This window comes from Alnus glutinosa, chromosome 10 (assembly GCF_958979055.1).
Source record: "Alnus glutinosa chromosome 10, dhAlnGlut1.1, whole genome shotgun sequence".
NCBI classification, from domain to species: domain Eukaryota; kingdom Viridiplantae; phylum Streptophyta; class Magnoliopsida; order Fagales; family Betulaceae; genus Alnus; species Alnus glutinosa.
Window position 1 is genome coordinate 16402899 of NC_084895.1, and position 71885 is coordinate 16474783.

The 71885-nt window shown below is 36.4% G+C and overlaps 6 protein-coding genes across 7 annotated transcripts in view; 2 read left to right on the top strand and 4 right to left on the bottom strand.

The window, feature by feature from the left end:
- Nucleotides 1-242, bottom strand: part of LOC133880531 (14 kDa proline-rich protein DC2.15-like) — a 734-nt gene extending 492 nt beyond the window's left edge. Inside the window, exon 1 of the mRNA XM_062319482.1 lies at nt 1-242. This exon is cut by the window's left edge and continues 492 nt beyond it. Within this exon, the coding sequence (XP_062175466.1) occupies nt 1-153 (153 nt within the window). The 5' untranslated portion in view covers nt 154-242.
- A 4865-nt stretch (nt 243-5107) lies between these two features.
- LOC133879106 (protein FAR1-RELATED SEQUENCE 5-like) lies at nt 5108-8539 on the bottom strand. The gene is made up of 3 exons (XM_062317650.1): nt 7164-8539; nt 6769-6943; nt 5108-5497 (listed from the first exon to the last, which is right to left on the bottom strand). The coding sequence occupies exons 1-3, from the start codon at nt 8537-8539 to the stop codon at nt 5108-5110; spliced, it is 1941 nt and encodes a 646-aa protein (XP_062173634.1).
- A 23060-nt stretch (nt 8540-31599) lies between these two features.
- Nucleotides 31600-32406, bottom strand: LOC133879840 (pEARLI1-like lipid transfer protein 3). Its single transcript, XM_062318609.1, has one exon. The coding sequence runs from the start codon at nt 32319-32321 to the stop codon at nt 31827-31829; it is 495 nt and encodes a 164-aa protein (XP_062174593.1). The 5' UTR covers nt 32322-32406; the 3' UTR covers nt 31600-31826.
- A 4115-nt stretch (nt 32407-36521) lies between these two features.
- Nucleotides 36522-41519, bottom strand: LOC133880372 (spindle and kinetochore-associated protein 1 homolog). The gene is made up of 9 exons (XM_062319326.1): nt 41302-41519; nt 41073-41197; nt 40225-40337; nt 40037-40115; nt 38676-38743; nt 37970-38075; nt 37854-37883; nt 37270-37383; nt 36522-36706 (listed from the first exon to the last, which is right to left on the bottom strand). Exons 1-9 carry the CDS (start codon nt 41396-41398, stop codon nt 36629-36631), a joined length of 810 nt encoding a protein of 269 aa, XP_062175310.1. The 5' UTR covers nt 41399-41519; the 3' UTR covers nt 36522-36628.
- A 1191-nt stretch (nt 41520-42710) lies between these two features.
- Nucleotides 42711-50327, top strand: LOC133879107 (pentatricopeptide repeat-containing protein At1g59720, chloroplastic/mitochondrial-like). Its single transcript, XM_062317651.1, has 3 exons — nt 42711-42855; nt 49112-49677; nt 50259-50327. The coding sequence occupies exons 1-3, from the start codon at nt 42711-42713 to the stop codon at nt 50325-50327; spliced, it is 780 nt and encodes a 259-aa protein (XP_062173635.1).
- A 12995-nt stretch (nt 50328-63322) lies between these two features.
- Nucleotides 63323-69069, top strand: LOC133880046 (uncharacterized). 2 transcript variants are annotated; one of them, XM_062318913.1, is made up of 3 exons: nt 63323-63542; nt 64243-64318; nt 68347-69069. In XM_062318913.1, exon 3 carries the CDS (start codon nt 68357-68359, stop codon nt 68678-68680), a length of 324 nt encoding a protein of 107 aa, XP_062174897.1. In that variant the 5' UTR covers nt 63323-63542; nt 64243-64318; nt 68347-68356; the 3' UTR covers nt 68681-69069. The 2 variants fall into 2 exon arrangements, with proteins under 2 accessions (XP_062174897.1, XP_062174896.1); XM_062318912.1 differs by having other exon boundaries at nt 63324-63542; nt 68339-69069.
- Nucleotides 69070-71885: the final 2816 nt, after the last annotated feature.

The window sequence follows — 71885 nt, forward strand, 5'->3', positions numbered from 1 at the left end:
TGCCGCTGGGGTCGGATGTGGCTTTACCGGAGGGTGTTTTGGAGTCTTTGGTGGTGGTGGTGGGCAAGGGACATAGGTTGAAGTGACCATAGTGAAGAAGAGAAGGTTGAGAGAGACTAGAAAAGCTATGGTTGCAATAGCCTTAGAACCCATTTTCAGACAAACTTGCAGCCTTGATAAGGGTATAAGATTGATCTGTCTTGTATAGGGATGTCTTAGGGGTGGTGTAGGATGTTGAAATGGGTTATGATTTATATAGATGGAGATTGTTGTTTAGGGAATAAAATAACATGAAGAATTGGACAGACTTGTGACTTGTGAGCAAATTGGATTGGATCAAAGGCCTTCCAGTACTAGCTGGCGGTGCAACTTGGAAAATAGGCCATGTTTCTGAGTTTGGAGGATTCTGCATAGATCTACTGATTGATTAGTTTGCATGAATTCAATCTTGCACAAAAAACAAAAATAAACAACCTAGATCTTTTTGATTTCAATACTTTTTACATTTTCTCATAGCACTTCAAGATTAATATATTTTTATATAAGTAATGTTATACACCACACTTTTATTACATTTTGCTGATGTTGCACTGTCAATTAGCTATTGAATCTTTTTTTTTTTTTTTTTTTTGCTTTTTTAAAAAAATTGTTTGATTTTTCAAGAGCTGATTAACCGTGCATAAGCAAAGTGAGATAAAAGTGAGCTACATGACATTTAATAATCATACAAAATATTATACTAGTATTCTACTATGATGACGTGACAGTATTAATCTACCTTGATTTTTTTTTATTCAATGATTAATCTACAAATTGACCAACATATTGCCATATCAATATAGTAAAATCTAACCTATATAGCAAAATTTTGTAAAGCATTCCCATAAGATTCGATATTCTCTCTTCCATTCGGTTAAGAGTGGGAAAGACCTTCCTGTAACCTATTTCCCACGTTCAATTAAAAAACAAAAAAAAAACAAAAAAAAAAAAAAGGGGAGAGAAAAAAAAAGGAAGTTTTGTGCTTGAAGTTAAAATGTTTGTGAGAGTCAATTTCGTCGGTCTCTTGTTCCATCAACTTTACTAGAATTTGTCATTGGGAATAAAGTTAAAATAAATAAACCAAATTACTATGATATCATAAAATGGTCAAAGATGTTTGTGCATGCTTTCACACAAGCACATATATTAAATCTTTTTTATTTTTTGTCATTTTGGGATAAGTAATAGATAAGATTAATTCTAGAAATAAAATTAAAAGTAAATACATGATCCTCCAAAATGAAGCAAAGTGGCTTTAATTTATTATTCATCACTAGGTGAGTATTCTAAATGGCTAGCTATCTCTAATAGTTATTTCCATATTTTTTTTTTTATGAAAAGGAAATACTTCAATGACTCGATCTAATAATGCAAATGCTACAACGGAAGTACATAAAAACAATATAATATATTTGCAAAATTAGCTTTAACTAAGTGCTGCATCATGTTTGGATTGAGTCCTACCCTGTCCTATCTGTATTGCGTCAACTATACTAGCCGAATAAGAGCCCATAATTTTCTATACAAAAATATGAGTTTCCCTTCAAAAAAAGAAAAAAATAATAATAATTATAATACCTCAAGGGCGGAGCAAAGCCTATGAGGCCCATTGTAGCTTATTTTAATTTTGTTACATACGCTCGGTCGAATAATATGTTGGGAATTGTACCCCCGCGGTATAGCAAGGGTATATTAAAAATTTCAATACATTGGGTTAGCTAGAGTTTAATTGGTATCATTGTATATATGATATGACTCTATTGTTTTTGAGTCTTGCATGTGGATATAGATATACTGTCGAACCATGTCAATTTTTTATATAATATTTTCTCTTCCTTTTATCTTTACTTTTCACTAAATTGCGTAGTATCAACCATCCCGGACATAACCATGTATATTAAAACAATCTGATCGTCTATAGATTTGTTTTGAATATTTGTCAGTATTTAGACAAATTATAAAGTAGAAGGAAAGATGTGGGAGTCCATCTTTCAAGTAACTAATTATAAAGTAGAAGGAAATTAAAGATTTTTCAGTATTTCAATTAACTAATTAGAAGAAGTTTTGAAATTAATTTCACGATATCTTAATTTTGATCCTAATTATCCATCAAATGGGGATTTTAGCCTTAGTACAAAAAGTAAGATACAAATGGAGTCATCCTAATTCCCTGAGTAATCAAAAATACCTAAAAAGTCTTGACCTAATTAGCCCCTATGTCCTAAATGACACTAGGTCGAACTTGGTGTGAATTATTCTTCCTTTTCTTTTATTATTTTTTTCTTCAAAATTCCTATGGTACTAATTGAGTAGCACAATTGCTCATGATCCAGGCTGTGTTTCCGTGTCCCAATTGATAAACTAGTATTTTCTTTTCTTTTATTTTTTTGTCCATTTCTTGTGTCGTTGTGGTTTATATAGATGGAGATTGTTGTTTAGGGAATAAAATAACATGAAGAATTGGACAGCCTTGTGACTTATGAGCAAATTGGATTGGATCAAAGGCCTTCCAGTACTAGCTGGCGGTGCAACTTGGAGAATAGGCCAGCCATGTTTCCGAGTTTGGAGGATTCTGCATAGATCTACTGATTGATTAGTTTGCATGAATTCAATCAATCACCAAAAACAAAAATAAACAACCTAGATCTTTTTAATTTCAATAGTACTTTTTACATTTTCTAAGAGTACTTCATGATTAGTATATTTTTATATAAGTAATGCTATACATACACCATAACACACTTTTATTTCATTTTATTGATGTTGCACTGTCAATTAGACCTTAAATCTTTTTTTGCTTCTTTTTTTCTTCTTTTTTTTTTCTTTTTTTTTTTTTAAAAAAAAAGGGTTTGATATTTCAAGAGTTGATTATATATATATATATATATATATATATATATATATATATATTAACAATGACTGTGATTCAAGGGCTACTAGACCTTGTCATGTTAGCTTTGTAGGATATTTATGGAATATATGTTTGTGTGGTATGCAGCATTAATACTCATCTCAAAGTTCTTCATTATTATATTTTTATACAAGTAATGCTATATATACACCATACTTTAATTTATCTTACTTTGTTGATGTTGCATTCTCAATTAGTCTTTAGATTTTTTTCTTTTCTTTTCTTAAAGAAAAAATGACGTTTTGTAATGCCACGTACATTATCAAAGTGAGATAAAATTATGATATTTATCATTAAGTAATGATATATACCACACCAATATTCCACAAGTACTATGCTACGTGAGTCTGTGACAATGTCAATCCACTCTTGATTTTTTCTTTTCTTTTCTTTTCTTTTCTTTTCAACAACGGCTGCTTTAAAGGTGTATTAACACTACCACATCAGCATAGTAAAATAATGATAGAATATTAATGCAATATATAGCGTTTCTCTATTTATATCCTTAAGAGACTCAATTTCGTTGGTCGATCTGTAGCTTCTTCCATCAACTTTACTTGAATTTGTCATTTGGCTTGAAGTCAAACAAGCCCAATTATATCATAAAATGGTCGTGCTTTCACACACACATCTCTAATCGTCCAAAAAGAAGTAAAGTGGCTTTAATTTATTATTCATTACTAGGTGATCAGTATTCTAAATGGCCAGCTAACTCTAATAGTTATTTCCATTTTTATTTTATGGAAAGGAAACACCCAATGACTCGTATCAAAAAAAAACACCGAATGACTAATAATGCAAAAACTTCAATGGAAGTACATAAAAGCAAATTAATAATCTATAAGAGATTGTTGCTCATATTCTGAATGAGTTAGTAATACTGACCTTTAGTACAAAGATCAACCCCAAGGGCGGAGTAGAGCCTACATGGAGCCCGCTGCAACTTATTTTTCATTTTGTTATGCCGCGTGGAACAATAGGTTAGGAACCACCCCCGCAGTATGGCAAGGGTATGTTGGGAAATTAATATACCGGGTTAGGGTATAACTGGTATTAGTATACATATGATGTAACTCTATTGTTTTTGACATAATTAAAAGTTAATTGGTTGGTCTTGTGAACGTAGAGACATTGCCAAACAACATAGGTTTTCTATGCATGTACTATTTTTTCTTCATTTATATCTTTATTTTTTCCTAAATTGCATAGTCTCAACATGATCCGACACGGAAAGCGTGGATAAAAAGAAGAGAATAACTAGGTCTTCAAGTCTATAAAAGTAACAAGCTACGCATGGCTTAGAAAATAAAAGTATGGACACAAGTAGAACATAAGGTGACATGTATCATTACTCTTTCTCAAACCTTCATTATCAAAGTTGTAAAGTTTTTTTCATCATAAGCTTTGTTTAAATAGAAAATACAAAGCTCCAGAAGAGAAAATCTAAATAAAGATAATTCTGCAACTACTACTAATAATAATATTCTAACAGTGGATACTAAAACCTAATAAAGAAAAAATTTACTTCCCACTACTGATCTTTTATCACTTTTACAATCATACCCTCAAGTGTTAATTTAGTGTATCCATCTTTATTATATTTATTTTTTTCTATTTCGACCCTCCAGTCCACGGTAAATCAAACGATTGACTAGTTAAATGTCCCTTATACTCCTAAGATGTTTATAAAATTACAAAAATACATTGGTTTAATAATTAAAAACTAAATTATCTTAAAAAAAATCAAGTCTGGGGATCACAAACCGGATCACATTTTTTCAACTTTTTTTTTTTTTTTTTTTTAAAAAAAAGGAAGGGTATTTTGAAAATTTCACTATATCCGTTAAGATTTAACGTTGAATTTGGACGGGAGGGTTGAAATTGAAAAAAAAAAAATGAAAGATAGATATACTAAATTCACACTTTTTAAAGTTTAAGAGTATGATTGCAAAAGTGATAAAAGATTAAGGGTGATAAGTGAAGTTTTTCTAACCGGATCCGGATACTATGTGGTACTTAAAAGTACCGCATATTTGCGGTACTTTTAAGTACCGACTACGATTCATTCTTCATATTTGTTTTCTTTTAACTCTGTGTCGATGTGTCCTCCGTTACTTTTGCTTTTTTTTTTTTTTTTTTCCTCTCTTTCATTCACAGCTATCTACCGCAGTAGGAGTCTTCCCCAAGACATTCTTCTTCAAACGACGAGGTCTCATTCCAACGCTTGCAGTGGTTGTCCGTAGACATGCCGGCCATCGGGAAGTTCATCCGTGGGAGGAGCAGCAGCTCCTCATGGCGATCGTGTAGAGACGGTTCGATCTCGACAACAGATGCTTCAAAGACGACGGCAAAATCGGGCGGCGTGACCGAGTTCGATCTCTCTAGGATGAAGCCATGAAGGTAGCCGTGAAGGTCAAGAGCAACGTCAAACTCAAAGGCCGAATCAGCTTCTTCTCTTGGTCGGATTGCAGGGACTGCACAGCGGAAGTGATTTGGGTTTTTGGATTGGGAGGTTTTGTTGTAAAATTGTGGGTTTGTAAGTGATTTCTAATGTAACCCAGAGTGTGATTTCTTAGAACATGCAGGAAATCCATAGGGCAAGAGTGAAGGAGAAGATTGACAAGTGTTTTAAGCAAAAATTGATGGATTTCTGTTAGCACCCATGATGCAAGTTCTATTAAAGACAGGCATATAACTTATCATTTTTCATATTGATTGTATTTTGCTTAATATTAGATTTCTTTGAGAATCTCTAGTTTAGACTATATATTCATTTGGATATACTGCAAAATAGAGTTCACTCCTATTGCTGTTAGTTGCTTTGTCTTTGTTTGGCTAGGCAATCAACATTTTTGCTAATTTTGGACATGCAGAATATTGTGCAAAATAGGAACTAAAGATGGTATTTCTTTAGCCATAAAGATGAAAGTGTGTAAAAATTCTGTGCCATAAAAAGCAACACCCTTAGCTGTGCTGGATTTGAAATGTCTACAGAAAAGATAGATAAAACTCAATAACTCTAAACATAAAATAGTCTTAATGTCTGTTATAAAGCAATAACAGTTCTAGTTCTACTTGATGGAATTGAAACTAGTTAACACTAACCATATCTTGTATTTACATAAAACAAAAAGCTCTACCCATGATGCAATCTATTCCAAGTTTGAACAATCAAATTACAAGAGCAAGTGCAAAAGGTATAGGAATTCATTTCGGACATTCCAACAAATTTTTCAAATAAAAAGCAACTGAACAACACCAACTAATGGTTAGGAAAGAAATTCTATAGAGTCGTATCATGAATGTTCAAACTTGTAAAGAGACACGAATTACTCTCGGTATCCTACAATTTTCCAAATGAAGGAAGAATTACAATAGTGATTAGCACTAGCATTCTACATGCCTTAAATAAAATTTTAGTAGAATAGTACCTGATGTATTGATGAAGGGTAAAGACTACAAGAGGCATTAGCTGTAGAATGAGGTATGTACAAATCCTATGCCATATATTATTGATCAATAACTATATATGATTTCTTAAAATAAAATAAAGTGAAACGAAACCAATAAAAAATAAAAAAGAACTATCAGCTCCATGCATTGATGAAGTAGTACATTGACCCTATTTTAGTTACACACGAATTAATAAATGAAGCTCATATTAAATAAATAACATGTATAAATGTGAAACAAAATATAAAGTTATGAGGTAACTACTTGTAAATTCTGATTTGCTTGAGGGTGATAACTATTGATACTTTTGTTCTTCTTTCTAGCCACTTCAATACAACTTTTGATCCGACGCTTTCCCTTACAACCTTGCTTGTTTTAAGGCCTTTAGCACTTATGACATCTTCATTTAAAGGATTTTCTTGAGAATTATCAACTTGGCAAAGATCGGATTTCCTTCTCATGACATCTTCAATCTTTTTGCTCAACTCAGTATAGTTTTCCAATGCTATCTTGTATGCTTCTTCACATTCAGCTGCTCGACTGATAAGTTTGACGTACAAGGGGCACAAGGACTTATATCGATTTGTGAATTCTAAATTGGTGTCTATTATTATTTCATGTCCATTGAAGTCTTGCACAATTTCATTTCTTGCATCTTTTGTCCATCTCTTAAGGATGTATTTATTTGGAAGTACCTTGATATTCATAACATCAAGAATTTTTTAAAGCATGCCTACACAAAATTCCACATCTCTCAAACTTTCTGCAACTACATGAAACACTGTGTTCCAAAGAATTCCAAATGACTCTACGATCTTGAGGTATATCATAAAATGACACTATATATTCCTGAGATGAGTTTCTTTCAATAAGCTCCTTGACATAAGCTCCTTGGAACTCTTCATATTGCTTTTGAAACTTCAAAAATGGTTGAGAAGTATAAATCTTTGCTGCTTGTACCAACATAGGTGATAACATCTTAATCTTTGGTAACTTTTGTCTTAAATTATACTCTGCCAACAATTCCTTGTAGCGCTTATCATTAAGTAATCTATCAAAATGTGTGAAGAACTTTACAATATCATAATCTGACTGTAAATAATCCTTCAAGTTAGCATTCAAACTTTCACTCAATTGTGTCGGAGTCATTCCTGCAAAAAAAGACATCTTGACATATGCTTTAGCCCATTTCTCTTTCACTTCAAATAAACGTTGAAGCCAAGAATTATCACATACATTGTACTTATGAAGTATAGTATCCCAAGCACTAAGGAACTCATCTTCCTCTTCCCAAACTTTAAAACAAGCATTGAGATCACTTCTAAACTCATTCTCACCTGTTAATAAATGACCAATATGTTTCAAAGCATTTTGCATTAAATGCCACGTACACAATCGATGGTAAGTATTAGGCATCACCAATGAAATAGCTTTTGCCATTGCTGGATCTTGATCAGTAAAGATTGTATTTGGCTTCTTCCCTGACATTGCCTCAAAGAAAGTTTCAAACAACCACTCGAAAGACTCTATAGTTTCATTGTATAGAAGTGCAGCCCCAAATAAAACAACCTTTCTATGATGATTAAACCCAACAAACATTGCAAGCGGTCGATATTCCTTATTTGTTCTGTATGTCGTATCAAAAGAAACTACATCACCAAATAACTTATAATCAACAATCATTTGCAGATCTACCCAAAAAATATTTGTTATCTGTTCTGGAGCATCCAACTGTAATGCATAATAAAGGGAAACATTCTCTCGCTTTTTCTTTTCAAAGTATCTAAGTAAACACCCTGACTCACCATATTTCAGCTCTCGTTGTCGTTTGCTGTGAAGGTAATTCTTATGATCTTGCTTGGTGTAACCAAGAACATCTTTCCCACTAGCATGCCTACCCATAAACTCATACGAATCTTTCAATTTTATACCACTATCATAAGCCAAATCAATTTCCAATGCTTGTGCATGTGAGATCCTTCGTTGTGATGGCATCATGTGAGCACATTGTGAAACATGAAGAATATGATTATGATTGAGCTCAAGGCTCTGTATACAATATTTCTTATTCTTTTTATCAAGTCGAATTTTCATATGTGCTTGGCAACCTATCCTTGTTTCAACTCGCTCACGCATTTTTTGACCATCACTCTCCCATTCGTCTCAAAATCCCTCTTTACAACATACAAATTGTCTTGAAGTCACCACGCCATCTACCTTTCTTTTATTGCACCAATCTTTACGAATACTAAACCCATAATTTCGTCCATACTCATTATAAAAGTCGTATGCCTCTTGTTCAGAACCAAACTCCATGCCAAGCTTTGGCGTATAATCAATAACTACATTTTAATCATTGTTCTTGTTCGTTTCCTCTATATAACTATTTAAAAGATAAATATAAATGTGTAAGAATCTTGAAATCTTGTTAGAATATGCTAGAACACTTAGAAGATGCTATGTCAATCTTGTTAGAATATTTCAGCATTTTTTTTTTTTTGTTCTTTAAAAGGGAAATACATCCCAACCAGTAGGTTCTGTAAAAAATAATTATAGGATTGGGCATTACAAGATAGTTTTTTTGTTCTTTCACACAAAAATACATTTTTTTCGTAACAAAAATTAATTCTTTCACGCAACACCACTTCAAAAAGAATTTTTTTTTTTTTTACTTTCATAAACAATAAAAACTTCTAAACTGATAAAAACAATACACAAAACACAAACTAACCTGTCATGGGAGTTTTGGACGGCCTCTTTATCTGGAAACATGTGTAAATTTGATGCCATTTTTGCTTGTGTTCACCTTGATTACGTAGATTCAGACAAAAAATCGAAATCTTGAAAGCAAATATATGTTTGAGACCTTAAAACTTATGAGAGAGATGCAGTGTAAAATTGAGATCTTTCAGTTTTGGTTGCCCGCGGTAGCAAAGAGACGTGTCTTAATTGGCAATTTTTGTTTATTTCAGTTTTGGTTTCCCGCGTAGCTGTGAATGAAAGGGAGAGGAAAAAAAAAAAAAAAAAGGAAAGAAAAAATCAACAGCTTGCTTTTAACGGATCCTTCACGGAGTTAAAAGTAAAAAGACATAAAAACTAAAAAGATGAACGGCGGTACATTTTCCCACAAAGCCGAGAGAGAGGAAAAAAAATAAGAAAAAGAAAATAAGTAAAACATGTGGAGAATGAATCGTAGCCGGTACTTAAAAGTACCACAATATGCGGTACTTTTAAGTACCACATAGTAGACGAATCCTTTCCAACCTAATAAGCAACTAAATCACCTAAGAAGAAAAATATTACCAAATCTTAAATCTTAAAAGCAATAAAAATAAACTAAAGATGGAAAATTCAAAATAACAGTAAAATCCTAATCTAAAATAAAAAATCAATTTTTTTTTTTTGTCAACCAAATATAGTTGACAATCAGCTGGGATGGTGACAAATCCAACAAATTCTTTTCTTTTATATTTCTATTGTATGAAACCGAACAAAAATCTCCTCAAATAACACTTTCCCAATATGTTCATCGTTATTTTTCTTAATTCGAAAAAAAATCCAAAAATATGGGTAAATATCATCCAACATCCCAACAATCCCCGACATAATCATATTAAAATAATCTGATCGTCTATAGTGTCATTATTTAAACAAATGAAGTAGGAGGAAAGATTTGGAAGTCTTCAAATAAAAAGAAAAATTTCATGGGATCGATGTAAAATCACCAAATGGCTACTCCATAGCATTTTTAACTATAGACCCAATTGGAGCCTGACACGTCATCGTTCGAAAATTGTCATTAACACACACACACACACACACACACACACACACATATATATATATATATTGCATATTTACCGCGTCCAGCTTTATTTATTTATTTTTTTTCTTAAAAAAACTAGTCAATTGAAATATCAAACATCATTTTAGTAATATATATAGGACCATATTTCCTTTTCTTTGCAAGGATTAAAATACCAAACATCAGTCTCCAAGGAGTAACTCAATCGGCCGGGGCCCACGCCTCATGAAGTGGAGGTCACTAGTTCGAATCCCTTCCTTCCCTCTCTTATGTGGACATATCAAAAAAAAAAAAATACCAAACATCATTTAAGTCAATTGAACATTAAAGAAAGAAACAGAAAAAATTGCCCACAAACCAAACCCTCCAAATGCACAATATGTCATCTTCATATTATACCAACACTTGAAAATATTAGCTCAAAAAAGAAAGAAACACACTTAATAGTACGTAACACAAATACAACAATACGACAAGAAGTGGGAATTAAGAACTTGGGGTATAACCAGTTACTGCAACACATGTAACACATTTACGTTGCTAATTATTCGAAATTGTTTTTGTTGCCTCTTCCACTTTGGGGCTTGTAGCAGTTTTCTTCCTATTGCCGTCGCGAGGACAAGACCAATTCCTGAGAGCTTAGTGATTATAATGGTAACGTTAAACCCCACAAGTTACGAGGATCCCACACTTGGTGCCCAACACGAAAGTAACACCTTTTCATAGCGGACTCATCTTGGTGCAAAACTAGATATAAATTTAGCAAAGGGTTGATGAATATTGTTGTATTTGTTACAAACAATATTTCTTTTTAAAGGTCCTTAAAATATATATGCTAATGTTTAATAATATGGTTATGAGTTTTTATAAAGAGAGTAGAAATGTTTTAACAAAAAAAATATTGTTAACCGTTGGTCATTAACAAGGTTTACGTTTTTTTAGTATTCAAGAGTTTTCTTTTTAACCGTTTTTTTAACTGTTTGATCTTCAAGTCATAAGACTCGTAACGTTCATGACTTTTGTAACTTTGTTCTTCAAACGGTCAAACATTAAACATGCAGTCAAATTTTCATTTATGATATTTTTTTAATCATTTTTTTTTCCTTTTTTTTTTTGTTTTTTGTTTTGTTTTGTTTTTTTTTTTTTTGACATGTCCACACAAGAGGGGAAGGGGAGATTCGAACTTCGCTTCATGAGGCATGGTCCCTAGCCGATTGAGCTACCCCTTAGGGACATATTTTTTTTTTCCTTTGATTTCCAACGTGAATCTATATATATACAATATTGTTGCAAAATGCTTGCATTAAGGCAGGAGGCCATATATTATATTATTAATTTTTTTACAAAGAAAAATATTTTTTGAAGTCCTCCATCCACTTTGATCAAATGGTTATTCTATTTGATCTTCGTTCTTGGAAGTGTGTCCTTAACGAAAATAGACGCTATAGTCTAATCCTGAGAGGTTGCGTGTCAAGAGATCCGATCACACCGAGTTATATACTCCGGGAGGCACGAATCAACCTTTAAGGACAACGCTCCTGCGTGATTCTATAGTATTTTTTTTTTTTTTGGAACAAAATAGATCTTCATTCCATAATAACTTGAGAAAAAACAATAGTGATCCCAATAGAGGGGATCTAGGGACAAAACTATTCCCTAATAACAATATCACTAACACATGTAGGGGTTTCTTCCGGCCAACAAAAATCTGAGAAAAAATAAGAAGCTTCCTTTGCTAAAATATTTGCTGCCTGGTTACAATCACATGGGATAAAAGAAAAACTAACCATCCTGAAGCTTCGCATTTCACTATGTATGCACTCTAATAAATGGCCTATCCGAGAGAAAGAATGATGCTCTGATTGAATTTCCTTCACAATCTAAGCTGGATCACCTTCAAAAATTACATCCATAAACCCCACTTCTTTACTAAATTGAACCGCTTGTAAAGCCGCCAAAATTCCGGCCCTTTTTGGAGGAACCTGCATCTGCTTCGTCACACTACGTGCCCCCAAACAAAAACCTGAGCTATCTCTAGCAATAATACCCAGCCCAATCCAACCTTTTGTCACATTTAAAGAGGCATCACAATTCACTTTAATTACACCGCAGGAAGAGGATTCCATGACAACTCTTCATTCCTGTTGTCCCTTGAAACTTGATGATTAGAGTCTGGCTCCTTTAAGTTGCAACTTTTAAACTCTTCAAGGGATATAACAGCTTCATTACAGATGACATTTGGGTGAGTAAATTTACCTTCAAAGACAAAAGAATTTCTACGCAGCCATATACACCAGGCTGCAACGACCAAAAGGGCGAGCTCGTTTCTGTCAAATACTCAAACAAAGCTCTGAAAGTAGCTCCTGCAAAGGAACATTTTTGAAAACCAGACTTTGCACTCCCCCAGACATCCTTGGCAGCTGGGCAGGACCAAAAAGCATGGAGGGTGCTTTCTTCTTCCAGCAAAGAACATGGGCATTTGTTGGTCTCAGTGACTAGCCGATAACAGAGATTAACCTAGGTAGGCAGCACATCACTACTAAAAAAGCTTCACCTGATTAGGGACCTCAAGAGCCCATAGAGCTTTCCAAACCATCATCCCCTAGACTCCCGACGAGCATTGTCCCACAGCCAAATCTTGAAGCTCCTTCCCCAAATGGTAAGCACTGCGTACTATAAATTCTCCATGTGTTGTCCCTCTCCATATCAGTTCGTCCCGGGGCAGCAAAGGACTTAAGGGAATGTTGGAGCTTCTAGGAATGAATAGTTTAGGAAATACTTGACCTTCAGAATCTGTGCTGCCATAGAATTCGGATCCTGCAAGATTCTCCATCCTTGCTTGGCTAGGAGAGCTTTATTAAACACTACCAAGTCCCGAAAGCCAAGCCCCCCAATAGATTTTGATCTCCCCATTTTAGCCCAACTCATCCAATGAATCTTGAAATTATTGGACATATGACTCCACCAAAAATTCTGCATCAACTGGTTTAGCTCCTTACACAGAGAGATGGGCAATTGCAAAACACCCATGCTGTAAGTTGGAATGGCTTGGATCACCGCTATCAAAAGTATCTCTTTTCCAGCTTGGGAGAGGAACTTTACTTTCCAATTTTTCAGCCTAAGGGACACCTTCTCTAGGATATACTTGACTGCGTCATTTCTGGATTTCCCCACAAAGGAGGGTAGCCCCAAATATTTATCTATGCCGTGAGCCTCTATCAATCTTGATAGCAATAAAATTTCATGTTTTCTTTCCATACTTGTATTCCGGCTAAAAAAATAGAAGTCTTGTTCAGATTTAGTTTCTGTCTGGACCTTGCCTCATACATCCCCAAAATTCTGAGCAGTCTTCGCCATACCACTAAATTGGATTTACAAAAAAGTAAATTGTCGTCAACAAAGAAAAGATGACTCAGTCTAGGGCCTCTAGGGGAAGTTGGCACCTCTGTGATGACTCCCTTCCTCTCAGCCCTTTGAAGAAGAGCATTAAGAGTTTCTGCACAAAGGAGGAAAAGGTAAAGGGGATATGGGGCCCCCTGTCTAATTCCCCTAGAGGGTCAAATAAGTCCCACTAGATTCCTATTCACTACAACCGAGTAAGACACAATTCGGATGCAAGTCATTACTAAATTCACCCATCTCTCCGTAAAACCCAGCTGGATCAATACTGCTTCCAAGAAAGACCACTTGACCCAATCATAGGCTTTACTCATGTCGAGTTTGATGTCCATGAAACCCACCTTGCTCCACATCCTAGTCTAAATAGAATGCAGAGTTTCATAAGCCGCCAGGATGTTGTCTGTAATAAGCCTCCCAGGGATAAAGGCACTCTGAGTAGGAGAAATAATATCAGGCTGCAAAACCTTCAATTTGTTCGCCAGCACTTTAGTAATCAGCTTGTAAATGACATTACATAGACTTATAGGCCAAAATTCTGTAACACTATTAGACTGGGCAGTTTTTGGAATAAGGGCAATATGGGTATTGTTTATACTGTCATACATCACACCCGTGTTTAGAAATGAAGGATGGCAGAACATACCTCAGGGTGGACCATGGCCCAGTTTTGTTGATAGAAATAAGAAGAGAAACCATCTGGACCCAGAGTCTTTAGCAGAGGCATCTGATGGAGGGCCATAGAAATCTCTTCCACTGTGTAAACGGCCAGCAGCTTGTCATTCATGGCATTGGTGACCCTACTGTCCAGGGCTACAGTGCAATATCAATCTCTAAATTCGCCCTACCCTTGAACAACTCATTAAAGTAGTCCACAAAAGCTCTTTAAATTTCCTATTTTGTAGTGCAAAGTTCACCATTTTTGTCTTTAATAGTGGAGATCCTACTGTGTCTATATTTTTGATTCGCACATGCATGAAAAAATTTTGAATTGTAGCCCCCAAATCTAAGCCAATTCTCCTTTGCACGTTGTCTCCATTTAATATCCTCCTGCTCCAACAGATTATTAAGTTCCTCCTTTAAAGGATCCTCTTGGCTAAAAGTTCCCCTATTCTCCTGACTTTGTATGGATTTGAGCTCCTGTTCCTTTTGTTTAGTATGATCCTCCACTGTACCAGCCTGTTTCCTAACCCAAATCTTCAAGTAATTCCGACAACCACTGAGTCTGCATTTGAAATTTTTCCAGGGCTCATTAGTCCTAGGCTTGGCCCTCCAGACTTTCTTAATAACTGCTTGACGCTCCTTCATTTTAGACCAACTTGCTTCATATTTAAAAACTTTTCTTTTATTCCATTGGACATCTTTAGTGTTCGAAAATTTCACTAGAAGGGGGTGATGATCTGAAATATATCTGGCCAAAACCTGTACCTTTATCACATCAAATAAGCTAGTCCAACCCACATTGGCTACTACCTAATCTAGTCTCTCCATAAAAAATTCATCCCCACTCTGACCATTGCACTATGTAAATTCAGGACCCACGAAGCCTAAATCAGCAAGATTTCCATCTACCAAAGCCTGCTTAAATTCTAGCATTTGCCTGGGGGGCCGAAGCGATAAATTCGACTTTTCAAAATTAGATAGAATCTCGTTGAAATCACCTACACAGAGCCAAGGTTCCGGTGCAAACCCAGATAGATGACGGAGTAAGGCCCATGAAGCCGGCCTATGGATAAGTTCGGCATGCCCATGAAATCCAGTAAATTTTGATTCCTTCCCCACACTACCGGAGTTAATAACAGCGTTTATGTGCCTCCTACTGTAATTCTGTATTTGGACCGGAATATCTAACTTCCAGAATAAAGCCAAACCACCACTACGACCGACACAATCCACCACAAAAGAGGCCATCAAACCCCAATTTTTCTCTGACTGATTCTACCTTTCTACTCAACTGTTTGATCTCCATAAGAAAGACCAGATTGGGCTTCTTATCTCGCACCAACCGATGGAGAGTACGAACTGTCTAGGGGTTTCCAAGCCCCCAGTAGTTCCAAATCAAAACATTCATTTGGTTGGGCGGGGTTGTTCCATACGCCCCCCCCCCCCCCCCCCCCAATTCAACCTGCAGCTAAGACAATTTGGACCCAGTTTTCTTACCTTTCTTCTTTGGACTACTTGCCTCCACCTCATTCCCCCCTCTCCATTTTCCTTTTGCCCTCCTTTGTTTCAATCGGTTTAGAAATCTCCCGAGGATTGCCAGCTCGACGAGCCCTCTTCTTTTAGTGAGTAACTGAGCCCATGTGAGCATAAGGGTGCTTGCCATTGGGATTAGGGGAAGGAACCTCTTCCGAAAACATCTCATTCTCATCCTTGGAAACACAGTGATCCTCGAGATTGATCAGAGTATTGGTGGAAACATCAGCATTCAGTCGCTTCCTCCCCAACTCAACTCGTGGATGATATGTGTTAGGAAAAGAGTCCTTTGCCAGCAAAGCAACACTAGAAGCTTCATCCAATGGCTCGTAAGTCATGTGACCCAGCACTGAATCCCATTGGCTCAAATATTTCTGTTTGGGCCCACTAGAAGGCCTCTTCAAAACCGTATTTAAGCCCTCTGCTGAGTTGTCCTTTGCCTCATTATTTCCATATTGCGACCCCAAATCTTGCCATCTTTGTCCTTTCATTACTTTCAGTAAATAGCCCTTATTCATTATGGGCTTATTCATTATGCGCTTGTTTGGCAAAGGAAGGGAATTCTCATTCCCCTTCCTCACTTATCCTAAAAATAACTAATTTCAAAACATTTCAACTTTATATCACATCAATAATTTTTTATTATTATTTAAATAAAAAAAATTCACTACAATACAAAATTTTTTCACTTTTCTATACAATTTTTTTTTACTTTATATCACATCTATCAATTCTAACTCCCACTACCAATTTTCCTTCCCTTTCCCCTTCCCTTACCAAACAAGCCCTATAGCATTTGCATCCTTTACCGCTGGTGTTTTTTTAAATGCCAAATTTCCTTCTTTAGCCACCCAGACTTTCCCTTTTTTCCATACTCCATAACGCCTACTTCCCGCTCTTCATACCCATGCAAATCTTGTGCCGCATTACCCACCTTGCCATAATTGTCACTCGCCAATTCCACCGCCGCCACCAAGGAGCTAGGGTTTGCTGTAGTATCCCCACCGTCATCGAAGTCATGAACGGTGTCCATCGAGCTCGGCTTCTGAGTCCCCTCTGACCTGTTTCCAAAAACTCTGTGATATTGGCCAGTGTTTGGAGCACCATCGAGTCTATCCCTTCCATATATACCTGTGCTCACCTCCCATGCCCCTTCTGAGCGAAAACTGGACTCTGAGCCAAGGTCCATATGGTTGTGTCTCCTCCACACCGGACTTTGACCTGGTTGCTGACTTAAAACAACCCTAGTGATCATGTTCGATAGTTCTGCAATCGTAGCAGAACTTTAGTAATTTTTCATACCGAAACGCCACCCAAGTAGAATGTCCTTGGACATGCAGCATCCATCCCCTGGCCAAAGGTTTGGTCAGATCAATTACTATTTTTGCCCGTAAGTATTCACCCCATCCCACTTCTCCATCGTGCACATCCACTTCCTCCACATTGCCAACAAAGGATCCGATTTTTTCCCCTGTGGCCTTGCCCATACAAGCAAGAGTTAAATTGAACATTCGGATCCAGAAAGCCGCATGATCAAAATTGAGTTTGGCCGATGGTGTGAGGCCGTCAAACTCTGTAAGAGCCACCAGGTCACCATCGAAAAGCCATGGCCAGCCTTCCATGATCATGGATTTATCCCATTCGTTCTCAAATTCCACAACAAACATGTTTTCACCAATAACATTAAAAGACATTGTTTCCGCGCGTCGGCCTCCATTATCGAGTCAGAGGAGCCTTATAGAACTCCTTTGGAATTATACGGTCCGTCACCAATTTTCCCACCAAGCATTTTTTTCCTCGAGCCACCAATGGATCAATCTTCAGAATATCCAAAGAGACTCCCACAGTTTCTTCTGCGGTTTTTCTCTCTCGAGACAATAGGCGTGAAGCTGTATGTTCTCTCGTCTTTCACGGACGTAGAGTTTTGGTTCTTTTGGTGAGCAGGATTTTGTGACGTTGGTTTGTGGAAAAACTTCTTTTTGGATGGAAACCGTTTTTGGATAAGAGATAGATGGAGGAACTCTCGACTATGTGGGGAAAGTTCACTCTTGTGAGATCTTTCCTTACTTTAATTTTAATCTCTTGTACTGTATTTATTTTATTATTATTATTATTTTGGATTAATATGGTCTAGTATAACAATAATATTTTCAACTAATTATTTATTTATCAATTATTTATTTAATTGTTAATTTTTAAATTGGTATTATTTTATTTCAATAAGAATTTTGTGCACTATCCAAAATTATTTTTAACCATATATGTATACTTTTGATAGGTGTAGAAGGAAGAAGATGAGTCTTGTTGTGGGATTTCTCATGTTTTTTGGAGCTCAAGCAATTTTTTGATCCGGTCAAGTCTACAAACTAGAAGCTAACCTCTTCTCCAAGGGTCAACCCACCTTATTTATTTTTAATTTGTTACAACTCATCTGGCGTGGGATCTTCGAAAATTTAAATTTAATATTTGCAGGTTCAAAACCTGGATGGGCCAATCGACAAGTTTTTGAAGACATTATTTGCACTTCGTTCCGGCCGGCCACTTGGGAGAGCTGGATTCAAGCGAATGTAATTAAAGTATGAAAGTTTTATTTAAAACTTGGATGGTGCTTTTACCATATCTGATAGAATAGAGATTATTCTACCACTCGAGAATTTCATAAGATTTTGCACAAGATTTTATTTTTTATTTTTTGTAGATAATTTTTGCACAACATTTCACAAACTTTGTTAAAGTCCATTGTTACTTTTTAAACATTTGAGGCAAAAATGAAAAAGTAAATACATTTTGAGGGGTTAAAATATATTTTTCTCAAAACAAATTTAAAGCTGATATGACATTATGTACATTAATAATGCAACGAAAAAAAAAAAAAAACACTTCATTACTTCATCATTTATTTTGTGTGATAAATGGTATGTTGTAAACTGTTAGATGTAAAATATGTCTTAGATGTAATGGAGTGACTCCACGTCGATCCTGTATTATCTAAATGAAGGGATTTAGGGAGATTTGATTATCGTATAATAAGAGATTAGATAACCATAATTTAAGTGATAGGTTTGTATTATCACATGTAAAGCTCTATAAATAGAGCATTTGTACTCAAATCAAATATCAAATAAAGTTCATTTCAAAAAATAAAAATAAAAATATGTAGTCTATAAGGCTTAACGTACAGATGTAGGCCATATGTTGAACTACTTCAATCTTTATCTCTTTCATATCTTTCGTTTATCTTTTTATGCTTCGTTTGTTTGGGCGTAAAATATTTTCTGAAAAATATTTTCAGTGTTTTGTGCAACCGAAAATAATGGTCTACAAAAATCATTTTTAGTTTGACCGAAAAAAACCTCTTTAATTTTTAGAAAACGATTTACGGTTTAAAAACTGTAAATCATTTTTTCAACTTCAACTCTTCATTCTTACATGCACGTTTGTGGGAATTCGCAACCGCCGAACATTGGAGTTTATTGGTGGTCCGAATTTGCGTCAAAGGTTTCCAGATTTCGGGATCAGGGAATCGGAATCTAGCGTCACTGCCTGCCGAATTCTAGGCATTGTCGCCCGAATTTTGCCGGATTCCCGTCACTATCATCGAAATCTAGCTAGTCGATGTCGAAATATGGCCATTTGCGCTAGATTCTGGCCACTGTAGTTGGAATTCGGCAATAGTAGCTAGATTCTGGCAATTCTAGTCAGAATTTGGCCATTTGTGCCAAATTCTGACATTTTCATCAGAATCTGGCGATAGTAGCCAGATTTCGGTGAATCTAGCTGGAATCCCGCTACACTATGCCAGATTCCGGTGCAAATGGCTGGAACTTTACCGATCGGCGATGGAATCTTGCCAATACTACTAGATTTCGGCCACAATTGCTGGAATTTCGTCATTGGTGATTTTTTGCCGATAGTGATTTTTTGGTATAAGCCAAACACTGAAAAATATTTTTATGAATATAATTTTTTTTTTCTAAAAAATGATTCCATTAAAAATATTTTATGACTAAAAACATTTTACGTCAAAACAAACGGAGCATTAAACTATTAAATTCTATATTGCATGAGCAGTATACCCTGTATTGCTCTTGTAGGTTTTAGCCAACGATTAGGCAGATAAAGCAAACACAATGCAAGAAAGCAACAACCTTGTCAAAGCTTTTCCTATAGATATTGGTGGACTTAAGTAGACGATCGATGTGACACTAAAAAGAAACAAAATGTAAGAAAATAAACAAAGTTGTTTCTTTTTGTTTTGTTTCATGCTGAGCAGCTACTAGGGTCGCGGTGGGCAAAATATTCGATTACCACATACCAATCGTCACTGAACCGTTATTGATTGTATACCGCCTTTATTGACTTCTGGTTGTTGGTAGTCGAAATAAAAAATTTACACCGACATAAATTCGGTTCGGTTAATTGGTATAGTTCTTATTTCATCAGCCAACCAAATCGAACCAACTTAAACATATGGTTATCAGTATCTTTATATAGAGAAAGATCAACGTGTGGTAGGACGGCGTCCTTGCAATATTAATCGATTCTCATTTAATCTCATATATATTAGTGGCAATTTGTAATATTTAAGATAATGAATATGTTAAGGGTGTTTATAACATGTCCAATAAACATTTTTTTAGCCCCAAAAAAAATTATTTGGGCTCAAAATCAACCAATTTTGGATTTGGCCCATAAAAATAGGTTTGGCCTCAAAACAACCCATCTGATCATGTGTGTTGCACGTGACACTTTAATGATTTTTTTTTTCCCCAAAATACCTCCATGTTTTACCCTTAAAATGCCTAAATTGCCCCTTTACAATTATGAAAAAGTAAAACAATCTAAAAAATATAAAAAACCCCTTAACTACCGGTCATTTTCAAAAAAGCCTCATAAAGTGACACACGTAACACTTTGATAAATCAAACTATCATTTTGCGGCTAAAAGGCTTATCTGTTAATGTTGACCGTTAAAATGAATAGAAAAACAAAATTTGAACGTAATCTTTTAAAAATACTCTCGCTATATATAGCAATTGAAAAACTAAATTTACCATTTTTAATTTATTAAAAATAAATTTTAAATTTTAAAAAATTAAGATGGTTCACCCACCCAAATGGCATATTAGATTTGGTCATTAATTAGCCTACAATTTGATTTAAAATTATATTTTTCGGTATAAAATTGTAATGCCAAACGCATTATATTCCTAATCTCCTATCTTGGACATTACAAGAAAAAAAATCTCTCGTAAGCTGCATATCTTTGAAAGAAGATCTTTTGGAAATTAAAGAATTATTATTATTTTAATTAAGCAACGTTGTCATTATATTTATTTTTCCTATAAAATGGTCTGAAATTAAGCACTAAAACCTTACCGAAAGAAAATCATTTATACAGCACCAGTGAAGCTACGGGGCTTTGAAATCTCTAGGCCATGTATTTTTATTTATTTATTTATTTATTTGAAGAGAAATTTGCAGCCTTTATTGAATAATCAAACCTTTCTGGTCTGTACTTACAGCTCCCGAAATAGAAATGGGAGAAGAATCCAACCAAACTTTATTAATTAGTCCTATTTCGAACATGAAGCTTGTTTTTCTCCCCACATGACTGATTGACCAGGACCGGAATGACCTCAGCATGCTTCTAGTATCATCATGTAGGCACCCAATCTTGCAGAACAAACTTTCTTCGCATTTCGGAGCCGGATGGAATGGTATCCGAGATACCGGCCAAAATCCGCCGCCTGTCGTGCTTCGAGTGCTTCTGCGGTGATCGGCTCTGAGGCATATGGAACCACCAGACACATGGTTGCTTTCACAGTACCCAGATGATCCCGAAATACAACGCCGACGCCCATCAGCTTGTTCCGCCGATCAGTGGCCGCATCCCATTCGTGGCTAGCTAGCTATATCAGCCTTTATATATATATATATGAAAAATATATTATAGCCCTAACTTCCATTGTATTTTTATTTATATTTTTAAATTTTAAAAAGTAACATTTTACATTATCACTGCATGTAAAATTAAACATTTTTATATTTTTCTCCTCAGAATACTGTGAAATTTATTTAAAAAGTACCATTTATTGAAATTATTAAAAAAAAAAAACCAAAAAAATGAGAAAACTGAAATTACCAAAAAGGTATGGCCCTTTTCATATTAGCCACCTATTTATTTATTTTTTAAAATACAAAATCAGTGCCGGGGGGATGGGCTCCTAGGCCACCCCTTTCTTAATTATTTTCTTTTCTCTTTTTTTAAAAATATTAAATTTTTAAGTTTTATATATTTATATTTTTTTAAAAAAGAGTTTATGCACCGCCATTAAGGCCAACTTGTTGGGAATTGTCAAGCTCAAGCTGCCAGTTGCCATCACTTTGCTTCTTAATGCTTGCGGGAATTAAGAAGGTCCCTCAAGGCATTGTATGTGAATAGAACCTCAATCTTTCTGCATCTTGTTCTCAATGAATTAAATTAATTAAGCAAATTTATCTGGTTTTTTGGTCTTCAACTAATTTTTAATTTCTTTAAGGAGTACATGAAGTTTCTGCTAGTTTAATTTGTCTAATTTGCATTTCTTTTTAAATCCAAGTCTTTTTGATAAGAACCAAGAGAAAAAAATGTTGACAAGTAAGAATTACCTACAACACAACAATTGCTTTCTTATCGGTTACAAGCATATTAACAAAATGTGAACTTTCAATTCTGATCTAAGATAATAAAACAAATAAAAAAGAAAAGAAAAAGAGGCATATTGAAAGCACCATATTCATCAAGAGAATTTTACATATAGAAAAAACACATATTTTGTTTCCCCCACAATGGCATCTTTAATCTATTGCCACTAGAGTGTGGAAGGCCAAGTAGTTGAGAGTCCAATAAACCAATTAATTGAAAGCCCAAATTAATTGGAAATGACGAAAATAATCAGATAATAAAAGGAAGCAAGTAGAAAAATGAGACATTCAACACCATTAGGCGCATTGGAAGCCTAAAACATTAAGATTGATGCCCAAAACATTGGCCCTGATGGTAGTGCAAAGGCAAACAGCAGCTTTCACATCAGTAAGACCCTGGATGAGGCTGCAGCAGGGTATCTTTTGGTGGGGTTCTAACAACAAGGTACACCAAGTCATTCAACAGGTTGGCACACACCCCTAGCTTAAGGGTGTCCTTGGGGCAAGCGGTGGGCTTAGGCGCCGCTGGAGTCGGGTGTGGCTTTACCAGAGAGTATTTTTGTAACGTCACCAAACCGCTAAGGGTTAGGTTCATCCATTTTCATACACCAAACTGCAAAGATTCGTAAGGTCTACCAGATAACCTAGTTAATATGTTGAATTAAATAAATTAAAATAATAATAATAATTTTAAAATTCAGAGCTTTAATAAATGCGGAAACAGTTATTTCAAAAAGAGCAATTATGTTTGATTCAATAATTGAAAATCTAAAGAAAAACCAAATTTATTGTGGAAGTGCACTTATTGAGGTACTGAGATGTAATGTCCTAATGCTAGCCTAGATCCCATCTCGGCCGCCTAAGTCTCTCTGCTCATAACCTGAAAACAAAACAAAAAATAAGGGGTGAGCGAGAAATGCTCAGTAAGACAAGAACAATTTGAAATTATGCTAAAAAAAAGAACAAGAACAATTAATTGCAATTATGCTAAAAAAAAAAGATGATACAATAATATGACATAAAACAATTTGAAAAGGAGTAGAAGATCTCTTACCTCTCCGAATGCAACTAAAGCAAATTCCTTGACAGCTAGCTAGTCACCTGAATACAGGTTCCAACAAATTAATATTACATACTCGATACTAAAAAATATCCAGACACTACTACGGTTCGTCTTGCTAGCCTATTGAGAATGGATTCCCTAGATATGTTTAAAGACATTAATAAAGATAATTGTCATCAGAAATATTCTCCTTCAATATAATAAAGTTTAATAAATTCCAATATCACGAACTATACTCTTAATAAAAATGGTTTATAAAAATGATCCATGATTTTTAAGAAATTTACGAGAAGGTTTGAAACAGTTGAACTAAAATAGTTTTGCTTCTCTGTGGAAAAGATTTAAAAGAAAAATAAAAATAAAAGAATAAACAGTAAGGCTAGTCTGTTATGTTTACGGCTAGAAGAGAAAATATATATATATATATATATATATATATATATATATATATATATATATATATATATATATATATAAATAACATGAATCACTCGGGTGTGGAGACCCTGCTGTCCAAAAAGAAAGAAATAATAAAAATAATAAAGGCTATGCCTCTTGTGATTTTGTTGCTAGGAAAGAAAAGAAAAGAAAAAAATAAAAATAAATTAAGAAACCGAGAGAGGCACTCGGCGTGAAGCTTCTTGAAGGAATAAGAATAATGATAATAAAAAGAATTGCAAGTTTGGCATGTACTACAGAATTTCTGTAAGGAAATCGGAGGAAATAGGAGGGTGACATTGGTGCTAGAAAAAGAAAGAGTCAAAAAAACAACATGCAAATAGGACAAGAGCCTTGGCTGTATGCCAAGCAAAAAAGTAAAATATCAAGGCCAAAAAGAAAAGTCAACAGCAAAGCTAAAGAAAAAAAAAATAATCTAGCTAGTCCTAGAGACTTGAGATGATTGCACTAAACTGAAAAGACCATGCCACCACACGTTAAGGCTGCAAGCTGCTACGGTAGTCGGTAAGGAAAAGAAAGAAAGGAGAAAAAAAAAAACAAAAGAACAAGAAAGACGTACATTACGTCGGTACAACAGAAAAGAACAGAAATATGAAATATATACCTGCAAGTAGAAGTGAAGGAAGTTGAAAATCCTTGTACGCAGTGTGAGGGAAAAGAGAAGGCTTGAAACTTTTCGGTGATGAGAGGAGAGAGTGACGGCTAAGAGATTTATTTATAGGAGTATGGTTTTATTATTTGGCTGCTAGGGTTTTATATAATAAAATAGGTATTTTAATTGATTAACCGTGCATAAGCAAAGTGAGATAAAAGTGAGCTACATAACATTTAGTAATCATACAAAATACTATACTAGTATCCTATTATGCTAACATGACAGTGTCAATTTACTTTGATTTTTTTTATTCAATGATTAATCTACAAATAAACCAACATATTGCCATATCAGTATGGTAAAGTCCGACCTATATAGCAAAAGTTTGAGAAGCATTCCCATATGATTCGTTATTCTCTCTTTCATTCCGTTAAGAGTAGGAAAGACCCTCCTGTAACCTATTTTCCACGTTCAATTAAAAAAAAAAGTTTTGTGCATGAAGTTAAAATGTTTGTGAGAGTCAATTTTGTCGGTCTCTTGTTCCATCTTCACTTTACTACAATTTGTCATTGGGCATAAAGTTAAAATAAATAAACCAAATTACTGCCATATCATAAAATGGTCAAAGATGTGTGTGCATGCTTTCACACAAGCACATATATTAAATCTTTTTTTTTTTTTGTCATTTTGGGATAAGTAATAGATAAGATTAATTCTAGTAATAAAATTAAAAGTAAATATATGATCCTCCAGAATGAAGCAAAGTGGCTTTAATTTATTATTCATTACTAGATGAGTATTCTAAATGGCTAGCTATCTCTAATAGTTATTTCCATTTTTATTTATGAAAAGGAAACACTTCAATGACTCGACCTAATAATGCAAATGCTACAACGGAAGTACCTAAAAACAATATAATCTATTTGCGAAACTGGCTTTAACTAAGTGTTGCATCGTGTTTGGATTGAGTCATACCCTGGCCTATCTGTATTGTGACAACATCACTTGCCGAATAAGAGCCCATCATTTTCGATATATAAATATGAGTTTCCCTTCCAAAAAATAAAATAATTATAATACTTCAAGGGCGGAGCAGAGCCTATGAGGCCCATTGTAGCTTATTTTAATTTAGTTATGCTCGATCGAATAATAGGTTGGGAATTGTACCCCTGCGGTATGACAAGGGTATATATATATATATATATATATATATATATATATATATATATATATATATATATATATATATATATATATATATATATATATATATATATATATATATGATATGATCATATTGTTTTTGAGTCTTGCATGTAAATGTAGATACACTGTCGAACCATGTAAATTCTTTATATAAAATTTTCTCTTCCTTTTATCTCTACTTTTCACTAAATTGCATAGTATCAACCATCCTGGACATAACCGTATATATTAATACAATCTGATCGTCTATAGATTTGTTTTGAATATTTTTCAGTATTTAGACAAATTACAAAGTAGAAGGAAAGATGTGGGAGTCCATCTTTCAAGTAACTAATTATAAAGTAGAAGGAAAGATCGATTTTTCAGTATTTCAAGTAACTAATTAGAAGAAGTTTGGAAATTAATTTCACGATATCTTAATTTTAATCCTAATTATCCATCAAATGGGGATTTTAGCCTTAGTACAAATAGTAAGATACAAATGGAGTCATCCTAATTCCCTGAATAATCAAAAATACCTCAAAAGTCTTGACCTACTTAGCCCCTATGTCCTAAATGACACTAGCTAGGTCGAACTTGGTGTGAATTATTCTTCCTTTTTCTTTTATTATTTTTTTTCTTAAAAATTCCTATGGTTCTAATTGAGTAGCACAATTGCTCATGATCCAGGCTGTGTTTCCGTGTCCCAATTGATAAACTAGTATTTTCTTTTCTTTTCTTTTTTTGTCCATTTCTTGTGTTAAGATTAGCTCAATTAAATTTAAAGTCAGTTGTGCTGTACCTTCGGTCTTTTTCTTCTCTTTGCTTTTGTCTTTAGAAAAATGAAAAATTGGCCAATTACATGTTCTTTAATTTGGCAAGTAGTTCTGGAGGAAATTGAAAAAAAAAAAAAAACTGTCGGCAATTCATCTAAACATGCTAAGTTTAGATTTACGATTAAAATAGAACCTCTTCTTTGATAGAGGCGCGCCCTTAAGCCCCTCGTTGGTTCTTCAGAAATTATACAAAAAGATGAGACTAGGAACTTGAATTCGATCTATTGTTTTACACGCTTATCACTCCACTGGAATTAATTGAAAATCTCAACAATTTCCAGCAAGATAATTGTGCCGAGTTGAAAGATACAAGTGTTCTCTTGGAATCCAAAAGAAGGGATTACCACGTAGGGGTGGCAATCTGTGTTCGTGTGTTGGATTTAGGTCGTGCTGAGGCATGAGTATAAGACTATATAGGTTAATCATATATATCCGACCTATTTAATTAAACGGGTCAAACTTCTCAACTTTAACCCTCTAATTTTGTATTGGATTCATGTTAAGTTTGTAGGTCATGTCAAAAATTGTCACCATTATGTTGTTTGTCGGGTTTGGGTCGTATCGAAACATGTGTATTAGAGTATATAGGTCAATTATAAGTCGACCCATTTAATTGAATGGTTTAGATTTCTAAACAATAATATTTTATTTTCATATTGAGTTCGTATCGAGCTCACGAATCGTGTAAAAAATTATTAATCCTAATAACACGTCAGCATAGTAAAATATTAGTTTGGTATATAGTATAGATCGAGCATTTCTCTTTTTATATAGATATAGACAAGGCATCACACCAAGTTTGTGAGAGACAATTTCGTTGGTCCATCTCTTCTTCCATCAACTTGACTGAAATTTGTCATTTGGCTTGAAGTTAAATAAACCAAATTACTACGATATTATAAAATGGTCGTGCTTTCACACACATAATATAGCATCTCTAATCTGTATTGTTTGGTCTTATTCTTGAAAGAAAAGATAATTAACGTTAAAGAAATTAAATATGACGTGCGGAACAATAAAGCGGATATAAGAAATTTTACATGGTTCGATCTATAACTTATGTTTATAGGATAAAACTTAAAATAATACAATATTATACTCTTTTTGATAAATTTACAATACAAATTATCCATATTTAATTTATAGAAACATAAAAAGAATACAAAAAGGTATAGAAGATTAATTACAATCAAATTATAAGTCTCATATATTCTCGTATCATGTTCAATAACAATTATATGGAAAACTAACCTTCCTTACTCTACGTACCACACTATACGTACCCTTGCATTTGAAACAGACAACACTTTAATCTTTTTTTCTTTTTTTGTTCTATTTGGGATACTGACCCCATGACGCCCTTTGCAGCTTATTTTAATTTTGTTATGTCAAGTTGAATGGCAATGGTATATTGGGAAGCACCTCTGCTGTACGTGTGGCAATGGTATATTGGAATTTTGAAACAGACAACACTTTAATCTTTTTTTCTTTTTTTGTTCTATTTGGGATACTGACCCCATGACGCCCTTTTCAGCTTATTTTAATTTTGTTATGTCAAGTTGAATGGCAATGGTATATTGGGAAGCACCTCTGCTGTACGTGTGGCAATGGTATATTGGAATTTTCAATATACCATGTTAGAGTTTAATTTTATATATATATATATAATGTAACCCTATTCTTTTTGACATAGTGAAAAATTAGTTGGTCACTCTACGTCCATCCTGTAGACATAGATACTGTGAAAAATCTATAGACTCATTGATACTCTCAAAAGACGTCTTGAGGGAGGAAGAGACACTATGGTTTATAAAGTGTCAAGGTGAAAAAAATCTTAACGATGTGGGACACTTCAACACATCCCCTCACGTGTGGCAACTAATGGCCAAACACATGGACAACAACGGGAGGGAAATGTCCATCATCGCAAGAAACCTGAAGCACTGATACCATGTTAAATTACCACTTATCCCAAAAGCTTAAGCTTATAGGAAAAGGTAAATTTAATCACTTAATTAATACTTTAACACTCTCCCTCACGCGTGGGCTCAGACTTCCTTTTAATATGTGAGGCCCAACACGTGAAATATTTACTTGAAATGTGAGCAAAATGACGGAGTTAAGTTTCGAACTCAAGACCTTTGGCTCTGATACCATGAAAAAGTCAATAGATCTAACTCACCTTCAAAAGACACCTTTAGAGATGAGAGGACACCATGACTTATAAAGAGTCAAAGACAAGAAAACCCTAACAACGTGAGATACTTTAACATGCCTCCTCACATGTGGCAACTAATTGCCAAACACGTGGACAATATCTGGAGGTAAAAGTCCAACAATCTCAAGGGACTAGCTTTGATACCTTGTAAAAAGTTCATGAGCCCATTGACACTCTCAAAAAACACATTGAGAGAGGAAATGACACCATGACTTATAAAGTGCACAGGTAAAGGAAATGTTAGCAATGTGTGACACTTTAACACGCCTCCTCACGTGTGGCAACTAATGGCCAAACACGTGGACAACAACGAGAGGGAAAGGCCCATCACCGCAAGAAACTTGGAGTTCTGATATCATATGAAAAGTCAATGGGCTCATTGACACTCTCAAAAGACGCCTTGAGAGAGGAAGGGACATCATGGCTTATAAAGCGTTCAGGTGAAAAAAATCTTAGCAATGTAAAACACCTTAACAAATACATTGCCGAATTACTTAAATTCTTTAGGTATTATTTTCTCTACCTTTTATCTTTACGTATCTTTCACTAGATTGCATGGTCTCGACAAAGATCCCCAACATAATCATATTAAAACAATCTGATCGTGACCCACTTGCGAACGATGAGGCACATAGAGATAACACGTACAACGCAAGAAAGCAACAAACTTGTGAAAGCTTTTACCATATTGGTGAATGTAAGTAGATGACTGGAAAAACCTGCCTGTCAAACTTTAGACACACTTTTCTGAAATCCTCTTTTCTCTCTCCTCCCTCCCCTCAACTGGATCTGTGTTGTTTTTGCTGCTTTTTTTTCTTTCTTCCTTTTTTTTTTTTTTTTTTTTTTTTTTTTTTTTTTTTTTTTTTTTTGTGTGTTTCTTGTGTTATTGTTTTCCTTTAAGTGATCAAAGACTACTGTATTTAAATTTGTGTTGGTCCCTCTCTTTCCTGCGGTCCTATTTTTTTACTCTAATAACGTTTTTACTACTTTAGTCATTTTTTTGTGGCTGTTGTTGTTTCTAAGTGGCGGTACAGATAAGCTTATCTTAATTTGTTTTCCTTTAGCTTTGATAACCGCCTTACGCAGCCTATTGAGAGGACCGGGTCATTAATTTGTTTGACCCATTTCTTAATCTTTATAATTATTTTAGGTTTTGGTCTACTGTTAGGGAGTTCACCACTTTTTCTTTAATAAGATCGTCCTCTTCTTCCTCCTTTTGGATGCGAAATAGAGAGAATCCTCTCTTGTAACATTTTTTCTTATTCAATTAAATAAATAAATTAAGAAAAAAAAAAAACCCGAAGTAGACGATTATTGTGACAAAAGAAAGAAACAAAATGTGAGAAAATAAACGAAGTTGTTTCTTTTTGCTGCGTTTCACCGTTTCACGTTGAGCAGCTATCTCCTTTTATAACACAAGAAGTTGGTCTACTTCTCCTCAATTGAGGGAGGAGTAGCAAATTCAAAATCTGATAGAATTAGGTGAGCATTGATATATATATAGGTTATAGTTGGTAATGCATTCTCAAGCGTATTTTGTTTTCAGACAAAAAATAAAAAATAAAAAATCTTTAAACTATATATCTAATATATAACTGAAAGGAAAAAGATAAACAAATGGAAAATTAAAGCAAAATAGCTAGCGGAATAATAAAATAGAGACAAGGAACTTTACGTGATTCCGTCAATGGCCTACGTCTACACAAGATAAAGTCTAAAAGACTACATTTTGCTTTTATTCTTTGATATTTTTATATTACATGAAACTTCTATTTATAAGACAATTGTGGTAAATAAGTATGGTGACCAAATTTGATTACATTCAAATAAATGTAATCTGATTACTATCAAATCTGACTATAGGAAATTACTATTAATTACAACAAATCTCATAATATATTCTAATATTAACAAATAATTAAATCCATATAATACATATATTTCAAAATATTTTCTAGTATTCAACCCGAAGATCGACGTCCAAGCACATGGTAGCCCCTGATCAAGCTCTAACTGGTCCCATAAAAAATATTTAAAATAAATATACAAATTCTTTCAAAATTAAATTTTTACCCCCCAAAAAGTGTTTTTTTCACCGAGCATGCATTTTCAAAAGTAATAGCAATATATATGGGAGTAATGAAACGATTATAAATAACAATATTTTAATGCAGGATGAGAAAAGAATATTTGGTCTTTAGATTTATTTAGGCTTTATTGATTATTTAGGTTTTATATTTTAAGAGTTAATGTATTTTGCATTAATTCATAATAGGCTTAGCATAAAGTTAATTAGTCAAATTAGGGTTAAAGTTTATTTTCAGTATCTATTTAAATACTCTTTGTACTGATCATATGGAGGCAGATTATGATTAATGAAAACAAATTTTTTGTTTGAGATGTGATTTCTTTCTCTTTTGGTGATCATAAGACTCTACCAAAGTCAGTAAGTCTCCGGTTCCACCTATCATCTTCGTTATTTTAGTGAGATTCTAAATTAATGAAAAATTTATCTTTTTATTTTTTGTTGTTGTTTATCTATTTTTGTGGAAACTCCCTTCAGTCCTAAGTCACATCCTGAGTAACTTAACTCCCCTTGTGGTGGGTCCAGTGTATATCTCGTAGTATATATATGTTTTGTCGAACCCATTTAAATTAAAAATACAATCCTCATATATATATCGTAGTATATATATGTTTTGTCGAACCCATTCAAATTAAAAATACAATCCTCGAATATAACATACAATAGATAATTTCTCAAAAAAAAAACATATAATAGATAATGACAAATAACTTACACATCTGATCAAAGAAATAAAAAAGAACATACATATCGAAAGCACCATTATTCATGAAGCTAGAGAATGTAAGAAAAACACAGATTTTATTGTTTCCTCCATAATGGCCTTTTTTTAATTTATTGCCACTAGAAGTGGAAGGCCAAGTAGCTCATGATGATGAGACCTATATATGGAACTGGCTAAGTGCATTTGAAGTCTGTGGGAAGATTCTTTCCACAGTAGTTGAGGAGTAAGCTCAACGAGACGGGGACATTAAGATTGATGCCCAAAACATTGGCCTTGATGGCAGTGCAAAGGCAAATAGCAGCTTCCAAATCAACAAGCCCCTCGATGAGGCTGCAGCAGGGTGTCTTTGGTGGGGTTCCGACAACAAGGTGCAACAAGTCATTCAACAAGCTGGCACACACCCCTAGCTTAAGGGTGTCCTTGGGGCAAGTGGGGGCAGGCTTAGGCGTCACTGGGGTCGGGGTCGGGGTCGGGGTCGGGTGTGGCTTTACAGGAGGGTTTTTTGGAGTACTCTTTGGTGGTGATGGTACCGGAGGGTATTTTGGAGTACTCTTTGGTGGTGATGGTTGGCATCCGCAAGGGACATGAGTTGAAGAGACCATAGTGAAGAAGAGAAGGTTGAGAGAGATCACTAGAAAAGCTATGGTTGTGATAGCCTTGGAACCCATTTTCAGACACACTAGCAGCCTTGCTAAGGGTATGAGATGTGTGTTGTATTGGGATGTCTTTGGAGTGGTGCAGGATGTTGAAATGGGTTAGGGTTTATATAGATGGAGATTTTTGTTGAGGGAATAAAAGAACACGGAGAGATTGGAGGCCCTTGTGACTTGTGAACAAATTGGATTGGATCAAAGGCCTTCCAGTACTAGCTGGAACTTTGCATGAATTCATCTAGCACCAAAAACAAAAATAGACAATCTAGATCTTTGTAACGTTGTTACTTTTTACATTTTTTAAAAGAAGTAATGCTACGTACCACACAAATGTTTCATGCACAAAACTGATGTGATAAGGTCTAATAGCCACCATATATATATATAATAGCTGATTCGAGGTCTATTAGATCTTGTCATGTCAGCTTTGTAGGATATTTATAAGATATATGTTTGTGTGGTATGCAGCATTACTCATCTTATAGTTCTTCATTATTATATTTTTACACCAATAATGCTATATATATACACATACTTTAATTTATCTCACTTTGTTGATGTTGCACTCTCAATCAGCCTTTGGATCTTTCTTCTTCTTCTTTTAAAGAAAAAATGGCATGTTTACAATGCCACATTAGCAAATTAAAGTGTGATAAAAGTGTTGTGATATTTATCATTGAGTAATGATATATACCAAACTAATATTCCACAAGTATACTACTATGCTACGTGAGTCAGTGACAATGTCAATCCACTCTTGATTCTTTTTTATCTTTTTAACAACAACTGTTTTAAAGGTGTATTGACGCTACCACGTCACCATAATAAAATAATGATAGAATATTGATGTGGTGTATAACGTTTCTCTGTTTATATCCTTTAAGGCACGACAGCCAGTTAGTGAGAGTCAATTTCGTTGTTCTCTAGCTTCTTCCATCAACTTTACTTGAATTTGTCATTTGGCTTGAGGTCAAATAAACCAAATTAGCGATATCATAAAATGGTCGTGCTTTCACACCCACAAACCTCTAATCTGTATTGTTTGGTCTTTTTCTTTTTGGGATAAGTAATAAATATATATTAATCGTCCAAAACGAAGGAAAGTGGCTTTAATTTATTATTCAATACTAGTTATTTCCATTTTTATTTATGGAAAGGAAACGCCCAATGACTCTAATAATGCAAATACTTCAATGGAAGTACATAAAAACAAAATAATCTATAAGAGATTGTTGCTCATATTCTGAATGTTAGTAATACTGACCTTTAGTTCAAAGATTGACCTCAAGGGCGGAGTAGAGCCACATGAGGCCCGCGGTATGGCAACGGTATATTGGGAAATTTAATATACCAGGTTAGGGTTTAACTAGTATTAGCATACATATGATGTAACTCAGTTCTTTTTGACATAATTAAAAATTAGTTGGTCGCTCTTGTGAACGCATGTAGAGACATTGCCGAACGATGAAGGTTCTCTATGTACTATTTCTTCTTCATTTTTATCTTTACTTTTTTCTAAATTGCATAGTCTCAACATGCATGATCCGGCACGGAAAGCGTAGATAAAAAGAAAAGAATAATTGCGTCTTCAAGTCTATAAAAGTAACAAGCTACGCATAGCTTAGCAAATAAAAGTATGGACACAAGGAGAACGTGGGGTGACATTTATCATTACTCTTTCTCAAATTTTCATTATCAGAGTTGTAAAGTTTTTTTCTTCATACAATGAGCTCTCTTTAAATAGAAAATAGAAAGCTTCAAAAGAGAAATTCTAAATAAAGATAATTCTGCTACTACTACTAATAATAATATTATAAAAGCAGATACTAAAACATAATAGAGAAAATTTTACTTATAACCGTTGATCTTTTATCACTTTTTGCAATCATACCCTAAAGTGTCAATTTAGTGTATCTATCTTTCATTTTTATACAAGTAATGCTATATATAAGATGGACACTCATCAACAAAACATAGGAAATGATAAACTAAAAAAAAAAAAAAAATCAAAAGTTAATGGTTACTGTCACATCAACACAATAAGATGGAAGTGGCATGGAGGTATGGTATATAAGATTACCAAAAAAAAAAAGAAAAAATCAATAACTACTAAACTCTGTAACGACAGTATAGTTAAATAAAAGGGATATACTGGTGTAGTGTATAGCATTACTCATTGTGTTTTGAAGGGTTAGGACGATCGTGAGATAATTACATTGTAAGATCATATTATCAAGTTATATAGAGAGGAGGCATGCCGAATTACAAGGAAGTTGATGTAAACCCATTCGTACCAAAACATAAAAAATGATAAATCGAGTAAGTTCGTAAAGAGAATCTGGACCTTTAGATTTGTAAAGAGAAATTAAGCCTTTATATTCATAAAAGAACCTAAATCTTTTAACAAACACAAGAATTGAAGATTACAATGAACCATACTTTTGTTATTGATAGTTCCCTTTTAAATAAAGAAACAAAAGACTATCAGTTACATGAGAGACCGATTAGGTCTTGACTTCTAAGACTATGACTCCGGAGTCTAATACGGAAAGAATTTGAATTAAAGATTTATTTATTATTGATAGTTACCCAATGAAGGTCCTACATATTCAATGGTAGAAACCTAAAAATGTCTTAACCTAATTAGCCTTGGTGTGAAATAATCCTTTTTCCTTCATTTTCTTCTTTGTTTTTTTTTTCCCCTCTAAATTGTTTGTTATTAAATAAACTTTAAAATGGTCTTGAGTAGCATAAGCTGATCGAGGCTATGTTTCCTTATCCCAATTGATAAAGTAGTAATTTCTTTCGAAGTAATGCTATTTAGTAAATTCTTGTATAACTGTTATGTAACATTGACTTTTATTGTCACATCATCTACTTATATAGCAGCTGTACACGAGTCTACTAAATAGAATTTTTGAATTTTTTTTTTTTTTTTGGTCCATTTTTGGTGTTAAGATTAGCTCAAATTTAAAGCCAGGTGTGTTGAACATTTGGTCTTTGTCTTTTCTTTTTTCTTTTGTCTTCAGCAAAAGAAAATTTTGGCCATATGTCTTTTTGGCAGGTAGTTATTGAAAAATTAAAAAAAAAAAAAAAAAAAAAAAAAAAAAAAAAAAAAAAAGAAAAAAAAAAAGAAAAAAAAAAAAGAAAAAAAAGTTTAAGTTCTTGATCTTAACTACCGGAAATTCATCTAAATAAAATTGGTGGGAGTTTCAAAAGATATATGATTAAAATAAGAACCTATTTTTCTAAAAGAAACCTTAAGCCTCTGGTCGGTTACCTAGAAATTGTTGAAAAGCATGAGACTGAAACTTGAAATTTGTTATGTTATTCCGTTCGCTTCTTTGGAATTGAAAATCTCAAAAAAATTCAGCAAAATAACCTTGCAAAAAAAATGCTAGTGTTTTCTTGGAATCCAACAGGGCACATAAGCTAAATTATCTTTCTTTCTTTTTTGTTCTTCTCAGTTGAATTTTTTTTCTCTTCTCCAGGAAGGTGAAAGGCAACATAAAATAGCAAGGATTTCCTACAATTGGAGCGCTCAAATTTTGTTGAAATTTAGGCAACTGAGAAAGGGATTGCAAAGTCCACCTGTCCCGAATAGTCTAGGGTGTAGTCATCTGTAAATTGCCAGAACTTCAATAAAATTTAGACACTAATTATTGAAAATCTTAATCCATCATGAATGACCTAATAATTATAAGTATCTAGTTTACTATCAACATTGCTTTCATCCCATAAATTTTGGAAATTTTGCAAAATGAAATCAATCTTGGAATTATTAGGAAGCCTAAGTGCTATTACTTCGTGTCAAATTAGACATTTTTTGCATTTTTCTCCTCAAAATACCCTTGAAGTTATTAAAAAATAAAATAATAAAAAATAACCATTTGAAAAAAAAAATTAGTGGGGCTGAAATGAAAAGGGCTGCCCTTTTTTGATATTTTCAGTTTTTCCATTTTATTTTTTATTTTTGCTTTGTTTTGGAGAGAAAAATACTAAAGTTTAGAATTTGACACGCAAAGGTAGTTAAGATGATATAGATTATGGTTCTAACAACTTCTATCCAAACAAGTTGATAGAACCATAATCTATATCATCTGAACCAGTTTTCCAGAAAACCTTGAAAATAGAATTTACAATCCTTACTGAGTTCAGCTTTCAAAAGCCAATGTTATCCTCTTTAGTCTTAACTATACTCATAAACCTTGAAAGTAAGAAAATGTATTCTCATTCCAGGTGAGGGCTTACAATCTTCTTTGAAAGAAATACAGGAAAAGATTATAAGCATGTAAACATGAGGTTCTTTGGGAAGCAAGGTTTCATTGAGGCTTCAAAAGAATAATCACACGGTGATGCCCAATCCGAGTCTCACTTAAGCGGCCAAGATGACGGAGGACCTGCAACACACCATGATACAGAGGGATGAGATTCTTTGCACAAACGGGCATGAAAGATGAAAGACATCTATTTATAATAGTTTTAGTCAAACATCAACATGCCAGTGTACAAAATGGAATTCCTCTTGTACAAAATTGATATTGTAATCCAATTTTGTCTACAGAAAAAATAAATTAACAAGAGGATCTCAGTACAATCAAATAAGGTGTTCATCATGATGTCTAGTGTCATCATACAAATTATTACAGCACTTGCATAACCAGAAAGTAGTTTACAGAACAAAAGGAATCCAACTTTCTTCATTTTTGTACTTTAAATTTTCATAAGGAATGTGATTCTTGGAGATGCAAAGATGCCTAATAGTTTTTGACAACCATCTCTAGGATCCTTTGGCCATGAAATGAAGTAAAAGTCCATATTAAAAACATTTACCCAACCCCGGGGTAGAGCACAAAGCCTGTATAGGTAAGGGTGGGTATTCAGTTTATCCCACAGGCCATTTTACTTCCTTGACAATGCATGGTTTAGCTATTCTAAATGCCTGTAGAAGGGGAACACTCACGGTCAGTATTGCTTTTCCAGTATTGTCAAGCTTCAGTGCTGGTCCTTTTATGTCATTTTCAAGAAAAAAGTGTTTTCCCTTTACGGCTTCTGTCATTGCAATATCCCTTAGCTCCTGCATGTGTCAGCAATGCTGAAAATCAGTAGCACGAATCAAAGAATAATTCATGCTCAAAACATTAATAGATAATCTGCACTAACAAATTTAAGCCAGTGGCCCGAAAAAGGAATACAGGTTCCCATCTTGGATTATAGTCTTGAGATTATGTTATATCAGCACCTCCTTCCTACACACTACAGGGAAAGGTCAAGGTGTTGGATGCCAGGACAGGAGGCTACTGCTCCCTTTTTTTTTTTTTTAGGATAGAATTCAGCAATAGCTTGCATAATATGGTGGTACCCCATCCCCATAACATAGACCCTCCCAACCTAGATATGGGATTTGATCCCAGATCTCTACTTCAACCACCTAGCGACAATCAGCCAGTGCTATTTTAAAGATAAATTATCCTTAGCTAGGTAAAGCGGGTGCAGGGAAGCATTCATTCAGAGATAGAACTGTTGATTGAGGTTTAGTTCACATACCAGGGCTTTGTCCCAGAGATTTTCTGCCAGCTTCATGAAGAAAGAAAACCATAATTAAGACAGATTTAAGATTATACACATATGTCTGAGTATCAGAAACAAAGTGGAATAAGAACCTTCTTCTTTGGAGCAGTAATAAGATGAGCATTTGCTTCAGCATAAGTTGCCATGTCATTAATAGCTGCATTGACCTTCTCCAATGTCAGCCTTCCTCTCATGTATCTGCAGTTCGTGACACATAGAGCTAGAAATTTTATGGAGTATAGTTATTAAATTAAAGGGGATATATCAGACATTCCCCACCCTCAAAACCACCCATAAAAGAAAAAGAAAGATTAAAAGGAGAGTAGGGACAGGAATTTAATGCATATGTAGAGGCTAAAGCTATATTATCAGACTCCCGTTTATCAATTGACAATTGGCATGTCTGACGTCCAACTTGACAACCATGCCCAATACTTGTAGACAAATTCAAAGGGTTCACCTCTATTTCTTAAAATATGTGCACATATAACTGAGGAAAGTATGATTATGATTGTCAGCAGTGTTTCAGCCTCCAAGGTTTTTCTGCATATGCACTAACTTAAACATACATAAGCACATAGCACACTATTGGTGATTTCAAACATAGAAATGATGCGCACATTCCCAGATACATCCCAGTGTCCAAATTTATAGGTGTGGTATTAGACAGCCATAACAAACCATATGATGGAAGCAAACAGCTTTCAGTAATCTGTTGCGATACATAAGCAGGAGGTGTAGCTGAAACTCGCACTCATATCAAATGTTGAACAATTACATAAAGAAATATGTACTTACGATGACAGAGAATCCAGTTCATTGGCAGTTATATACCACAGTGGTGGAGAGCCACGACCCTTTTTCTCCTGGAATTGATAACATAACAAAATTAGAACATATGCTTGCAGTAATTTGCTCATACTGCAGCTGCATATGACTTTAACAAAACTGCCAAAAGACCTATTTATTGTTTTTTTTTTTCTTTCATTTGATACCTCGACCCTTTTCTTAAGGTTCAGTGGAAGAGATTTATTTTGTATTATCATGATGGTGCTGGTGGAGCAATAGAAGTAGTATATAAGCAAGGGAGTCACTATTTAATACATAAATCAAAAGAATTCATCTAAACAGCCATAACCATAGACAACCCCAAATTTGATGGTGAAGAATCAAAAAGTTTTTTTAATTACATCAACATTCTGAGTTTTCACATCAGACAACACATTTCCAGTGAACAACCAAGTTAAAGCTCCTTTAATATGTTAAGGTGCTGCTATTGTGTATTCGTGTTCTTGCCATGACCCCATAAGATTACAATTTGTAGCTGTTATTGTTCAAGGATATTCACTTCCAAGAAAAATGATAAACATTTCAAATACATATTATGCAAGCTTTGCATCTTAGATATCCACTCATAAATTACAACATCAATTCCTTAATAACATTCATTTTTTAGAGTAGATCATGCAAATAAGGAGTCTTTGTATTTCATTGTTGATGGATAGAACCAGGTGGTATGAAATTCTGAATTCTGAGCATCATTTGATACCGTGAAAAAAAAAAAAAAAAAGCAACGAAATCATTAACACCTGAGCATGCCCCTCAAACCCTGGAAGTTGACTAGCTTGATATGAGTGCTACTGAACGAAATTATCTAGCCAACTTCTCACATCTGGGTGACTGGGTTACTCTTCAGTTATATTGATATGTTTTAAAACATCTAAGATACATCAACAGAACCATCATGTAAAAATACCAACCCTCAAAGCAAGCCGTTGTTCTACTATCGAAACATCTTGGCTAGCTCCAAAGTCAGATGAATTACAGATACTAATTCAATATGTAAATAAAAAACCAACTCATTCTTTTTTTTTCTTTTTTCTTTTTGATTGGTAAGTTACACCTAGTAGATCTTCAACCCATAATCACACCCTCTACATTATTTTTAAAACGAGAAGTTCCATTTGAGCAAAAGTTCATTGGCAAGAAATCAACTCATTCTTGCAAATGGTCAAGTTTTACTGTATGCTTTTTAGATAGTTAACTACAATTAGGGGTGAAATTATTGCTGAATATGGTTCCGTAGATTGCAAATTCTAATCCACATTTTTCTTTTTCTTTTTTCTTCCCTTAACCCTGTTCTAGTAGATTCCACTTACCTTAGGTAATGCTGCAGGCTCTTCCTCAAGTTTTAAAGACCCAACACCAGGGTCTTGTTTCGAGAATTCTGACAGCAAACTGGAACCCCAAAATTAACAAGAATTGGTTATCAACACAAAGGAAATAAATCCAAACAACAAAATCTTAAAATATAAACTAGTAAAACCAGAAAAACAAATACTACTACCATCTATTAGTTTCCAAGTTTGTCACAGACAGTCTTTCAGGAAGAAATGACGGAACATAAACAGACATACTCTGCAATTTCTTCTGCTGTCGCAATGATGCATCTATGAGGTTCTGCAACCACAGCAAGAAAGAGACAATCAACCAACCTAACTCAAATCCTCACCCCCTAGTTGCTTAGGGAAAACATAGGCAAAGACCAAACAAAAATATAACATTTGCATCAGGCTCAGTTTTATGAAGGAATTAGTTTCTTCAAATTCCAAATGAACCATAAGTATAATAGATTTATTTAAAACCTTCTCCAAAACTACAATAGTCATATATTGGCATAATGAGAAAATCAACTCGACCAAGCCATATGGTCGTATCAGGCACAATTGAGTAAATCTATATGATAGAATAAATCCATATCGCAAAAACTGAATTACTAACAGTTTATTTTCCCTTCTCAAGTGCCATGTATATAATCCAGAAACCAAATAGAGCGCAATTAGAAACTAACCAACATAGTCGAATTTTCACATTTCAGAGCCAAAATAAGAAAAATTAACACACCCAAAAAACTTAAAGTACCTGGTCTTTTCCTAAAAGAGGCATATAACAAAACCTAAAATCTAAACTTGAAAACCATTTTCCTCCATTTTGTCAGCCACCAAACATACCCTAATTCCCCACCACCTCACTTGCACAGAAGATCTTTTTCTTTTTTTCTCTCTTTCATAAATTTAATCCCCAAACAGTGAAAACCCCTAAGTTTCAAAATATAAAACCACTTAAAATTCCCACAATTCATAAACAACAATTTCTTTTAAAAAGAAAAAGAGAGAGAGAGTGAGAGAGAGGCACTTTGGCTTTGGGAATAGCTAGGGTTTCTTCGCGCAAGCGGCCTTTGATAGCCTGAAGCTGAAGCTCCATGGCCTTCAATGCGACGTCCACCGCCGACAAATCGGTGATACTTGTGGCCGGGTACACTGAAAATCATACAACCAAGAAATTCTCATCCTTGGACGCGTCTGATTTGACGAAATTCTTTTGGCAAGAAAAAGGAAAACGTGTTCTTTGGAAATTGACTCACTGTTTCGTGCAACGACGAGCTCTTGAAGCTCCGCAATGCGAGTGTTGAACGATGACATCAGATCGTCCAGCGACGACCCAGCTTTTTTCTCCTCCATCTCTCTCTCTCTCTAGAATTGAATTCACTGTGATTTTTAGTGTATGTTTTGGAATTTCAAATCCTGGGAAATGGCTTTCTGGCGGGAAGAGAATTGGGGATGTTAGAGAACCGATGTCGTTTTGAAAGATAAATGGAGACAATCTTCCCATTTCCTTCATAAACCAAATTTTATCTAAAAATAAAAAAAAAAATTTCTTTTTTATTTTTTGCATCCTTCTTTAGTTTCTTTAATTATGTTTCTTTCATAACAAGATTGCTAATAATTAAGAATGTACAAGCGAATTAGTTATTAATTATTAATAATTGTTAACGATTACTAATCAAATAACAAAGAAATTAAAAAAATCGGATAATCAAATAACCGAGTACTCCGATTACGGTTATCGATTTTAATATTTTAAGAAATCGGTAACTGTTATTTTATATTACAAGTAAAAAAATATAAATAATTAAAAATATAATACTAATTCTAAGTTCGACCTAATTCTCTTCCTATTCTTTCTCAACTAGCCGTCGCCTAGGGTCCCAGACGCCCACTTCGTTCTTTCTCTTCTGTTCTTCTTCTTTTCTTGTTCTCTCGTCGCCAACTCCCACTCTCCCAGACCGAGTCCCTCTCATTCTCGCAGGAAAATAGCTACAGTGTCACACCGTCACTGACTCACTCTCCCTCTGTCCCTCTCATTCTCGCAGCAGCGTCACTCTCCCTCTATTTCTCATCTCTGGCTTTGTCACAGGTTTGATTAGAGAGGATCAAATCTGGATGTAGAGCAACACGCGTGAGCATGGGAAAGAGCATCAGCCATTTCGTGTAACGTGGAGAGTTGCAGTCTTGAGCCAAGCGATTACACACCTCATAGAATATTCTAGAAGGGGAAGGGAGCATGGGTATATATATGAAGCAAGTAGGAGTAAGAGTAACTCAACAATGTAAGTTTTGTTAGTTTGTTATGACTGAAGTGAGCTGTCAAGCAATTGGACTAACCACATGGGTTGAGCTGCATACAAGTGGGCTATAAAATAAAAGGCCCAATCTATTTTGTAATGGGAATCATTCGGTTAATTGTATTCTCATTAGTTAAACTAGCTTAGCAAATATAATTCTAGAAGAGTTAAGATCAAACTCGAATTGATCTTTGAGGGTGTAATCAGTCTTTTTGTTATACAATCCATTTATTTCCAGTCTCTAATTCTTACAAGTTCATCTTAAATACCTAATTCAATAACATACTTGTTACAAATTTGTATCAAAGCAAAAAAATTTATTGGCGGATCAATTGGTTCCTGGAGCTTCTATGCCCAACGGTACAAGGATGAATCAATTGACAGAGAGTTTTGCTGCATTGAAAAAAACGGTGGAGAAAAATGAGGTGCAGGCAGAGAAGAAGTACACAGATTTGCTGAAGAACATGGAGGAAATACAGAAGAAGATGGAAGGGATGCAGACTAGTAGTGACGGTAATAAAAAAAATTGACCAGATTATGTAGAATTTTACTCACCTTACTCAGGCTATGGAGTCAATCAAGTCGCCTAACAATTCCAAATTTTCGATTGGCGAAACGTCTGGTCAAGTAGAGGGAAGTGGTAAGCAATTTCATCATGTGTTGCTCCAATCCAGCCAAAGCAAAGAAGCTCAGCAACCTGCTGAATTTAGGATGATTGGTGAAAATCCAGTTACTAGGGTTTTTGGTGATCACATGCTGAGAGCTCCATGAGTTCCACATATTCAGGAGCCACAATTTCAGAATGAAAAGAATTTCCAGCAGCCACAGTTCGTAAAGGACAGATTCACTAGATTTGCAGAGGACAAATTTAATGGAAGGTAGTTTTTTCCTACCATTCCAAGACATCAATGTCATCCACATCAAGATGAAATGCAAGCCAAAAGGCATTATCATGAAGAAAAAAAAAAAAAAAAAGTTTGATCAGCAAGGTGAGGATCATGGTGGTATTACAACAAGGTCGGTACATACAAACTTTCCTAAATTTGATGGTAGTGATTGGCTGGATATATAAGGCAAATAAGTTTTTTTATTTTCATACAACTCCTTATAATCAAATGTTGATGTTAGCTTATATTCATATGGAAGGCAAGGCATTAGTTTGGTATCAATCAGGATATGGATATGGCAGACGCTTTACTGAGTTGGGAGATATTTACTCATGCTTTGTTAGATAGGTTTGATCCTTCTTGTTATGGTAATCCAATGGAGTCTCTTACTAGGCTTAAACAAGTATCTAGTGTGAAGGAATATAAGGAGAATTTTGAGGCTATTTCAAATTGATTGAGGGGAATTAGTGACCATAACAAACTAAGTTGCTTCTTAAGTGGCTTAAAAAATGAAATTAAGTTGCCTGTGCGTATGTTTAATCCCCCCAATTTACTAGTTGCTTATGGTTTAGCCAAAGGTTCAAGAAGAACATGTTATGTTGGGAAGGAGAAGTTACAGAAATTTTACTAGCTCAGGTTTTCCTAAATCTGGAAATAATGCCACTAGTCCACAGTTTGTAACTCTTTTGAAAGCCACTATTCCAATTCAGAAAATTTCTCAATCTCAGATGGATGAGAGAAGGAAGAAATGTCTCTGTTATAATTGCGATTCTAAATGGTATTTTGGCCATAAGTGCCAAAATCCTAAGTTGTTTTTACTGAATAGTGAAGAGATTATTGCGGAACTTGATTTGTCATTTCAATCTGAGTTAGAAGGGTAGGGTTTAGACCTCATGAAGTTTAATTATAGTGAGGCCAAACCAGAAATCTCAATACAGGCCATTACTAGCAGTGTTCATCCTAAGACTATGAGAATAGTGGGGAGGGTTAAAAATCAGAATTTGACGTTACTCATTGATAGTGGGAGTACTTATAATTTTCTGATTTCTTCAGTGGTAAAGAAAACTAGATTGTTACTTAACAGAAAGTGTCAAATCCATGTGAAGGTAGCTAATGGGGAAGAAGTACTAAGTGAGTGCAAGTGTAGTGAAGTTCAAATACAACTCAAAGATATGTCTTTTGGAGTGGATACTTATGTAATCATATTAGCTTGATGTGATATGGTTCTAGGTATTCAATGATTAGTAACTCTTCGTTCGATTTTGTGGAATTTTAAAGCTTTACCATAGAGTTTACCATTGCCAAAGAAAACTTTATGTTACAAAGGTTGGCTAGCCCACACTTTTGGGAGGAAACTAAGTTTTTTACTTCTAAACTAGAAGGGAAAAAATGGTTATTGTTACAGCTTTTAGAGAATGTAGGAGATTCTGCAGGGGTCTTGGTTGACACAGAATTAGAACAAATTTTGGGGGATTTTGTGGACATATTTGCTGAACCTACGGGTCTACCTCCTTTTAGGTCACACGACCATGCTATTGTGTTAAAATCTGATGCACAACCAATGTGTGTTCGACCCTACCGTTACCCTTATTTTCAGAAGGAGGAAATTGAGAGAATTGTTTGGGAGTTACTTGAATCAAGGGGGGGGGGGGGGGGGGGGGGGGTGTTATTAAACCATCTCAAAGCCCCTTTTCCTCTCCCGTTTTACCGTGCCTTAAACAAGGAGACAATAACGGATAAATTTCCTATTCTGATAATTGATGAACTCCTCGATGAGTTGCATGGCTCTAGAGTGTTTTCTAAGCTTGATTTACAATCCAGTTATCATCAAATACGTGTCAAACCAGAAGATATTCCTAAGACAACATTCAGGACACATGAAGGACACTACGAGTTTTTAGTTATGCCATTTGGCTTAACAAATGCCCCATCAACTTTCTAGAGTTTGATGAATGACATATTATAGCCCTACTTAAGAAAAATTATTTTGGTGTATAGTCTTAATATGCAAGAACACTTATAGCATCTCAATCTCAGTTTAGATGTGCTGAGGGCACATCAGCTATTTGCCAATAAGATTAAATGTAAGTTTGGTTGTGTCGAGATCGATTATTTGGGGCATCTCATCTCAGCCAAAGGAGTCAAAGCTGATGGGAAGAAGTTGATTGCTATGGTGGAATGGCCTAGGCCTAAGTCCTTAAAGGCTTTGCGGGGTTTTCTTCGTCTTACAAGGTACTACCGCAAATATTTCAAGGGATATGGCTCCATTGCAGCCCCCTTAACAGATTTGTTCAAGAATAATGCTTTTCACTAGAGTGAAGGGGCTGAAGAAGCTTTTATAGAGTTTACACAAGCTATGACTAATCCTCCAATGCTCATTCTACCAAATTTTGGTAAACCCTTTCTGATTGAATGTGATGCTTCAGGCCGCGGTATTGGAGCATTATTGATGTCCTTTTTCAGCCAAGCTCTCAAAGGGAGATTTTTGTTAATGTCTACCTATGAGAGGGAATTGGTAGCTTGGTTTCAGCCGTAAAGAAATGGAGGCCTTATTTGTTGGGACATTGCTTTGCCATCAAAACAGACTACCAAAGTTTAAAATTTATATTTGAACAGAAAATAGGAACTCCTATACAACAAAAGTGGATTACTAAGTTGTTAGGCTATGATTTTGTTGTTGAATACAAAAAAGGCCAAGACAACATAGTAGCGGATGCTCTTTCTAGGAGGGATGAAGATGAAGAGCAATAAATCACTTTATCGATGATTTCTTAGCCTACTTTGAATGGCTAGCCGAATTGAAGGAAAGCTATATTTCTGAACCTATAATGTAGAGCATAGTTCAGCAATTCCAAGAGGGTAAGCTTTCTAACACAAAATTTTTCCCTCAGACATGGTGTCCTATTGTACAAGTAGCATATGTAAATAGGAGAAAACTTTCGAGGCAAGATTTTGCAATTTGTGCATGCTAGTCCTTTAGCAGGTCATGCAGGATATGACAAGACTATACATCGAGCCAGAAAAGATTTTTTTTTTTTTTTGTGCCAGGGTTGAAGTCTGATGTTGAGAAGTTTATTCGAGAATGTGATACATGACAAAGGGTGAAAGCAAAAAATGTTTCTCCTACAACGTCATTACAGCCTGTGCAAATCCCTAAACGACCTTGGCTGAGTATTTCAATGGACTTCATTGAAAGGTTGCCACTATCAGGGGGGTTACAATGTGATTTGGGTGGTGGTTGATAGGCTAACTAAGTATGCTCATTTTCTAGTTCTTAAGAACCTTTAGACAGCTGACAAGTTAGCACAGCTTTCTATTAGCCAATTGTTCGAACTCCACGGTATGCCTCATTCTATCATTCATACAAGGATACTACTTTCACAAGTAACTTTTGGACTGGAATTTTCAAAGCACAAGCGGTATTTTTAGCTTTCAGTACGACTTATCACCCTCAGTCTAATGGTTAGTTAGAAACAGTCAATAAATATGTGGAGAACTATTTGAGATGCATGATTTGTGACAAACCAAGTGAATGAGTGTAGGGGCTACCATTAGCAGAATATTACTATAACACTTCCTTTCATCATTCTACCAAAATAACTCAATTTGAAGCTATCTATGGCTACTTACCTCCCCGGCTGCTTACCTACATGTTAGGGACTATGTAGTTGGCTACGATAGAGACTTAGCTTCGCTCATGTGATGAAATCTTGAAGCTTTTAAAGGAAAACACTCACAGAAGTCAGAATCGGATGAAGAAATATACAAATCTGAAACGTATAGAACATTATTTTAAAGAAGGAGAGTTGGTTTACTTACGTTTGCAACCCTACTGACAACTCTCGGTAGCTTGGCATTGCAACCTCAAGTTGTCTCCTCGCTTCTATGGGCCTTTCCAGATTCTTCAGAAGGTGGGTACAGTGGCATATCGTTTGGATCTACCGGTGGGATCACTCATCCACCATTTTTTCATGTTTCTCAGTTGAAGCTCAAGTTGGGACGATCTGTTGAAATGATTACCCAACTTCCTCCCACCAATGATCACGGTGTCATTCAACCTGAGCTTGACGAGATTTTGGACCGTCGCTCTGAATAGGTTCATAATCGAGCCGTGGTGGAATTCCTAGTTCTTTAACAGGGACAACTCGCCGACGAGGAGTCAAGGGAGCCTTTCCATCGTCTGAAAGCATCTTACCCACGCCTGTGGGCAAGGTGTTGTGAATGGGAGAGGTATTGTCACAAGTCTGATTAGAGAGAATCAGATTTGGATGTAGAGCAACATGCGTGAGCATGTGGAAGAGCATTAGCCATTTCGTGTAACGTGGAAAGTTACAATCTTGAGCCAAGTGATTACACAGCTGGCAGAGTATTCTAGAAGGGCGCATGGGTATATCTAAATCAAGTAGGAGTAATTCAATCATGTGGGCTTTGTTAGTTTGTTAGAACTAAAGTGAGCTGTCAAGCAATTGGACTAACCACTTAGGTTGAGCTGGCATACAAGTGGGGTATAGAATAAAGGGGAGTGATCCTTACACTCTTTGTGCACAACAATGGTACAACACTAAGGCACATTGGGGTGGGACCCAATGTGTGGACCCCACTCCAATGTGCCTTGATGTTGTGTCATTGTTGTGCATTGTGAGTGTTTTGATCATTTCTCTAGAATAAAAGGCCTAATATATTTTGTAAATGGATTCATTCAGTCAATTGTATTCTCATTAGTTCAACTAGCTTAGCAGATATAATTCTAGAGGAGTTTAGATCAAACTCGAATTGATCTGTAAGGGTGCAATCAATCTTTCTATTATACAATCTATTCATTTCCAGTCACTAATTCTTACAATTTCATCTTAAACTCATGTCTTCCACGAGGACGATTGGGTAGGGGTGAAAATTTGGCCGGTAAGCGGGAAACCGATTTGATACCCCGTAATCGGCTACCTGGAGTGAGTTACTGGTTATAGCCTTTTCAAAAACCCAGTTAAAACAGGAAACCAGGAATATATATATATATATATATATATATATATATATATAAAATTTAAAATAATACGGTTAGGGTTAGTTGTGTCCTTAGAGCATTCCCAATGGATTAGTTATTTGCAACTTTAGGCTAAAGAAGCTAAACAAAAGATTAAAAACACACTCCATTGAATTATCTAAACAAAAGCTAGAATACATTTTTCTTAGATCCGAGAACAGTGCAACGCTACATGTAGCATTGTACTGTTCACATGTATGTCTTTTATTTTATTGTTTATCTCACGGAAAATGAGGAATGCTCACACTCCTTGTTAGCTCTAACCTCTGCAACCTCAAATGGCTCAAACGTGAAAACCCTCTCATTTCGAACCCACAATCCAAAATGAAGCTCACTAATCCTTGACCCAGGGGCGGAGCCACCTTGTGCCTTGGGGGAGCCTAGCCCCTCCCCCCCCCCCCCCCCCCCCCCAAGGACCAAAGTGGTCCGCAAAACAAAACAAAAAATTAAAAATTTTACTCCTTTTTTTTTTATTAATTTCCCCCCCCCCCCAATTTTATTTATTTATTTATTTTTTCAATTTGGCCCCCCCACATCTCAAATCCTAGCTCCTCCCCTGCCTCAACCCGTCACAAATTCCACCATTTATCCAAAACAGAGAAACCTCCGTACCTCCAAATTCACCTCCCAAGATAATGACGAAAACGACTCACACTTCGTATTGATCCTCGAAGACATCGTGCGAGGAAACCAGAGCTGGAAAGTCGCGCTCGATGGTGTCTTGGTTGTGAAGCTCATGAAAGAGAATAAATTGTTGCCTAAAGTTAGAACTCGGAATGCCCTTTTAAACGGGCTAGTGAGAATTAGGCAATTTGATTTAGTTTTGCAATGGTTTGATGAGTTTGCAATTGCGCGTATTCGGCCCGATGTTTATATGAATTGGATGTGTATATTAACAAAAGTCTGATTCATTTATATGGTACTTGTGGGTGTCTGGATTTAGCACGGAAAAAATTTGAAATTATGCCAGAAAGGAATGTGGTTCCACGGAATGCCATAGTTGATTCTTGTGTTCGGTTAGGCGAGTTTGATACTGCATTAAAACTATTTGGTGAGATATTGAACATGTTTGAGCCTGATGGGCACATGATGCAGAGTGTTATTAGTGCTTGTGTTGGTCTGGGTTCTATGTCTTTGGGGATGTGGGCTCATACTTGTTTGTTGAGAAAGTGTCGTGCTGAAATGGTTGATGATGTTTTGGTGAACAATTGCTTGGTGGATATGTATTGCAAATGTGGGTCATGGCAAATTGCTCAACAAATCGTTGAGAGGATGCCTAAACGCGATGTAAATTCGAGGAATTCAATGATTTTGGGGTTAGCCATGCATGGGAAGGCTAAGGCAGCATTGGAGTATTTTGACCGTATGGTTGGGATGGAGAGGTTTGTGCCTGATTTCATCACGTTTGTTGGTGTTTTGGGCGCATGTAACCACATAGGCCTTCTGAGAAAAAAATGAACGTTCGAAAAATTTGCGTCAAAAAAATAACAGATTTAACAAAAACGACTATTAAAAAAAATGCCTAGTAGAAAAATGGTCGTTCGAGAAAAAATGACTGTTGAAAAATTTACGTTTGAAAAATGACCATTTTAGCAAAATGACCGTTAAAAAATATGATAATTAAAAAAGTAATAAAGAAAGCATATCTAAATAATATAGAGTTATGAATAGATAATCGGATGTATGATACCTTTTAAAGCCCATTAAGTAAACTAAATAAAGTGGGTTTTGATTAGCTGTTTTAGATTGAGATATACATAAGCTAAATAAAATGAGTTTTAATTAGTTATTTTAGATTGAGATATACATAAGTCATTGCATTCCCAATGGATTAGCTATTTGCAACTTTTGGCTAGAATAGATAAGCAAAAGCTCAAAAATCCACTCCATTGGATTATGTTAAGTAAATGTAAAATAGATTTCCATCCATTTGTGAACAGTGCAACGCTACATATATTTTATTTTTTCTTTATTTTATTCTTTCTCAGGCCTGTTTTCTTGTTTCAATTTCCGGGAGTGAATGCATGCAGGAAGTGCAGACGGTGGATGAGGTGTGAACATTTGTTCTTTGCGCTGCTTGTAACGGGCTTGTTTGGTAAAGACATGTACAGAACAGAAAAGAGTAGTGGGTTGTTAATTTTGGAATTAGTAAAAAGTGATGATGTGATATAAAAAGGTGAAAATAATTTGTTTTGTAGTGAATTTTTTTATTTGAATAGTAATAAAAATTATTGATATGATATAAAAAGTGAAAAAAATGAGAATATTTTGACGTTGATTGATGGTAGAAAAAATGAAAAAGTAAAAGAAAAAGTACATAAACAGTATATGCATTTCTGTGTACTGTTCTGTAACTTAACAAACAAGGTCGTTATTAGTCTAGTCTGGTTGTCGTGACGTTGCGTCTGTGTCAAACACATGTTGAACTAACAGAGAAGTGTTTTGATGTAGGAATCGATTTGGGTAAAATTTGTCTGGGGTTTTTGTTCTTCACGACCAAAAAGTAATTTATCACCGATCAGTTTTTCATTTTCATGCATAATTTTTCTGGGCTCTTTATATCCACGAAATTTTGTTCTCTTTTCTTTTCATTTTTGTACCATTACATCCGAAATATGTTTTCTTTTCTCTTGTTCTTGCTACAGAACCGAAATACAGTATATTGTTGCTTGAATTCCGAGAGTTTCTGCTACTTGAACTGAAATCAGAAGTTTGGATTGAGTTCTACCGTGCTTGAAAGAGATGACAATCAATTAAGTGATTTCTATAAAGCATTGTCTTTTGGGTAGCTTCGAAAAAGAAAAACTTGTTCTTTTTTCCTTTAATTTTCATGTTCGATTAGTTTGTGTTCCTGTAACGGTTTGCGAATTTGTTTGGGGTTTTTGAAGGATGGAGTGACACTTTGTGTTCCAACTCCTATCATTTTACTCAACTAGTCAACTATGCCACCAATCTAACCGAAGATGAAGTTTTTTGCAGTTCAGTAATAGAAACTGCAGCTTTGCATTGAGTTTAGTTTTTAATCTGAAATGCAGATATCACGATAATAAAAAAGGTAATAAAAAAAAAGTAAAATATAGAGTTAAAGAATAAATAATTGAATGTATGGTACATTTTAAAACCTATTACCTAAATTAGATAAAATGAGTTTTGGTTAACTATTTTAGATTGAAATACTCAAAGGCATTGGATTGCTCTGGTGTTTTCTAACTTTTCTTTTGAGTATAACTTCTATACGGTCATGATAGAAAACAAGGTTTTTCTGCCCACTTATAAGCAATCAACACATCTAGAAACAAAAAAAATTAAAATCAGCTGAAGTACTGGATCCTTCTCACAACTCCTACTATCACGATCAGACTTTTCTCTAGGCTAAAGAAAAACTCCCCCAAACCGGAAGATTTGCACCATCATCTCCCCAAATCCTCAACCCCATCGTGGCACTGCCCAGGCCAAATAGCAGCCGCCACCGACTGGGCCGGACACTACCTCCACTGCCCGGATTGGACCATGCCGCCAACGCCCAGGCTGAATGTCACAGCTCTGCGAAGAGAGAGAGAGAAATCAAGCTTGAAGCTTGAAGAAAGATAGTTGAGGAGTTGTGTGGTCGAACAGGAGGGTTACGTGGCTTCATCAGAACGTGGGAGTGGGCGGTCTAGCTAGGCATTCAGCTAGGCATTCTAGAAGCCTCATACGGTACGTTTCGGGGGTCCTAGGATGGTTGATACGGTGCGTATTACTAAATAAGGAACTGCCGTTTTATTCCTTAAGCTAGTCGTTTATGGGTCCTTAGTACTGTCGTTCAGTAGGGTTAGAAATGCCATTGTAAGAGACACTATATAAGTCTCGTTTAGGGAAGAATGAGGGATCTGGAAAATTGGACTTGTTCCTTGGAGGGTGGCTCCTCGAATCTGCCGCTTATGTTTTCTTAGCAACTTTCAGTAATTTACAGTATATTTTCTCTCCATTTTCTCTCTAATTCCATCTAAATTTCCTATAAAACCCTAAACAGTAATCTACGTGTAACAATTGGTATCAGAGCCCCGGTTCTGGCCTATGAAAACCAGGTCCGGTACTATGGCAGAAGAGACGCAGCAATTGAGGAATCATGTAACCCAGCTTCAGGCCGAAATGGCTACTAGAACGGACTTAGCTAATCTCCAGACAAATCTGAAGGAAGCACTGCAGCAAGCTCAGGCAGAAATGATACAGATGGTTCAATCCATGTTGTCTAGTCAGGTGGGATCTAGCGGGTCTCATGGGTTGGGTGGCGGGCACCAGGAACGGGGAAGGAATGTAGAGCGCGGGGAGTCTTCGAACCCAGAGGGATCTAACTCCAGCGATGGGCTCAAGCCTAAAACAATCCGATGGGAATTCCCACGGTTTGACGGTGAAGACCCGGAATCGTGGTGTTGCCGTGCGGAACAATACTTTGATTATTATAACACTCCTGACCCTCAACGCCTTTCCATCTCCTCCTTTCACATGGAAGGAAGAGCCATGGTCTGGTTCCAAGAATTCAAGTCTACCAACCGGGAGGCTTCTTGGGGGGAGTTTGTCACAGCTCTCCAAATTCGGTTTGGTAAGGGTGCTTACGACGATCCTATGGAGTCCCTATCCAAGTTGAAACAGGAAGGACCCTTGGATGAATATAAGAGCAAATTTGACACCCTGGCCCTTAAGGTCCAGGGATTGCCCGAAGCACACAAGCTAAGTTGCTTTATGAGGGGATTGAAGGAAGAAATCCGACTGCCGGTAAGGATGTTCAATCCAAAGAACTTGGTGGATGCGTATGCACTAGCTCGGATTCAAGAGGAGTGTGTAATGAATACGGCTAGGAGTTTCCGATTGAGCTGGCGATCGGTGCAGATAACCCAATCGCATCGGAGGTTATCCACGGAACTTCCAGTCGGGGTTGCTAAGGGGAACAGTTTTACCCCTACTAAGTTCACTCAGCCTGTGCCCCTAAGGCAAAATGTCCTACCGCCACCTGGGGGAGGATTAACCCGGTCAGAAAATGCAAGTCCCAACCGAGCCTTGGTGCCGGTTCAGAAAATCACTCAGGCCCAGATGGAAGAGCGCCGGAGGAAAGGACTTTGCTACTCTTGTGATGCAAAGTGGGTTAGAGGCCACGTCTGCCAAGTGCCCAAGCTTTTTCTCATTGAGATTGCGGACCAGGAGGAAGGAGAAGGAAGCAAGACAGCTTCTTAAGCTGAAGAAGACCCAGGGGAGTTCTTCTTGGAAGAGTTCCCGGAAATTTCGCTCAATGCCATCACGGGGTCACCGAGTCCTAAAACTATGAGAATTGTGGGAATCATTCGATTCCGTCAGGCTATTATCTTAATTGATTCGGGTAGTACCCACAACTTCATGGATGCCAAACTGGCTGCTGCATTAGGAATTCAACCAGTTGGGCAAGACGGAATCAAGGTGAAAATTGCAAATGGGCAGGAAGTGGCAAGCCCCGGGAAGAGCAGAGAGGTGGAAGTTAAGATGCAAGGGTACATCTTCCGAACTGAGTTTTTTATCCTGCCCCTGGCAGGCTGTGATGTAGTACTAGGCATCCAATGGCTTAGAACCCTTGGACCCATCCTGTGGGATTTTACTCAGCTGGAAATGAGGTTCCGGTATGAGACATCTGATTGTACCCTGTGTGGACTCAGGCAAGGTCCCCAGATGAGTTGGGAGGAGGGAGACTCTTTCAAACTCTCAAGGCTGGAAGGGAAGGGCATTCTACTATACTTAATGGAACAGACTACCAATGGGGTCCTAGAGCCTAAACAATCCCGGACAGTCCCTAAACAGCCCCAGTTACCTGGTCCAGTGGCTGCCATACTTGAAGATTACCGTGACATCTTCCAGGAACCTAAAGGGCTGCTGCCTCACAGGGCCCACGACCATGCCATTACACTTCAAGAGGGAGCCCAACCGGTGTCAGTTCGGCCCTACCGGTACCCCTTCTACCAAAAAGAGGAGATAGAACGAATTGTGAAGGAATTGCTGGAATCAGGGGTTATTAGACCCAGTCACAGCCCATTCTCATCTCTGGTGTTATTAGTAAGGAAGGCGGACGGCACGTGGAGGATGTGCATGGACTATCGGGCTTTGAACAAGGTAACGATCAAAGATAAATTTCCTATTCCTGTAGTAGACGAGCTATTGGATGAACTGTGGGGAGCACAAATTTTTTCTAAGCTGGACCTAAGATCCGGGTACCACCAAATCCGGGTGGTAGAGGCTGATATCCCCAAAACTGCTTTTAGAACTCATGCTGGACACTATGAGTTCCTGGTTATGCCCTTTGGGCTAACCAATGCACCCTCGACCTTTCAAAGCCTAATGAACCACATATTCCAACCCTTTTTGAGGAAGTTCATTTTAGTGTTTTTCGATGACATATTGATATACAGCCCGGACATGGAGACACACCTCACCCACCTTCAAAAGACACTAGAACTCTTGAGGAAACATCAACTGTTCGCTAAGATGACCAAGTGCCGATTTGGTTGTGTGGAAGTTGAGTATTTGGGGCATGTGGTCTCAGGCCGAGGAGTTTGTGCAGACCCGAGCAAGATTCAGGCCATGGTGGATTGGCCACACCCTACGACCATCAAGGCCCTGAGGGGTTTCCTAGGGTTGACAGGGTATTACCAGAAGTTTATAAGAAATTATGGAGCCATAGCTGCACCATTAACAGCCATGCTCAAGAAGAATTCCTTCTCGTGGTCAGAACCGGCTCAAGAGGCCTTTTTAGCCCTAAAGACAGCAGTTACCCAAGCCCCAGTCCTAGCCCTGCCCAATTTCTCTCAGCCCTTCTTAATAGAGTGCGACGCTAGTGGAGTTGGAATAGGAGCGGTCCTTATGCAGGGTAACCGGCCTATAGCTTTCCTTAGCAAAGCACTCAAGGGTAAGGCACTCCATATGTCCACTTACGAAAAAGAGCTATTTGCCCTTGTCACAGCAATTCAGAAGTGGAGACCCTATTTATTGGGACGCCCTTTCGTGGTCAAAACCGACCAGCAAAGCCTCAAATTCCTGCTAGAACAGAAGGTAGGGACCCCTTTCCAGCAGAAATGGATTACGAAGCTGTTGGGGTATGACTTCGTGGTGGAGTATAAAAAGGGGGTTGAGAATAGGTTGGCTGATGCCCTATCCAGGAAGGAAGGCTGGGAGGAAGGACTTTCCCTTTCCCTACTATCTATCCCAACTGCTAGTTGGGTAGAGGATTTGAAACAGCAGTACACTGAGGATGAGGAGCTCAAGCAGCTAATGGGGAAATGGCTGAACAATGAGTTAGACAACCGTAGGTACTCTCTCCGAGATGGACTCTTACTTTACAAGCACAAGATTCTATTTGGAGGGTCCCCGGTTCTTAAAAGCCAGGTGCTGCAGTATGTGCATAGTGACCCAGCAGCTGGGCACTCAGGGTATGATAAGACACTGCAAAGGGCTAGAAGGGATTTCTATTGGCACGGCATGAGAAGGGACATCAAGAACTTCATCAGGGAGTGCGATGTGTGCTAGCAGAACAAGAGTGAGAACATTTGCCCTGCCGGGCTATTACAACCACTCCCTATTCCAACCCGGGTGTGGACGGATATCTCGATGGATTTTGTGGAAGGGTTACCCCCATCCCAGGGCCACTCGGTTATCCTTGTGGTGGTGGATAGACTTACCAAATCCAACCACTTTATTTCCCTCGCTCACCCCTACACAGCTGCCAAAGTGGCCCAGCTATTCATCCAAAATATCCTTAAATTACATGGGATGCCACAGTCCATAGTCTCAGACAGGGACCCGACGTTTACTAGTGCCTTCTGGGCTGAGTTGTTCAGGCTACAAGGTACCTCACTCAAGCTCAGTACGAGCTACCATCCACAGACAGACGGCCAGACGGAGATAGTGAATAAATGTCTCGAGACCTACCTCAGATGTTTCACACAGGATAGCCCTAAGAGGTGGACCTACTGGCTACCATGGGCAGAGTACAACTACAACACTACATGGCACTCGGCCATTCTCATGACACCCTATGAGGCAGTCTATGGGGTACCCCCCCAAGACTCTTAAGCTACATCCCGGGAACTACCCGTGTTGAAGCGGTTGACGAAGTGCTTCGTAACCGCGAGCAAATCCTAGCCCTTCTCAAGCAGAACATTCAGTTTGCCCAACAGAGGATGAAGAAATATGCAGATATAAGGCGTACTGAAAGGGAATTTGAATTAGGGCAAATGGTGTACCTGAGGCTCCAGCCCTATCGCCAGACAACAGTGTCTTACCGCCGAGCCCTTAAGCTGTCACCCCGTTTTTACGGGCAGTTTCTCATCATTCGCCGTGTGGGAAAGGTCGCCTATGAATTAGATCTACCGCCGGCCGCTCGAATCCACCCGGTCTTCCATGTGTCCCAATTGAAGCTAAAGCTGGGATCATCCACATCAGTCCTGCCGAAGCTACCACCGATGGACTCAGACGGCGTTCTTCGCCCGGAACCGATTGAGATTCTGGATCGCCGCTCCCGGCCGAAAGACCACCGTCCCTTTATCGAGCTGCTGGTCTACTGGGATGGCCAGGGCCCGGACGACGCCACTTGGGAGGACCTCCAAAGCCTTCGGGAAGCTTACCCACACCTTGTGGGCAAGGTGTTTTGAGAGGGGGAGTATTGTCACAGCTCTGCGAAGAGAGAGAGAGAAATCAAGCTTGAAGCTTGAAGAAAGATAGTTGAGGAGTTGTGTGGTCGAACAGAAGGGTTACGTGGCTTCATCAGAATGTGGGAGTGGGCGGTCCAGCTAGGCATTCTAGAAGCCTCATACGGTGCGTTTCAGGGGTCCTAGGATGGTTGATGCGGTGCGTATTACTAAATAAGGAACTACCGTTTTATTCCTTAAGCTAGTCGTTTATGGGTCCTTAGTACTGTCGTTCAGTAGGGTTAGAAATGCCATTGTAAGAGACACTATATAAGTCTTGTTTAGGGAAGAATGAGGGATCTGGAAAATTGGACTTGTTCCTTGGAGGGTGGCTCCTCGAATCTGCCGCTTATGTTTTCTTAGCAACTTTCAGTAATTTACAGTATATTTTCTCTCTAATTCCATCTAAATTTCCTATAAAACCCTAAACAGTAATCTACGTGTAACACTGAATCCCAACTCCACTGAACGTTGCTACTCCGACAGTTCAAGCGCTGCTCCTCCACCAATAGAATCAAAACACCCAATTTTTTTTCAACGTCTGCTACAAAAGTTGCCCAGGCCCGATTCTCTTCAACGTCTGCTACAAACGTTGCTCGTAATCAAAACACCCAATTATCTAGATTATTTGGGTTTTATTGGTGATAGTTGGATTTTTTTTTTGTTTTTTTCCTATTAATTCACTGTTCGGTCCTGATTCAAGTGTAAAGCAATTTTTTCATAAGTTTTTGTATAATCTAAAGGAAACAAAAATGCAAATCGCACACAAGGTGTATGATGAAATGCCTCAACTAATCTACTGAACTATAAGATTTGTCATGTTGGACCTCTATTGAGATGTGTCTCCTTATTATTGTCAACTTTCAGGTATCTTGGGTTCTTGTGTGTGATGCCTCTAGAAGCATTCATCTTCAAATTGCACCTAGTAGATTCCTGCATACCTGCTTCTTGACCCTTTTATACTTTTTCTCCCTTTTATTGTTTGGGGTTGGCTAACCAGCTTGTCTTACTATTAGATTTCATGCTTGGATGATATCTCATACAACCATCACCTTTACTTGATTATTTCAAATATCCCTTGTTTGCCAAGACTTGTTCCAAATATTCTTATTTCTTTGTTAGATAGCTGTAGAAGTAGCTTTCTTATTATACATGTATGTGGTTTAAACAAAATAATGAGATTTACCAAACAATGAAAACATAATAAGGTAGAATTCACTTTTGCATCTCTCTCTCTCTCTACCAAACAATGAAAAAATAATAAGGCAGAATTCACTTTTGTATCTCTCTCTCTCTCTCTCACAGAGGGATAGTCTCCACAAATTTCCAGAGTTTGCAATGCTGGTAGATGATGGTGTTGGAATACTTGAACACCCCTTCTTCAAGGGAACCAATTGACCTGACCATAGGTTTCCTGCGCATGTTGCTCTCTTCTAATTACAACTTTAGATGTAGAAAAATTCTTGTGCAATTACCAAATTCATTTTGAGTAAGAAAGTCTTATGCTGAGTCTTGCACTCACGTAAAGCGGGTGTTTGGTTCTTGTTGAAGGATGACAAATTTGCAATTAGTAGGTAACTTATCAATGACAGTTAGTATGTTCAATTTTTTCCAGCTGCAGAAAAATCTAAAGTTTTGTAAGACATTAGGGTGTATGTTGGCCCTCACGTGAGTAGCACAAAAGGCAACAAGATTTGTCATGTTTTATTGAGGACCAAACAAGTCTTCTAGGAAGAATCATGGTGCAGTATGTCTTGGCCACTTTACTAGTTTATCATTAAGTCCCAAGAGGTCTAAGGTTCGAATCCCCTTAGGTGTAAACAATTTTTTGGGGCCAGCCTGCCGACGAAGTCAGAGTATTACTCGATCCGTGTGGAGAGAGCGCTTTACATGGATCCGAGGTTTACTTAACATGAGTGGGTACACAAAGTGGCCCAGGCTTAGAGGGTTTCTCGTCATAAAAAAAAAAAAAAAAAAAAAGAATTCACATTAATAATGTAAATCATTGTAATTTGTAAATAAAAAAATGTATAAGAATACATTGTTTGCTTACGTGAATGGCAATTGGTTCTCACATGTCATGTTTTCTTGCAAATGGTACATGTGATTTTCTTCATTGCTTGCTTTTCTTTTGGATTTTTTGTCTCAAAGATTTGGATTTTCCTTTCCATTGAACATGTAGAGCATCTTGCAAAGTGAATGTAAGGTTTGATATTACTTGGTTGTCTCAAAGCTAGATTTGGATTTTCCTTTTCATCAAACATTTAGCAATCCTGCAAGAGGATAACAATATTCTTCAACTATAACTTTTTCGGTCCATTTATTTGAATTTGAAACGGTTCTCAAAGAATTAAGCAACTTTGTTCATAAAAATTTGAAGTCTCCTTACAGACCTCCATTCACATGTACATGTTACACAAGCCCATACTTTTCTTTGATCAGAGTCATCCAAACTTTCTAATCCACAAATCATAATCAATCTCAAAACAATCAAAATCCAATTATTATTAGTATCATAGACGAATAAACAAATCAAGCTGGAAATCACAATTTCAGTGCAATAACTTCCCAAAGTACAAACTTAGTTGTAGCCATAACAAAAGCACCTGTAGTACTCATTTACCATAGATGTTTATAACTAAAAAACCAATCACATATAACCACATACAACCATATCTGGTGCATTACAATCTCACAAAAAAGACCATACCACACAAAGATTAACAACTTCAAGGATTTTCATAGGCGTTGATGTTATTTGCGCCAATATCAATTGTATATAGTAGATGAACATACAGGATCTTAAAAGGAACAACTGAACTTCAGGTTGAATGCTTGAGAGCTGCTGCTTCACAGGTTTCACCTTATCAGGCTTCAGAGGTAAGACTATTGTTGTCGTTGGAAGAGTAGTAGCACCATATATTCGTCTGATGTCAGAAAGAGTTGGCTTCTCCTCCACCCATTCAGGAACTACGTACCCAAGATTGCAATGTGGGCAAGGCTCTTCATTGAACCGTATCTTATATCGATTACTGAAAATGTATGGCTGAGAAGTAACTAGAAAGACACTCTTGAACCCAATTCCTGCATATTAACCAGAAAATAAGTTTACCATAGCAGCAGGAACATACATAAATATCCTTCGCAATTCCCCATAGGAAGAAAGAAGGAAAGCCTGAAAGAGAAGCAGGTCTAGAATATATGTTTTAACAAACCCTTACTTCTATTAGCTTACTTAAGTATTGTCAACCAGTCATTAACATCTTCAACTATAATCTAATAGAAGTCATTTAACAAACATTAAGAAATGGGTATGCGCGCGCCCGAGCGTTTGTGTGTGTGTGTGAGAGAGAGATCTTAAGGACCATAAATTACATTGTTAATTTTTGCTATTTAACATAAACAAGTTCATTTTGCAACCACATCTTTTTCATTGTTTTTTCAACAAGAGCATCACAAGCTTTCCAAGTTAAGCAGATTTTTGGAATGCGAAACTTACAATCAAGGACCTTAAATTAGGGTTTCTTAAACAAGAGAACAAAGATAAAAATAAAAGTTTGTTTCCAATTCATTCAATCATATCAAGTGATCTACAACTTCAAGAGCTCTATTAGCACTTATATATTGGAAATGTTTTTTTTTGATAAGGTAAAGGGTAGATAATTTGAGCGCTATTGGGTATACGAAGCTCAATTCTTTTTGTGCGAAATGGATTGTGTTGGGGATAAATCCCACTCAACCCGATCCAAAGAGGAGATTCAAAAGCCAAATAAGGTCCAAACAGATAAGAATAATGATCAGATAAGAATAATGATCATATCAGAAGTCTAAGAAGATATCAAATTAGAAGTCTAAGAAGGATTAAAGTCCAATTAGAATTCTGACAGCAGTTCTAGATCAACAAGGAGCAGGAGTCCTAATCCAGGTTTGACTCCACCTCTTTGCCTATAAATAGGCCCATACCCCAGGTATAAACTAAGATTAATTTTATGCATAGAGCATTATTTTCTCACAAAAGCTAACTTAGGCATCGGAGCGGGACCCCCGGAAGGGTCCCTAGGTTTTGTTATTTTGCAGAGTTATTGAGAAGCGTGAAGAACATCAAAGGAACGTGCAGATTCACACCATACCGGAAAATGTACCAACAGATTGCATACGGATGTTGCATAGGCAAGTGCTGCGTCCCTGACTTATATTTCGAAAGAAAATTTAGCAGGGTAAACCGCATGTTACCTTGACAAAATAGATTTATGTCGAAAAAATAATTTAACACAAACAATATAATCTTCGACTACAATTAAGTAACTATTCATTAAAATGGATTTGCAAATACTACAAAATTTTAGCGATCCTGCAAGAGGATAACAATATCCTTCTACTATAACTACTGAAATCTCTAAACACAAGCACAACCTTAAATTACTAGACATTGAAACACAACCTTATAACTAACAAATTCTCACGTTCCATGTAGGCATAGTTGAAAGCTTTTAAGGATGGCACCAACCTATCATTCACTTTATAGAACTTGATTTTAGGAGTCTGAATTGAAATGAAATTATGTTCTAGCGTCACATCCAACCTTTTTTTTTTTTTTTTTTTTTTTTTCTTCAACATGAAAAAAGCAACGCTTGAAAAAAAGCGGTCGAGGCATTTCATCATACAATTTGTGCGCGATCTGCATTTTTGTTTTCTTTAGATTATACAAAAATTAAAACAAGGACGAGGCTCTAGAGAGAGAGAGTCTCGTTTTTCTTCGTTTAGAGAGAGAGAGCTTCTGAGAGTAGATTTCTCCGGGGGAGGGAGGCCTCACACCTCCCTCCTCCCGGTGGTGTTTCTCCCTCTAGTTTCTTTGTGAGCTAGAGTGGTTTTTTTGTGTCCCCTGGCTTGTCCCAGTGGGAGTTTTCGTTCCCCCCGGCTTGTTTCTGGTGGTGGTTGTGGTTCTCCTAGCTGTTGGAGCTATGGAGTGTTGTTTATTTGTTCTTTGGTTGTTGTTTTTTCTTTGTTTTGATAGATACATTTCGTTTCAAGTTGTCCATGGGAGTGACCTTCGTTCGTGTTCTCCGGCTTTCTTTTGAGTTTAGATCTACATGGTTACGCCGGAATTCTTGCGACACGACCCCCCCTGTGTTGTTCACTGTCAGTCTCTGTTCCCGTCGACTCAACTTTCGGCGGTGTCGTACCTCCACGCTCGGAGTGTGGCTTACATGCGCCGAGGGTGTCGCTTGCGCGTGTGGGCAACGCGCCACTTTTACGGCCGTTTGGGTGGTGTTTTTGGGATGGTCGGCTGATTGGTTGCGGCAAGGGAGGCCCGGGTGCGGCACGTGGTCTTACACACGCTGGTCTGGGTGGTTCCTCCTTCCGGCTTAGTGTTTTGTTTCTGTGTTTTTTTCTGTATATTCTTGCTTTCTTTCATAGTTTAAGTGGGCTAAATTTTACTTGGGCATTTAGGTGGCATGTTAGCTAGACCAGACACTTTCACTTGAGGTGGGTTGTTCTTCATTGTTTAGAGAGGGTCAAATGTTTGTTCTTGTAATTTTAGATTGTTACTTTAGTAGCTGCTTTAAGCTAAGTTTGTTCCTGGCTTAGTGTTTAGGGATTCTTCATCTCTACTCACTAGCTTCAGCCTTTGGGCTTCTGTTGTAGATTTGGGACAGTGTTTTTGACTTCGGGCGATGTATTTGCCTTTGGGCGTTTATGCAATGAATGAAATGCTCCTGTTCAAAAAAAAAAAAAAAAAGATTATACAAAAACTTATGAAAAAAATTCTTTTACACTTGAATCAGGACTGAAGAGTGAATTAATAGAAAAAAAAATCCAACCAGTCGTGATAGGCAGGGGAGAGAAAGACTGAGACTAAGACTGAGACTGAGAGACTTACCGGTGGAGGAGTAGCGCTTGAATTGTTGGAGTACCAACGTTCGGTGGAGTTGGGGTTCGGCTTGGGCGTTGGCGGTGTGGTTTAGTTCGGGCAGTGACGATAGCTTCTGGCCCAATCGGTGGCGGTGGCTTTCCAGCCTGGGTGGTGATGGTGCAGATCTTTCGATTTGGGGAGTTTTTCTTTAGCTGATAATGATTTGGGCGTAGAAGGTTTTATTTTTTGAAAAAAGATTCTTGTACAACAATTGTGCAACTGTTGAGTAAGAGTGTAAACATATGGGATGTGACCCACCACATGAGTTTTACCCTATATGTTTACAAAAGTGCACAACAATTTGCATAATTGTTGTGTATCAATCGACCCCACCTTTTTTTTTAAAAGGTAAAAATAAGAGTTATGAGAGGAATTTGATACTTCAGAAACATTTCAATTTTTTGTTTTTAGCTGATGTGTCGACTAGTTTTTGGTGGCATAAGCCCCTTCGTTTCTGTCATGACCGAACAGAAGGGCTCTCCTTTTCTTTTCACTTTTTCCTTAAAGTGCCTTCCGCCTCTCTCACAGTCTCACTCTCTGCTCTATTTAATCCCAATCGCAACGCTATCCTTACGCTACGACGCCTCAATCGTCGTTTCAAGGTTTCCTCGTCTCGTTCAGTGCTAGTCGAACTCGCTGCTCTCCGGCGTCGTTTTGCTTATTCGCTTTTCCAGGTTCCTTTCTAACTTTCTAAATTCCCCCCTCTCCTCCCGTGCTTCTTTTTTGTTTCTCAATTTTATATCCTATCGGCTTAGGCCTATTTGGTTTCCGAGAAAATGTGGGAAACTATAAGAAAAGGAATGAAATTCAACAACTTTCTCAACCTCAATCTTGCATTTTCCACGGCCATACCTGGCGTTATACCACTCCTGAGTTTGAAACGTAAAACTTTTTTTTTTCTTTGTTTTCCCCTATTTTCCTGGAAGCCAAACATCGATTTTCCTTTTGGTGCTCAGATTATAATCAGGATTATTCGGTATGTGGCTCAACCGCACCGAGGGTTTGCCCATTTTAGTTGTTTTTTTCTTTTCAATTTAGGCTTTTTAGTTTGAACTTATTAAAATTTCGGGACCGGTTCGGATAATCGGATACCACCCAGAGAAACCGGATAATCGCCAGTTAACCGGTTACTCGGTTACCGAAATCAGTTGGTAATTTCTAATAACCAAATACCCGGAGCTGATTATGGGTTTTAGCATAACCGGAAATCAGTTTACTCTCCCAATGCCCATGTCTGTAGCCACGTACAGGGGTGAATGGTCTACACCCAGGACTGAATAGTAATGGGCCAGCCACATTCAGCACTAGGTCCATCCATGTCCAATTTTCAAAAAACCCTAAACCCCAATTGCTAACTGTCTCTTACATTCTCAGGCGACTATACCACTTCTCCGTGGATTTCCCTTCCTCAAACTTTTGGCAACGATCGAGCGACGTCGTCTTCAACCAGGTATTTTATCTTTTCTCGTATAGATCAACGTTTGCTTCTGTTTATCGCTATCACTTGGGGTGCTAAGTACTAGATGTTGTGTTTGTTTTGTGCTTCAACTTCCTGGTTTTTGCTCTGCTTGCTTTACTTCGTTTCTTATAATAACTAAAACCCATTTCTAGTTAAGCTTTTTTCTGCAGACTAAATGCCTCTGTTTCTTGCAAAATATTTAGCTGAAAATTCCTGCCCTGCTTTTTTCTTAAAATATGAACTAGTTATCTGGTTGCCCAAAATGGTTGTAAGTTGGGGATAGAGGGAAATTGAGAGTATGGGTTTTGCTTTTCTTAATTGAGTTGCTTGGAATTCCTCCAACCTTTGGTCTTTGGGGCTGTGGCTCATGGAAGGGGATTTTCTAGGGTATAATAAGGTTTTCTCATGAGTATTTGCTTTTGCAGTGTTATTATTTTTATCATCCTAATCAACTACATGAATTATAATCAGCCTGACTCAACCCATGCCATTTTGATGCATACTTTTACATATTCCAGATAAATCAGAAAAAATTAATACAAGTACATGAAATTCAATACAGCTAGCAGCTTTTCTCATCATAATACTTGATTTCTTTGCATATCATTACATTAGAATATAGGTGGTATAAATCTGACTATTCTTGTATGCGCAAATAAAATTTTTCGCACACATTGACGAATGTAAATCATGAACCCTGAAGACTTGAATACTCTAAGGATCTAAAGTGTTGTGTTTGCTCTTTCATATTTTGTGGAATTGAGGCAGCACAATCGTCAAAGACATTTCTTTTGAAGCCCCATATGTCATGAAATATAAGCCTAGCCTGCTTAAAATAACAAATTCTTAATCAGACTTACTAATTTTCAGCTTTGATCCAAGTAGATATGGATACTTGCTTACACTTGCAGTCTTGGATTCTCATCTAATTCACAGAATTAGGACATTGAAAAAATTCAAACAAAAAAAGGAACAAAAAAAATTGTTGAAAGTTGGAGCGTGTGTAGTTAGGCCAAAAATATACTACAAATATTTCATGCCCCAACCATTTGTGATTGTGTAACCTTGTGATTGACATGAGTTGTTCTACTTGCACTATAATTGTGAGCAATTGTATCAGCAACTCTCTTACATGGAATTTGGTGCACAGCTTTCTTACATGCGGTTTGGGACATCCTTGAGTTGCCAGCCATTCATAGGTTTATCTTGGGGAAGGGGGACTCATATTAGGCTTTACTCTATGGGAGTACTGTGCACAACTTTCTTATTGTAGTTCTTGCTTGGTTGGGAGTAGCACCTGTAGCTTTTCATGATTCATGGACTCAACCTACTCTGAGTTATTGCTCTCCTTTCATGCTTTGCTAAATTTGGAGTGCTAAGAGGCAGTGGTGGATGACAAAAAGTAGGGAATTTCAAAAAGTAGGGATTTTCAAAATTATATCATATCAATAAAGTCTATTAGGCCAATCAATTTCTGGTTGCATTTTTTTTGTTCTATCATTAGACATGATGTAATGGTTATGGTTGTAGATCAGAGTTACCAGATTCCCCACCCACCCTACAAACCCTGGAGTGGATCATCCATCCTGATTTGTGATATTATAATGTTCCAATTCCCCATATGCAGTGTTTATTCCTCATTGTTAAATAAAGAAGTGGCGGTGTCTATTCCCCACCGCCTTTTTTTTTTCCTGTACCTCTGGCTTTTCCTTTGTATGTTGGGTTTGCTTTTTATTTTGACTTTCGTTGGCTGAGGTTTTGGGTGTCTCACGTGGGTTTTGGGGGGTTTGTTGGGTTGGGGTGCTTTTGGGGCAGGTTTGGGTGTTTGACAGGGGCTTCATCTGTTTTTTGGGTTTTGGGTTTCATGTGGGTTTTGGGTGTTGTGTGTGCTTGGGTTTGTAAGGTCGTTTTTGCTGTTTTTGGGTTCTGGGTTTGTAAGAGCTCTATTGTATACTGCCTATGTACGTAGGGACGCCTTACGCTTTTTCAATAAAATTGCTTTATTACTTATCAAAAAAAGAAATAAAGCCAAGATTTGGGGCAATAAACTTGCGAGATGCATATATGCATGTTCAGACATACATATGTATATTTGTAGGTATATACATATATGCATACTGTGCCAAAGTGACTCAAATGTTTTGATGTGAACCACAACCCCAAATAGAGAACAACAAGTGGCCTTTAAGCATAATGGCACTGCCACCCCCATAAACAAGGGGCGATGATTGAGGTATGAGTGCGTGACTTAATGATCAAGAAAAAGGAAATACTGAACCAAGTAAGCCTATCCTTAATGCAACTTGTAGTGAGTGTGGGAGGATAACGTGTCCCAGTACCTTTCCATGGACCCAAACGTACCACGTCTTGGCAACATTGCTTGTGGTTGTGCATATAGGTTGATTTCATTTGTTGTTTTTGGTTCTGAAAAATACTTGGGTTTTAGATGTTATCTGGGCAAGTTATTGTTTCTTTTCTTTTCATTTTCTTTTTCTTTTTTTCTTTTATAAATTGGGTGCAACTCAGCTGTTGGTTTTGAACTTTTGATTGGGTAACTATGTACTTCAAATAGTGTCATTATAGCAGGCTATGAAACATGGCTCTTCACTCGGTATTCTCAAATGATAAAATACTAAGAGCATTCCCAATGGATTAGCTATTTGCACCTTTTGGCTAGAATAGATAAGCAAAAGCTCAAAAATCCACTCCATTGGATTATGTTAAGTAAATGTAAAATAGATTTCCCATCCATTTGTGAACAATACAATGCTACATGTAGCTTTGCACTGTTCACAAATGGGTCCTTTGTTTTATTCTTTCTCCAGGCAAAAAAGGCGAAAAAGATGGAAAGTGGACGGAAAGTTCTCATTTTTTTTTTTCCTTTCCCTTTTCTTCTCTCCCGCTTCTTTCTCTCATCTCTGCGTCTCTCTTTACGGATCATCTGTGTGTGTTGAGCTCTCTTAAATTTCCCTCGTCTTCTCATCTTCTCTCTCTGTCTCTTGAATTTCTCACGCCTGTTTTCCTGTTTCAATTTCCGGGAGTGAATGTAGGAAGTGCAAACGGTGGATCAGGTGTGAATATTTGTTCTTTGCGCTGCTTGTAACGTTATTAGTCTAGTCTGGTTGTCATGACGTTGCGTCTGTGTCAAACACATGTTGAGCTAACAAAGAAGTGTTTTGATGCAAGAAACGATTTGGGTAAAATTGTCTAGGGTATTTGTTCTTCACGACCAAAAAGTAATTTATCACCGATCAGTTTTTCATTTTCATGAATAATTTTTTTGGGCTCTTTATATCCACGAAATTTTGTGAATTTTTGTTCTCTTTTCTTTTTGTTTTTGTACCATTACATCCGCAAAATATGTTTTCTTTTCTCTTGTTCTTGCTACAGAACTGAAATATAGTATATTGTTGCTTAAATTCCGAGTTTCTGCTACTTGAACTGAAATCAGAAATTTGGATTGAGTTTTGACCGAAGATGAAGTTTTTTGCAGTTCAGTAACAGAGAATGCAGCTTTGCACTGAGTTTAGTTTTTAATCTGAAATGCAGATATCACGATAATAAAAAAAGTAATAAAAAAGAATAAAGAAAAAATATTGAGTTAAGAATAGATAATCGGATATATGGCACCTTTTAAAACCCATTAGCTAAACTAGAGAAAGTGAGTTTTGGTTAGCTATTTTAGGTTGAAATATTCATGCGCCATTGGGAGTGCTCTAGGAGCCTGTTTGAGATGGCATTGAAAAATAGAGCTTTTGTTTATAGAAAAAGCCTGAAAGAGCTTTTTAGAAAAAGTCTCATTTTCAAGCTTCCCCATAACGCAGTTTTGGACTTTTTTTCATAACAAAAAAAGTAAAAAAGTTCCTTTTGAAGTTGTTTTATCAAACCGATCTATTTTTTCTTCGCACAACTTTTTATGTATTAAAAGTATTTTTTAAGCTTCTTAACACAATCTTAAACTAGCTATATGGGATTCTCCCGTTTCCTAAATCTAATGAGTTTGCCAAATAGTGTTGCAGAGTAAAAAGGATGGCAACTCCACAAAATGGAGAAGAAGAAGATCAGCAAGCCACACATGCCCCAGCTGTTGGCTGGAGAGCAATGTTGGAAGAACGGTACCAGAAAACCAAAGAGCATGCAGAAACTTACCCTTACGTGTGGGCTTCATATATTGTTGTATATGGCGGTTTTGGCCTATGGCTTACCTACAGATGGAGAAAGCTTCGCAAAACCGAGGACAGAGTACGAGTCCTTCAAGAGAGACTACGCAAGCTTGTTGAAGCTGAAGAGTCCACAAACTTTGCCACATCAGTTAAAAAAGCTCCACCACCTGCCGATAAACCTCCCAAATAGTTAGGTTTGCTGCTAATTCAATTCAGCTTCTTTTACCCATCAATATTGTGTCAAGTATTACTTGAAAACAGATTGCTTTTGCATTGTCAAATTGGATGTGAGAATTGAAGAAGCCAAAAATCATATGATAATTTCAAGAACCTGTTAGGAATCAAGTAGGAAAATTTGCTCTTTGGTCAAGATCTGAGATTCAGATATGTTGAAATCTGCAAAATATCATAGTCAATTTATTAGAGGATGACAAATAGTGATGAATAATTGTATTCTATACATATGCTATCTCAACATAGAATTTTTGTTTAAGGGATCACATTTTTTGTAAGCTGAACCTCCACATTTGTCATACTTCTGTTGGGTTTAGTGATCTTTTTATTGTTGATTGATTTTCATTTGAATTTTCAGGCAGAGTATTGCTTGATATTTCAATTCTTGCAAATCTATGCGTTTATCTGAGGAAGAAGTCAGAAATTATAAATTCAGTGTATCTTGGACATGGTTAAAGTTGAGCTTGTGTAGATCTTTAGATTTACGGTTCATATGCCATGATTTAAGATAAGTGTTAAACCTTTTTGAGTGCATGGCATTTAAAAAAGAGTTGTGGGCTTCGCTTCAGTTCTTAGTTTAGAGATTGGTCAGAGATTCATAATTCCTTGGGATGCAAAAGGAGTAAAAAATGAGGTAGATCTTTTTCTTTTAATTTTTCAAGGGTTGTTTTGCACTGTTTAAAGGAAATAATTGGATTGGATTTTGGTTTATGCTCATAAAGTAAAGTAAACGATACTTTAGGTTCTGCGGTTGAAAAATAAAAGCCTCTACACTTCCAGAGACTTTTATACCGGAGTATAAAAGACATTTTATTGGTCAATGTGATCAAATACAATTCCATAAAATAAAATTTGATTCAATTTGTGTTTCTTGATTTATAGGTAGCATTTTCATCTTCCAAAATACATGAATGTATGGATTGTGGTTAAGGTTTGTTGGATTACAATTGAATTTTGGTTAAAGTAAATTTTTTTGATCAAATGGTTTAGGGTTTGTTGACTAGATTTCTTTTAGGTTTAGAATGTACCCTTATCATAATAAAAATGCTTCAGTAATTTCTATCATTTCAGATGACGCCATAGTGTAAAAAGACTGAAATTTCTACTTTTTTAAGTACAATTATTAAATTAACACAAGAAATTTTATGGGGACAATTTGTTTAGGTTGAAAACTCTTCATAGACTATGAATAAGATTAAAGAGTGTGTAATTAAACAATTACACAAAAATAGTAATAGTGTCACATATTTGGCTTAGAAAATTTACAACTCAAAATATCATAAAGATTATTACAAACCAATAAAAATCTAAATATTGTTTCTATCATAATGGACTAAAACATGGTGGTGCACTAAATGGGAGGCAATCTAGCATCAAACATTGCTATCAAGATCACCTAAGAGTATGGATAATCTTGATATTCCTCCTCATATCTTGTATTAATAAATAATACAGAGAGACAATAATACAAAAATACCTAAGTGAGTCTGCTGTTTTCAATAATATAATGAATACTGATTTATTTATGAAATGCAACACAACGAAATAACATAAAATAAAGATTATATATTTTATGAACAATCGGAGGAAGAGAGGAGAAGAACAAATGAATGAATTGCAGCACAGAGTCAAATGATGATTGAAAATCTTGCTACCCCCAACACAGCACTAGTGGGCAACACTTTGGTTACACAAGACAGTGAGTCACTTAACGTCGTGAGGGTGAGATCCTCAGCAAGTCTATCAGGTTAGCTCTTAACATGATTAACTAATTAACAAAGGATGATTTTTTTGAGTCTATACGATTGAAAATGTTACGTGTACCGTTACTAGTTTCTTGTGTGTGTGTGTGTGTGTGTGTGTATGTAGTTGTGTAGCACATTTCATCCGAAACACTAATGTAGGTGTCGTGCCCTCGACGATCGAGGATGGTGATTCGCATGAGCGACTGTCGTGACATATAGTATCTTGAGTCGTCGTGAATGTAGGTGGAATATCGAATTTCGTAAATGATGTAAATATTGTTTATATGATTTTATCGGTTGGACTTGATTGGTTTGTGATTGTAGGAAACTTAAATATTATGTTTTGAAATTACTTTGAATGCTTTGGAGTTTGTATTATATATGTTTAGGGTTGAGTGAAATTATTTATGTTGATACGTCGTTTTATTTGTTATTGTTTTGTTTTTATGGCTTGGTGTGCACATCAAGACATGGTGATTGTTTGTGAGAGTATAGAGTTTGGATTATGAGTGTATGTGATCGTTTATGAGTTCATATATGTGAACAATATTCTTGCTATCAAGTATTAAAAAACAAAAAAAAAAAATGATTTTTTCTTTTAATTTTTTATTTAGAGTCATTTTTAGGCCTTAAAACAGCTCCAACCAGTTGGAGTTTTTTTGGGCTTAAACTGTTCTAATTGGTTGGAGCCGTTTTTAACAAAATGGCTCCAATTGGTTTGATCCGTTTTTACCAAAGAGGCTTAAACCGTTTTGAGATGTTTTACCAAAGCGGCTCAAACCCAGTTTTAGTTTTAATACGCTATATGTTGAGCTAGTTTCAAAGAACGGCCAAAAATGTTTGAGCCATTTTTAGGCGTAAAAGCGTCTAAAAAAAAGGGTTCAAAACAATAATTTTTTTGTAGTATATTGTCAATTCATCATTTGATTTTATTTATTTATTTTAATTAATATTGATCTAAAGGTAGATTGACAATATTACGTCAGCAAAGAATGATATATAAGAGAAGAACCAAAAGAGGATGCACGTATAACCCATCTCTATTATTATATGCCTTACAAAGAAACTACGGCCTACATAGGGAAGGAGGGAAGGGGGGTCGACCTCTCAACCCCCAAATTTTTTCTTTAGCCCCAATAGATAATTTTTTTTTTGGATATCTTGGTTGCCCACCCTCAACCATTCATAAATGGACATCTACATTAGACTGGCAAAGCATTTTCAAGACTAAGAGAATCAGAGTTCAGTCTTTCATGGTTTTACCGGTTTAGATCTTCAAGCTTCAGATATTTTTAGGTTAATGGTCCTGACTCTTAACGAAGAAGAAGACGAACAATGCACAACGCTGGGTTAATTATTTTTGACAAAATGCCCATTTTTAATAACTCTAGCCTTTGTCCAGAACGTGTGTTGCAT

Bases quoted from the DNA above. Each gene is read 5' to 3' on its own strand.
- LOC133879107 (XM_062317651.1), top strand. From the start codon at position 42,711: ATGAATCAATTGACAGAGAGTTTTGCTGCATTGAAAAAAACGGTGGAG. The intron at 42,856-49,111 runs GTAATAAAAAAA...TGGTTTGATGAG, and splicing joins GATGCAGACTAGTAGTGACG to TTTGCAATTGCGCGTATTCG. The intron at 49,678-50,258 runs GTTGGTGTTTTG...ATTCTTTCTCAG, and splicing joins TGCCTGATTTCATCACGTTT to GCCTGTTTTCTTGTTTCAAT.
- LOC133879840 (XM_062318609.1), bottom strand. From the start codon at position 32,321: ATGGGTTCCAAGGCTATCACAACCATAGCTTTTCTAGTGATCTCTCTC.
- LOC133880372 (XM_062319326.1), bottom strand. From the start codon at position 41,398: ATGGAGGAGAAAAAAGCTGGGTCGTCGCTGGACGATCTGATGTCATCG. The intron at 40,116-40,224 runs GTAGTAGTATTT...TTGGGGTTCCAG, and splicing joins AACTTGGAAACTAATAGATG to TTTGCTGTCAGAATTCTCGA. The intron at 38,076-38,675 runs GTAAGTACATAT...CACGAACTGCAG, and splicing joins GAACTGGATTCTCTGTCATC to ATACATGAGAGGAAGGCTGA.
- LOC133880046 (XM_062318913.1), top strand. From the start codon at position 68,357: ATGGCAACTCCACAAAATGGAGAAGAAGAAGATCAGCAAGCCACACAT.
- LOC133879106 (XM_062317650.1), bottom strand. From the start codon at position 8,539: ATGCGTGAGCGAGTTGAAACAAGGATAGGTTGCCAAGCACATATGAAA. The intron at 6,944-7,163 runs GTTTGAGAGATG...CAAACTTATCAG, and splicing joins GTTTCATGTAGTTGCAGAAA to TCGAGCAGCTGAATGTGAAG. The intron at 5,498-6,768 runs GTTGTAAGGGAA...GGGTTACATTAG, and splicing joins AAGGCCTTAAAACAAGCAAG to AAATCACTTACAAACCCACA.